At 51.1% G+C, this 70,987-nt stretch overlaps 2 protein-coding genes across 4 annotated transcripts; one reads left to right on the plus strand and one right to left on the minus strand.

Annotated features, from left to right (window-relative positions):
- Positions 1-20,515: 20,515 nt before the first annotated feature.
- On the plus strand, positions 20,516-36,155 carry LOC307059719 (cadherin-23; the record flags this gene model as incomplete). Of its 2 annotated transcripts, XM_079713889.1 has the most annotated exons (22): positions 20,516-20,624; positions 21,886-22,110; positions 22,660-22,829; positions 23,053-23,190; positions 24,186-24,305; positions 25,823-26,000; positions 26,153-26,364; positions 28,341-28,532; positions 28,722-28,835; positions 29,606-29,735; positions 29,837-30,088; positions 30,168-30,329; positions 31,693-31,949; positions 32,299-32,396; positions 32,811-32,931; positions 33,014-33,093; positions 33,239-33,279; positions 33,435-33,495; positions 33,995-34,124; positions 34,318-34,440; positions 34,866-34,970; positions 35,829-36,155. In XM_079713889.1, 22 exons carry the CDS (start codon positions 20,516-20,518, stop codon positions 36,153-36,155), a joined length of 3,345 nt encoding a protein of 1,114 aa, XP_079570015.1. The 2 variants fall into 2 exon arrangements, with proteins under 2 accessions (XP_079570015.1, XP_079570016.1); XM_079713890.1 differs by lacking the exon at positions 34,866-34,970.
- A 1,027-nt stretch (positions 36,156-37,182) lies between these two features.
- Positions 37,183-69,046, minus strand: PSAP (prosaposin; the record flags this gene model as incomplete). 2 transcript variants are annotated; one of them, XM_079709095.1, is made up of 15 exons in its annotated part: positions 37,183-38,284; positions 39,345-39,452; positions 39,741-39,821; positions 40,151-40,308; positions 40,394-40,580; positions 40,910-41,005; positions 42,248-42,379; positions 44,245-44,253; positions 46,073-46,129; positions 46,933-47,076; positions 47,483-47,683; positions 48,654-48,779; positions 49,364-49,438; positions 51,265-51,398; positions 69,007-69,046. In XM_079709095.1, the coding sequence occupies 15 exons, from the start codon at positions 69,044-69,046 to the stop codon at positions 38,249-38,251; spliced, it is 1,584 nt and encodes a 527-aa protein (XP_079565221.1). In that variant the 3' UTR covers positions 37,183-38,248. The 2 variants fall into 2 exon arrangements, with proteins under 2 accessions (XP_079565221.1, XP_079565220.1); XM_079709094.1 differs by lacking the exon at positions 44,245-44,253.
- Positions 69,047-70,987: the final 1,941 nt, after the last annotated feature.

The following is a 70,987-nucleotide window of genomic DNA, read 5'->3' on the forward strand; positions in this document are numbered from 1 at the left end:
TCCACTCCGGTGGGAAAGTTTGAGCAATGTAAAACTAATGCATTTTCCCTCTCTGTGTGATAGTTATTTTTATGAAGATTCATTGAGACTCTAAGACCCAAAGGAATACCTCCCTGATGGAGGAGGGATTCAGACTGATAATGGCAGACCAGATCCTCGGAATGTCTGAGCCAGAAGGGTTGTTAAAGAACAAGTCAAGTCCCTTACTAACAGACAGAAAAGGTCCAGAAAGGACCTCTGTGACATGTCCAAGGTTACAGAGCCCCATCTCAAGGCTGTCAAGCCTACCTGCTTTGGAAACAGTTCCAGCAACCACCTAACATGCCCCGTCCCCCACCCCTCCCCCTGCCAAGATCTAGAGCTGCAGCTCAGGGGACTCATGCCCTCCGCAGGGGCAGTGACAGTCTTCTGTCCATCTGTCCATCCTTCCACAGGTGGTTCCAGAGCCAGCCAGACCCCAGAAAAGGTGCACACAGGTTGTCTACATCCAGCTTTCTGCACCACCTGCTTTTTGTTCCCTGCCCTTGGCAATGGCCTGGTCAGATTCTCTCTACCCAGATGTTTGTGAAGTTGTGATAACCTTATTATTTTATATTAGTCACTAATTACAGTTTGTATCAGTCAGGGTCCTGGCAGGAAACAGAAGGCACACTCAGAAAGGGCTCAGCTGAAGAAAGTTTAATAGAGGGACTGTTTACAGAGGGCTGGTGAAGCACCCATAGACTAAAAACTGCAGGAAGCCATTATCACCCATGGGTGCAGAAGGACAAGAAGAGGGCGTGAGGTGACTGGAGCCCAGTGAGGGCCAGAGGCGTGAAAGAGGGGCCACCCAGCAGGAGAAACACAGCCTCCGGCAGAACTGCAGTGAGGAAAGGAGGGAGTGAGGGAGAAATGCCCCCACCACCTCTCCTCCTGTCTTCTGCTGGGACCTCCCATTGGCCAAACCATCTGGAAGCCAGATGGCAAGGGAGCCCAGGTGAGTCAGTCCACAGAGGATATCCTCCCAGGTGGAGAAGCAGAGAAGAGAGGAGGGCAGCCGAGGGACACAGAATACCAGCACATGGCTAATTTCTTTCTTCCATTTATCTCCTCTGCTTGTGAAGTGCCACATCAACCATTTCTCAATGGTTCTTGAGTGCTGCTTGCTGAGTTTCGATTGGCTAAATATTACCTGTGGTCTGATTGGATGAAGCATCAGCCAAAAATGGCCAATCACAGGAGAATATGGAGTGAGATTGTCCTTGCAGTGGAGTCATGCACTATGAGCTTTATTTTTCACAGCTCAACAAATTCTGCACGTGTAGTAGCCCCAAACCCAATGTCCTTCCTCTCAAAAATGCTGAAAATAGGCATTGCTTCCATTTACATGAACAATGGGTAAGCTTAAATGGGTGGGCTGAGTACATTACATTCTTGCTTTTTGTGATCTGGAAGGAGGCCCAGGGTCAGTAAGGCCCTGGCCCAGTCAAAGCTATAGACTGGAGAATGAAATTGGGCCATTTGTAGAGACGTGGATGGATCTAGAAACTGTCATACAGAGTGAAGTAAGTCAGAAAGAGAAAAACAAATATCATATATTAACGCATATATATGGAACCTAGAAAAATGGTACAGATGAACCGGTTTGCAGGACAGAAATAGAGACACAGATGTAGAGAACAAATGTATGGACACCAAGGGGGGAAAGTCGCAGAAGGAGGGTGGTGTGATGAATTGGGAGATTGGGATTGACATATATATACTAATATGTATAAAATGGATAACTAATAAGAACCTGCTGTATAAAAAATAAATAAAAGGCTTCCCTGGTGGCGCAGTGGTTGAGAGTCCGCCTGCCGATGCAGGGGACACGGGTTCGTGCCCCAGTCTGGGAGGATCCCGCATGCCGCGGAGCGGCTGGGCCCGTGAGCCATGGCCACTGGGCCTGCGCGTCTGGAGCCTGTGCTCCACAACGGGAGAGGCCACAACAGTGAGAGGCCTGCATACTGCAAAATAATAATAATAATAATAATAATAAATAAATTCAAAAAAAAAAGCTATGGGCTGGAGGCAGTTACTGGAGTTCATCTCATATGCCAATTATAATCATTAGATCGGTGTGCTAGCAAGGATCCTGAGGTTGCATCTGGCCTCAGCAGTGCTGCGATTGATTAGTGATGTCATGGACAATAAGAGTGGTGGTGCAAGTGCCATCTTGGACCTAAGCAGTAACCTAGCTTGGCTTTTGACAGAGCCTCTGTGATTTCCTCTATCAGCCTGTGACTTCCCTCGCTCTCATCCTTCTCCCTTTCCCTCACCATGTTGGATCACACTGAGTAAGTGAAGCCTAGGAATACATCCAGCTGGCTCCACCTCAAACCCTCTAGCCAGGTGACCAAGGAACCTGATCATGCTCTTCTCCATAGGCCACCACCCACGTGTACGTGACCATCGTGGACGAGAACGATAACGCACCCATGTTCCAGCAGCCCCACTATGAGATCTTACTGGATGAGGGCCCGGACACAGTCAATGCCAGCCTCGTCACCATCCAGGCACTAGACTCGGATGAGGGGCCCAACGGCACAGTTACCTATGCCATCATTGCAGGCAACATCATCGACACCTTTCACATCGACAGGCACACGGTCAGTGGCTGGTGGCGGGGTCCAGGAAGAGGGTCAGCTGGCCAAAGGGATTGGAGGGGAGCTCAGTGACACCATGGGGGTGGGAGCAAAGCAAAGATGGAGTCCGGGAAGAAACTGGGGGGACAGCCAGTATAGGAGGATGAAAAGGTTGGGTGGGGCCTGGTTTAGAGGACAACAGGGGCTCCCTGTCATGGCCAGGATGTTAGGGCCTGCCTCCCTCCTGGGGAGGTCAGAGGGTGCCCCAGACCCACCACCTATTGATCCACCCTCGTCCCCTCTACTTATCCTGCAGGGCGTCATCCGTGCTGCCAAGGAGCTGGACTACGAGATCAGCCGTGGCCGCTACACCCTGATCGTCACCGCCACGGACCAGTGTCCCATCTTGTCCCATCGCCTCACCTCTACCGCTACGGTGGGTGGATGGGTAGATGGGACAGAGCCCCGACTTGGGGGTGGGGTAGGACAGGCCACAGAAAGGTCCTGTGGGGAAGCGGGGTTTCCAGGAGAAACGCCTAAATCCACGAGCCCTGTCCTGATCTCAGCAACTCACCCAAGCTTGCAGTGTGACTTTGAGGAGGTTACTGAACCTCTCTGTGTGGCTGCAGCTATCAGATAGATGATGACACCTGCCTTCCTCGCCTTCATGGGAGGGGCACAAACTCCAGTCAAACCAACAGGGGTTCACGTCCCTGATCTTCTACTTCCTAACTATGTGACTCTGGGCAAGTCACTTAACCTCCCTGAGCTTCACTTTCCTCCTCTGTAAAGGGGGGATAATAAAAAACTGTTTCAGGGTGTGGGAGGAGCAAATGAAACCAGAAAAAAGATGACCATAGTACGGCAATAAAGAGAAGTTCGTAGCATTATTCTTAATAATATTATTATGCCCATAGAGAGACTTTTCTTTTCTTTTTTTTTTTACATCTTTATTGGAGTATAATTGCTTTACAATGCTGTGTTAGTTTCTGCTTTATAACAAAGTGAATCAGTTATACATATACATATGTTCCCATATCTCTTCTCTCTTGCGTCTCCCTCCCTCCCACCCTCCCTATCCCACCCCTCTAGGTGGTCACAAAGCACCGAGTTGATCTCCCTGTGCTATGCGGCTGCTTCCCACTAGCTACCATAGAGAGACTTTGACAATAACAATAACTTATCCACATGAATAGCTTAAAAAGCCCTCCCACATCCATTAACCAGTATGATTCTTCCATCATCCCATGAGGCAGGATTATCAGATCCAGTTTACAGATGAGCAGGGCTGGCTGGGGGGCAGTGCTGACTAAGCTCGCCCATCATCTCAGGTGCTTGTGAACGTGAATGACATCAACGACAATGTGCCCACCTTCCCCAGAGACTACGAGGGACCATTTGATGTCACCGAGGGCCAACCAGGACCCAGAGTGTGGACCTTCCTGGCCCATGACCGGGACTCGGGCCCCAATGGGCAGGTGGAGTACAGCATCGTGGATGGAGACCCTCTGGGTGAGTGGGGCCTGAGCTGGGTGATGGGGGTGGCATGACCCAGTGGGCTTCTCCCCGACCCCACTCAGGAGCAGGATGAAAAAGGAGGTGTCAAGGCAATTAGCCCCACCATTGTGCCATGGGGCCTCAGTTTCCCCATCCATAAGATGATGAAAATAATCTTCTCCCAGGTATATGGTGAGGACACTCTGAAATCTGGGACCAGAGGCTGGTAGCCTTGGAAGGTCGCAGAGTCCTTTGAGAATCTGATAGAAAACACCCCTGTGTCATACCCAGAGAAAAGGCTCCAGGCAAGAGGAAAGACGAGCATCCTTGCCCCAGACCTTCAGGACCCCCCAAATGCACACATGCAGGGAGCACCCAGATTTCTCTGCACATCTCATCATCCCTTAATAGCCTTCACAACTACCCCGACTGTTCTCCTCAGTTGAAGAGCAGGGCTTGCCTGGCCAGAGCAATTTCTCAGGATAGTTTTTACTCACTTTTGTAGAGGAGGAATCCCAAACTCAAGGCCTACTGGGGCCATGCAGGGAGCACACATGGGAGAAAAGGTCTGGGCAAGAGGATAGGGAGTAGTGGGGGCTGCAGCAGCCACAGCTCCGCTCTTGCCGATTGTGGTCAGGTTGAAATGCAGGCCCCAGGGTTGGGGCGGGGGAGCCCTTCCCATTTTTAAAAGAAATGCTGGAAATCCAGATCTTTGTGAAACATCCTGATTTTTAATTGAGCACTCAGTAAGTATGTATTGAGCATATTTGCTGACCACATTCCAGATGCTGAGGATACAGAATGGTAAGAAACAGATACAAATCCCTGCCCTTATAGAACATATGTTCTAGTTGGAAGATACAGTTGGCCAGTTGGCCAGTTGAACATAACTGGCTAAGCAGACGACTTAGTCTATTGGGAGGTGCTAAGTGCTACGGAGAAATATAAAGCCAGGAGATGGGGAATGCCAGGGTGAAGGCTGCAGTTTTAGAAAGAGTGCTCAAGGAAGACCTGTGCAAGGAGGTGACATTTGAGCAAAGACCTGAAGGAGGTGAGGAATGGGTCATGTGGACATCCAGGGAAGAGCATGACAGAGGGAGCAGCAAGTGCAAAGGCCCTGAGGTTGGAGTGTGCCTGGCTTGTTCACAGAGGAGCAAAGCGGCCCAGTGGCTAACATGAAGCCAGGCAAGGGGAAGAGTAAGAGGAGATGAGATCAGAGAGGTAATAGAGACAGATGCTGGGCCTTGTAGGCCATTATGAGGACTTGGCTTTTTCTCCGAGTAACTTGGGAACCGTAGGAGGGCTTTGAACACAGGAGGGATGTGATTTGACTTAAATTTCAACAGGAGCACTCCATTTCCTGAGCTCAGACCAGACCATAGAGGTTAGGGAATGCCTGGTAGGAGCCTGTTGCAGTCACTGGGGCTAGAGATGGTGTAGCTGGGACCAGGGAAGCGGCACTGGAGATCGTGAGAGTTCTGGTATATCTCATAGATGGCCAACAGGATGTGCTGACTGATTGGATGTGAGATGTAACCTAAAGTCAAGGATGACACCAAGGTTTTGGCCTGAGCAACTGTGCCGTTAGCAGATGGGAAGACTGCAGCAGGAGCAGGGAAGGTGGGCCGGTGGGGAGGAGGGTGAGGTTAGGTTTGAGATGTCAGATAGGCCTTGGATATACAAGCCAGGAGTTCAGGAGAGAGGTCTGCAGTGGAGAGAGGTATTTGGGAGTAGTCACCCCAGAGATATTTAAAGGCGTGCGATGAGAGGAGTGCACTGACACAGCAGGCAGAGGAGAGGTTATAGAACCTGGGATGAATTTTCAATTAAGAGGCTAAAAACACAAACCCAGTTCTGTAGGGCCAGACTTGGAGGCCCTGCTGTCCAGAACTTGCGGTGGGTCACTGTGTTCTGACATGTCACCCTCTCATGTCCCAAAAGTCCTTTCCCTGGCCAAGCACTGTGCCTTCCTGCTCTGCAACCAGGAGAGCATGGGCCTTTCTCCTGTGCTCTTGTCACACACACACACAGCGGTTGTATCATTTCATGGGAGTCCTGCTCCTGTTCGGGAGGATGCCAAAGTCTGCTTGACAGGTGGGGGCTGGGTGGGCAGCTGAGCCCCTCCCAGGAAGGAACCCTCTCTGCACCCGCCTCCAGGGTGCAGGGCTCACACTCATGCCCAGCAGACTGCAGACTGCTCCCTGCCACGGGCCTTTGCTGTCCTGAGCAGAACCTGCCAGGTTAAGTGCACACAGGATCGGGGCCAGCCTAGGAACTTGAGGCCTCATAGGGGCAGGCAGAGAGTCAGGCCCCTGGGGCAGTGAGAGGGACCAGGAGTTTCCCCAGGCTGACCCGGCCTGGGGCTCCCTCCCCCTGGAAAGGAAGAGTAGACATTCACAGCCCAAAGATAACTTGGGAATCACCGAGCACTGGCCCCACTCCAGAGGAGATAAGCAGAGGCTGGGCGGGGTGAGGTGGATGACCTAGTGCTGTGCTGGAGCGGCTCGCACAGGTCACAACATCCACTCCCCACCTCTCTCCTCACCTCCAGGTTCCCTGACAAGGGAACCCGGTTGGTAATTTGAAAAACTGACAAACACTATAAATCAGGGCTGTTTTCCTGGAAAGCCAGTTTAGCAACACCACGGGTGAAAGGATGTACTCCAAGCCACCCGGCTTTAAGGTCACCTTCCCACTACTGCAGCCTGAACCTGGAAGGGGCTCCTGCTGGTGGGAAGACATCAGGGCTGCCTGGGCTCTTATAAGCCCCACTAAGCTGCGAGGAGGCACGTGGTCAAAGAACAGTTGGGAGGACTTCCCTGGTGGCGCAGTGGTTAGGAATCCGCCTGCCAATGCAGGGGACATAGGTTCGAGCCCTGGTCCAGGAAGATCCCACATGCCACAGAGCAACTAAGCCCGGGCGCCACAACTACTGAGCCTGTGCTCTAGAGCTCACGTGCCACAACTACTGAAGCCCGCGTGCCTAGAGCCCGTGCTGCACAACAAGAGAGGCCACTGCAATGAGAAGCCCGCGCACCACAACGAAGAGTAGCCCCCTCTCAACACAACTAGAGAAAGCCCGCGCGCAGTGAAGACCCAACGCGGCCAAAAAAAAAAAAAAAAGAACGGTTGGGAAACAGGCCATGTCACTTGCGCCTCTTCCCCTCTATCCCGGCCTTCTCAGAACCTCCAGCGGCCCTTTCTGGTCAGGTCCACTCATTGGACCCCTTTCTTACATCCTCATCTTCCGTGTAAGCCCCCAGCTCCTTCACAGGGCTGCCTGGGCTCCCTTTCAGGATGTCCCTAATGATACAAAGAGCTGCCATGGGTCCAGCATACACAAGGTGAACTGAGCCTTGTCCAGTACCAGCACAACCCTGCTGTGGTACCTCTTTATTAGCCCATTTTTCAGATGAGAGCATCAAGGCGGGATTTTTTTTTGGGGGGGTGGGTACACGGGCCTCTCACTGTTGTGGTCTCGCCCGTTGCGGAGCACAGGCTCCGGACACGCAGGCTCAGCGGCCATGGCTCACGGGCCCAGCCGCTCCACAGCATGTGGGATCTTCCCAGACCGGGGCACAAACCCATGTCCCCTGCATCGGCAGGTGGACTCTCAACCACTGCACCACCAGGGAAGCCCAAGGCAAGATTTAATCACATGCCCAAGGGCACATAGGAGCGAAGTCAGCATTGCAGACCGGGATATGACTGATGGGAAGCCTCTGCTTTTAACCCTCTATCTCCAGAAGGAGTGGAGTGTTGGGGGGTTCAGGCCCCGGGGCAAGCTGCTGAGGAGGGCATTTTGCTGTTTTGGGGCCTTTGACCTGCCTACCTCCCCCACTGAGCTGACCTTGTGGGGGTCTAGCCTGGGCCCAGCCCCCAGCACCTCAGGCCTGCTCAGGCAGGCTGCCTTCGGAACCTCTTCCCTTCCATCAACGGGGTGGTTCGCTTCGGAGAGAAGGCAGCTGGCCATCTGCTTGCACATGGCCAGGGGCTGAGACAGGGCTGGGAAACCCCTAGAAAGGGAATCCCCCGTTCTTTGGAGACCTTGGATTATCAGCCTCAGGAAATCCTGCTTCAAGTGGCTTCCGCCCCTCTAAGCAGGGTGTAGCCCATAGGACTGCTGGGAGCGGAAGGGCTGGTGGGAAATCCCAGTTGCAGGTGGGCCGCGGAGGGGCTGTTTTGGTAAATCAGAGCTGTAGGAGCTGGGGGCAGGGAGTTGTGAGGTAGGTAGAAGCAGGCAGAGAAAATTGTTGGGGAGCTTGGGCCTCTGTTCTTGCTGCACCCTTGCGTGCTGTGTGTCTCTGAGCGAGTCATTGCCCCACTCTAAGCCTTTTCCCCCAGATGCCAAAAGGGAAAGTGAAGGAAGTAACTTTCTCACCGTTCCCAGTTCCTGGGGGAGTGCAGGGAGATGATCCCCTCTTCCTCACACTCTCCCCTCCTCCCTCGTTCATCTTGCCTCACTTTCCTCAGCCCCCTGAGCACTCCTGTCCAGCTGGGACCCCACTCGCTCCCCTGTCAGCCTGCCTCGCAGCTCTTCTCCTCCACCCCTACCTGTTCTTACCCCTCCCACCCTGGTCAGCTCTGAGTGGTAAGTCCCATGCATGTAGTGAGCTGAGATGCAGAGCCCTAGGTTCGAGTCTGGGTTCTACTGTTTATTTGCTATGGGGGCTCTAACAAGTCATCACCCTTCTCTCCCGTTTCGTTTTCCAAAGGACACGGGATAGTCTCTGAGGTCTCTTCCAGTTCAGAGCCTGAGAATCTGAGGTCCTTGCTCTAGACATCCTCGGACATCTGGCCCCTCAGCTAGGTCAAGACAAGGGTTGAAGCCAAAGGGCCAGCTGAGGTCCTCAGCAGCCTCAAAGAAAGGAAATCAGGGCCAACTAGGGGCCAAGGGATGGCCATAGGCCTGGGAGAACCCTGGCTGTGCTCCATGTGGCTGCATACCAGGGCTGAATGGAAGGCAGTTGGGGGCTTCCCTGTCCTCAATCCCTCCCGCTCCATCCTGCCCCGGTGCCTCACCACTAGCAAGGAGTCCCTTTGGGGTTAGCTTTGCCCTTCCCCAATATTCTGTTTTACAAGATGTGGTATCTGGAAAGGATCGCACCTGACAAAGCTTCCGACACCTTCGTTAATTGATTTCAGATCAATAGTGGTGACAAAGAGAGTGCTCGTGTAGAAAGGGAGCCCTCACTTTTTCAACATAACCGTCTTACCCAAGGTGGGTCCCTGGCCTGGCATCTCAGGCCTATCAGGGCATGAGTGGGCCCCTGCCCGCTTGTACCCCTAGGAGTTATCTGTTCTCCTGCCTCCTGCACTTCCCAGCCCTTGGCAGGTCCCATGAGGGTCTGAAGCGGGGGATGCTGGAGGGCCCACGCCCCAGCTGCCCCTGACCCTGGTGAGTAAGGCTCACTAGAGGAAACAGGGAAAGGCCCGGGCTCTCCACCACTCTTGGCTCTTCTCAGCTAACCCTGGCTTCTCCTGGGTGACACCCAGGGGAGTTTGTGATCTCTCCCGTGGAAGGGGTGCTGCGGGTCCGGAAGGATGTGGAGCTGGACCGGGAGACCACTGCCTTCTACAACCTGACCATCTGTGCTCGAGACAGGGGGGTGCCCCCGCTCAGCTCCACGGTGAGTCTGGGGGCCCCATTCCACTGGCTTCACCTCCCTGCTCCCTGAACTCTCCATAGAGACTCCTATAAACGCTGCCACCTTCGTGCCCATACAGCCTCAGGCTGCTCTGGAGCCAGTCCAGGCCCTCAGGGCCCCTACCAGACCTGCAAGTGCCTCGTGAGGCTCACCCGTGGAGGCTGGACCTGGCACCTGGCAGCCACAGCCACACAGAGCTCCCTGGGGAGGCTGTGCTGTCAGCCAGGCCTCTGCACCTGTCACTCTGCCATTTCCATCCCGCCTCTGCCTCTATTTTTCCTCCTTCCCTCTTATCCTCGTTTACATCCTCTTGCCTTTTTTGTTGTCATTTTCTTGGGCTTCCTCTTTTTTCCCCACGACGAGCTGCACCTTTCCTTCCTCCGTTACCACCGCTTTGCTGTCCCGCTCCACCTGCCTCCTTGCCTCTTCCTCGGCCACCATGTCCACCATCCTGTTCTCTGCCTCCACTCTCTCCCCCATCTCCCCCGCGCCCCCTTTTCTCCTGGTCCTTCTCCTTCACTTCCCCCTCTTCCCTGACGCGCCCCAGATGCTGGTGGGGATCCGGGTGCTGGACATCAATGACAACGACCCCGTGCTGCTGAACCTACCCATGAACGTCACCATCAGTGAGAACATCCCCGTCTCCAGCTTCGTCGCCCATATCCTGGCCAGCGACGCTGACAGCGGGTGCAACGCCCTCCTCACCTTCAACATCACTGCAGGCAACCGAGAGCGGGCCTTCTCCATCAACGCCACGGTAGGGCTGGGTCTGACCCCAGAGAAGCCCCCAGGATTTTTCCTAAAAACACAGGACCCTGCCCTAGGGGCTTTTCTACTCTGCTGTCTGGGCTTCTGTTGGTTCCACTTCCTCCTCAAGTCTCTACCCTCCACTGGGATGTGGGGTCTCTGTGGGAAGTATGGAATCTTGGATTCCTAGGTGAGCCACTTCTGGGGTCCCTGTCACCCCAAGGCTTGTCGTGTGCAGGGATGGGACCAGAGCTTCAGTACCACTTGGTTTGTACCAAGATGCACCAAGAAGTCCTCACCTGACCTCTTGGAGCGTTACCGGCTGCTGTCCCCATGGGGTCCTCAGAGGGGCCGTCCCTTTCAGGCAGCAAGACCTGGCATTGGTGGGTCACTCTTGCTCTGGCAAGGCCCTGCTGATCCATTTTGGTCCTTCTAGACCATATCTTTGGTGATTTAGGGAGATCATTCACGGCCATTCCTACAGGCAGAGCAGTTGGGCCTCCGTGGGCCAGAGCCCAAAGTAGGGGACAGGTCATTGCTCAGCTCACCAGCCTCTACATCCCAGACAGGGATCGTCACTGTGAACCGGCCCCTGGACCGCGAGCGGATCCCGGAATACAAGCTGACCATTTCCGTGAAGGACAACCCAGAGAATCCACGCATAGCCAGGAGGGTAAGGCTGGAGGGCATCCTGGGGAGCAGGGCCGGTGCTGGATGTACCCAGGCGGCATGGCCCGGGGTTTAGCTGCCCAGGTTTTGGAGTAAGCAAGTGGTGGGTTCAAATCCCATTTCTGCCTGTCAGTGGGTGTATGGCTTTGGCAAGTCATTGTCTCTCAGCCTCCACTTTCTCTTCTGCCAAATGGAGACACACCTACCCCAGAATCGTGGAGAGGACTTGAAGGAGCCAATGTCTGTCAAGTCCTCGGCACAGTGCCTAGCATATGGCAAACAATCAGTAAATACCAGCTATCATCTTTCCTCCCCAAACCACCGATACTTGGGCACACACGACAGCGGTGTCAGGGGTGGCAGTGGGGGGACACATGTACACAAGCACGTACTCTGGGGTTCTAAAAGGGCTGCGTTTTCCAGGTGGCTTTTCCCTCCAAAGCCAAAAGTTTGGCTCTCTTTACTAAGAGGAAGTGGGTATTGCAAAGCAAACAGTCCATTTGGGGGTAGGAATCAGCCCTCTTCCCAGCCCATGAGATGAGCCTAGGTCTGGCTCATCTCAGCTCTGCTTCTGACTAGTTGTATGGCTCAGCCCTTTCTGGGCCTCAGTTTCTGCATCTGTACAGGCCGAGGAGACTTTGGGCTGGAGGTGCAGGCCGCTGGCATCTCTCATCCTGTGCTCCTCGCCTTCCTTCCTTCTCTCACGTCCTCCCTCCTTCTTTTCTCTCCCTCTGTCACTCCCCCTCCTCTGCCTGTCCTTTAGGAGGGCCTGGGTCATCCTGGAAAGCAGCAGCATTGGGTGGTGGGAATCCAGAAGCTTGGAGGCTGGTCACCACTCTGCTGCTAACTTACCATGTGGCTGTGAATAGTCACCCCCCTCTCTGGGTCTTGGGTCCCCCACCTCTGCAATGGAGAAGCATCTGGGGCACTGGGAGGTTCTAAGAGATAGGATAACTGTGGTTTTTGGAAGGTATGAAGTGCAGCACTGGGTGGACGTTTGGATGAACTCTGACCAGGGCACCAGGCCAGCCAGGAGGGTCTGGAAACTAAGACTCATATTCCTGGCTACAGTCCTTCCTTACCATGAGATGGAGCACGATTGAGTACCATTCACCTCCCTTCTCCTGTGAACTTCACAATATCTCTGCAAGGGACTTAAGATCCCCATTTGTCAGATTGGAAAACTGGGGCCCAGAGACAGGGAAAGATTTGCCCAAGACCACCCTGTGAGCTGCTAGCACAACAGAGGCTTGAACCACAGGTCCTGGACCCGTGGCGGAGGCTTTTCTATCATCTACCTCTCTGCCTTGACCCCCGCCCTCCTTCCAAGTCCTCCTCCCACTGGAGCGCTTTGCTAGAACGTGGCCCACAACCTGTCCCCACCCCTGTCGTGCCTCCCACAGGATTTTGACTTGCTGCTGGTCTTCCTTGCGGATGAGAACGACAACCACCCCCTCTTTACTGAGAGCACCTACCAGGCGGAGGTGATGGAGAATTCTCCTGCTGGTAGGTGCTGGGCCCACCTGGGGACTCCTGCTGCTGTCAGGCACCCCCTGGGCCCCAGATGCCTGAGGACCTCCCTTGTGCCTGGTGGGGCCCCAGCTGAGGCCTGGCTGAACACAGACCTGGCAAGTGCAAAAGGGTGTGGAGGGGAAAAAGGGGCACAGCTCCGAAGGGCTGGCGGGCCAGGGCTGCCATGCCTCTTAGGGGCCACCAAAGAGGTCACGGGTCTGGCTGGATGTGGTCATTGGTCTCCAAGGCTGTCTGAGAACAGCCCCACTGCCCCTCCTCGAGGGGCATTAAGGTGTAAGGACTACCTAGGAGGGGAATAAGCCTACTCCTCCCTGCTCCCTCCACTCCAGGAGCATAGGGCACCCTAGAGGCTTCTGAAAGCTCAGGGAGCATCTGTAATCACAGGTGGGGGGCCGGGACCCCTCACAGGTCAGTGTGGCCCCTTCCCCACACGCATGCACTGACCAGCCTCACCTCCCTTCAAAGGGACAGAATCTCCTCTTCACTGTCTCCCCAGGGGAGTCCCCTCACTCCTCCTCCAGCCTCCCCCGTAGCTTGGATTCTAAGTCAGAAAAGGATGAGCTGAGATACTCCTTGTCTCTGGCTGGGTGTCTCCCCTGAAGGAATTTGAATCTTAAAACGGCCTGTGTATATGCTCACATGTGTGCCGATGCACGTCCATGTAAGGCATATGTGTGGGCTTACACATGTGCACAGACACACAGGCACATGGGTGCCTGCACAGTGCACTCCGTGTGCAAATATGCCCACCTGCAGAGGCAGACAAGTGCACAACCTGGGGACTCCCAGGCCTGCAAGTGCTACAGTGTGAGTGCTCGTGGCCGTGTGAACACGGAGTCCTGCACACACATATGGGTTCCTAGCCATGTATAGTCGGACAGCTGTTAGAGCATTGTGGGCACACATGCATGGACAGACTGGGTTGGGGGTGCATACCTAGACAGGGCCCCCACATAGGGAGGGGACGTCAGGGAGCCCCCAGACCCTCCCTTGGAGTGGCCAGCCTCAAAGGCTGCTGGGAAGGCAGGCGTGCTCCGGGCGGGCCGGAGGGGCTTGCTCACCACTGTTGTGTTTTCTCCCCAGCAGGGCTTTGAGGCCGCTCCCCAGGCATCTGCGTCAGTCTGCCAAGGCTGCCGCAGCCCGGCCCAGGGTCTCCCGCCCCGTCCACTTCACCTCCCTCCCTCCCTCTCATCCATCGTCAGCCATGGCTCACCGGGACTGGCTGGGGAGGGGGAGGGGCGGGCGGGGGGCCAGGTCGGCCCTGCAGTGACCCCTCTCCCCCGGCCCAGGGACCCCGCTGACGGTGCTCAATGGGCCCATCCTGGCCCTGGATGCAGACCTGGATGTCTACGCCGTGGTGACCTACCAGCTGCTGGGTGCCCAGAGCGGGCTCTTTGATATTGACAATAGCACCGGTGAGGCCTCTGCACCACCCCAGCTCTCCCACCCTGGCTCCGGGTCCTCCTGCTAGGGTGACCCCACTGCTAGATCTAAGGTCTCCTTTCTCAGTGCTGGATCCAGGCTCTCCATAGAGACCCCCTTCCTCACACTCCCCATCTTACAGCTGGATTAGGCCACCCGGGGGCCGGGTGGGAGGAACCAGGAAGACACTTGGGGTCAACAGAAGGGACCTGCTGGTGCATAAGGTCTCAGGCTCGGCAGAGAGCCCCCCCAAACCCACTCCCCCATCTCCCTTTCCCCAGCCCGGAGGATGGGGCTCCTAGTCTGCCAGAGGAAGCCAATGGTCTGTCTTCAAACCAGACCCAAAGCTCCCCAGAGACTGTTACATCAGTCTGGTCCTGGCCGATTGAGTGACAGGTGACAAGGAGGGATATACTAGCACCTCTCTCACCAGAGCTGGCCAATCCTCCAGCCTGGGGCATTCATCCCAGGCGGGACTCGGGAGAATTGCTGAGGGCACCTGGGGAAGAGACAGTCACGGAACACAGGCACCTACGGGACCTCCCTAAACAATGGTTGTTGAGCCTTTGGGGAAGAAAGTCATTGGGTTGCCTTCTCTGATGCTCTTTCACATCTGTCCCCGTCAAGCCTTATCTTTCTCTGTCCCCTCCCTGTTGGTTCTCAACCGGTCTCCCACTGCATCTCTTTTCCTTTGTATCTCCCCGGCTGGTGGCGCTGGGTGCCAGGCGTGGTGACAGTGAGGTCAGGTGTCACCATTGACCGGGAGGCCTTCTCACCCGCCGTCCTGGAGCTACTGCTGCTGGCTGAGGACATTGGGCTGCTCAACGACACAGCCGACCTGCTCGTCACCATCCTGGATGACAATGACAACTGGCCCACCTTTAGCCCTGCCGCCCTCACTGTCCACCTACTGGAGAACTGCCCACCAGGTACGCAGGGGCAGGCCCCAGGCCCCAGCCCCCAGGCAGGAGCTGGCTGGTGGTCTGTGGGGATTGGAGGCAGAAGTCACATCCAGCGGGGAGAAGGATGGGCAGCAGGGTGGGTGGAGAGGGAGTCAGGAGACCCAAGTGCCCCTCACCTCCCTTCTCGGACCCACAGTGTCTTGTCTGCAAAATGAGATTATTAAGGTATGTTCCGTCCGTGTTCCTGGATGGAAAAACTGACTGTTTTAAAATCAAAATAGGATTAACATGATTCCCATCAAAATCAAACATGATTGGGGAGATAAATTTGATTCTAATCATCATCTGGAAGAAAAAGGACATTTTGAAAAATAAGTATAATAAAGCCAGATTTGTCTTACCAGATATTTATAACAACCATATTACCAAACTACAGTATTTAAAACCACGTGATATGAACACAAGACTCTGGGACAAAGTAGCCCAGCAACAGATACCGGTAAATTATAAGGAATGTAATATGTGATAAAGGAAACAATGAAACCAATAGTGAAAACTATTTCGTGTGCAAAACATCTCTTCTTATTTAGTCTAGATTCTCACCCCATATCAGACACCAAAAAGAAACCCAAAGACATCCTAAAGGAACTGTAAAAGAGTATAAAACATTAAAAAATAAAAGAAGACACTTCGGGTGAATATTTATCTGATTTTGGTATAAGAAGGTTCTAAGCATATAAGAAACAGAAGAACGTCAAAAAGGAAAAATACTAAATTTTGGTGCATATGAATTTTAAACTTCTTTACATCATATAATTATAACCAGTATTGAAAGGCAAACAACAAACTGAAAAAAAAGGTATTTGTCACAAGTTATCATAATTATACAATTTATATAAATTGATAAAAATGGGCAAAGGACAAAGGACAACACTTTGCATAAGAGAAGATGCAACTAATCATTAAATTATTAAAAATTGTTCAGTCTCACAAATAATCAAAGAATGCAAAATAAAATAGGATACCATTTTCCTACAAAATTGCAAACATGCAAAAGGCATAAAAGATAGATGCTTATTTACAAATCAAAATAGACTCACAGACTTTGCAATCAAATTTATGGTTACCAAAGGGCAAAGGGGGGTTGGGGAGGGATAAATTAGGAGTTTGGGATTAACAGATGCACACGACTATGTAACATAGACAACAAGGACCTATATTCATTATCCTGTAATAACCTATAATGTAAAAGAATCTGAAAAAGAATATATATACGTATACATATCTCGAAATATATATCTGAATCACTTTGCTGTACACCTGAAACTAACACAACATTGTAAATCAACTATACTTCAATTAAAATAAATAAATTTAAAAATAAAGTAGGCTTTATATATAACAATAAAAACAAAGATAGATGCTGGCAAGGCTATGGTGGGAAGAGGCCCTTGTGAACCACCAAGAAAAGTAGCTCGGTGTGGTGTTTTTAGAAGAAGCCACTGTGTTCAGCTGCTCCCCATTCCCACCCCCACAGGATTCTCAGTCCTTCAGGTCACAGCCACAGATGAGGACAGTGGCCTCAATGCGGAGCTCATCTACCGAGTAGAAGCTGGGGCTCAGGACCGCTTCATCATCCACCCAGTCACTGGTGTCCTACGTGTCGGCAATGCCACCATTGACAGGGAGGAGCAGGAATCCTATAGGCTGACAGTGGTGGCCACCGACCGGGGCACCGTCCCTCTCTCGGGCACAGCCATCATCACTATCCTTATCGATGACATCAATGACTCCCGCCCTGAGTTCCTCAACCCCATCCAGACGGTGAGCGTGCTGGAGTCAGCTGAGCCAGGCACGGTCATTGCCAACGTCACTGCCATCGACCGTGACCTCAACCCTAAGCTGGAGTACCACATCATCGGCATCGTGGCCAAGGATGACACTGACCGCCTGGTGCCCGACCAGGAGGACGCCTTTGCCGTGAATATCAACACAGGTACAAGGGCCTGCTCCCCTCCAGCCTTCCTCCTGACTCCCTGCCCCAGTCTCCTGGCTCTCTGCTTTCTCCCTTACCCTCCTTCTCTCTGTTCTCTCGCTCTGTTCCTCCCTTTCCCTCAGCTGCTCCTTCCTCCTCTCGTTTCCCCACTATTGACAGCACATCCTTACCTCTCTTTGCCACCTCTCTCCTGGCTCTTTCCCTCTCTCCCTTCTCTTCTTCCTTCTCCCTTGACCAGCTCCCTCTCTGTCTGATTCTCTTACTCTACTACTATTATATGAGAGTGCCCATGTCACCACACTCTTGACAGCATAGATATTACACAGTTTTCGTGTTTGTAATTTCATAGGTAAATGGCACCTTGTTTTAATATGCATTTCTTTAATAACTGGGTGGTTGAACACTTTCTTCGTATATATCTGGGCCATTTAAGTTGTCTCTAAGTTTCATATATATGTATATAATACAGAAAAATATATATGATATATATACATACACATATTTCTATATTACATATGTGTGTGTGTATACCCTTAATGATTTTCTTACACTACCACAAAACAAAGGGAACTGTGGCTTATCTTTCATGATTTATGCAGCTTATTATAATTTTGATGGTTTTACCATTTTTCCAAAAGTTCAGTGTTTTTGCTCCTTTGGGGAGTTAAGTAGGGGACATGGGACAAACTTACAGGTGTCCTTCTTGGAAGGCCCAGAGGAGTGACAGAAAAACTAACATGGCTATGAAAAAAGGCTAAAGATCATTGTTATTCAGAGAAATGCATAGTAAAACATCAGTGAGATATTGGTTTTCCATATATGATTAGCAGACATTAGGATGTGGACAGTATTGAGTATTGGTGACAATGTGGGGACATCCTATGCTGCTGTAGGAATTGCAACTAACTTTACATCTAGATGGCAATTCAACACAAAGTACACTCATACCCCATGACCCAGCAATTCTGTTCCTGGGTATATGTCCCAAGGAAATTCTCAGGTCAATAATGGGAATATCTGAGGATGTTCACTGCAGTGTTATCGGTGACAGGAGCTTGGAGGCAACCAAGGCATCCATCCCTGGGTTGTTGGAGAGTAAAATGTGATGGGTGCACATCATGGGATACCAGGAAGCTGTTAGAAGCAACAGATGAGACGCACACAGAGAAACATGGGTAGACCTTAAAAACAAGTACTTACTGGGGCTTCCCTGGTGGCGCAGTGGTTGAGAGTCCACCCGCCGATGCGGGGTACACGTTTTGTGCCCTGGTCCGGGAGGATCCCACATGCCGCGGAGCAGCTGGGCCCTTGAGCCATGGCCGCTGAGCCTGTGCTCCGCAACAGGAGAGGACACAACAGTGAGAGGCCCGTGTACCGCAAAAAAAAAAAAAAAAACAAGTACTTACTGAAAAAAATAAGAAATAGAATGGGTTATATATACCAGAATCCCATTGCATAAATGTAAAATACATACACAAAAACAATACATGATTTTCGGGAACAGCTTCAAATAAAAAATACACTTTAATACATTGCCCAAGGGGAGAGGAGTATGATAATAAAAGGGAATAGATACATACATAAAACAAGAACAGTGCCCGTGACCATAGTGTGAGTGAACCAGAGAGTATGATTAACTCAGTATGCCTCTGAGGAAAAAGGAAGACAGGAAAACCATGAGCCACTAGGAGGAATTAGGTAGCTTAGTCATGTGTCAGGTTAGCAAAATTCCTGCTGCAGTGGTTTCTCAGGACCATGGAGAGCTGCTCCATGACCCAGCCCAACTTTATGCTGTACTGTTGCCCATTTTTTTCTGTCCTCCCTCCCTCTGACTGACTCTGTTCTCTTCTATTTTCCTTTCCAGTGTCTTCTCTGCCCCTCTTCCTCATGTTCTCCCCCTCCCTTGCTCACCTCTCTCTCCTTTCTTCCTGCCAGAGCCTCAGCCCTCTGAGTGCGCCTCTCCAACTGGGTTCCCACTTGCTCCGCTGGCTTCCTGCACCTCTGCCTCTTCCTGTCCACCCCATCCCTCCCGAACCTCCAGCCCTGGTCAACTCTGAGCCCTTCCATCCCCCATGTCCTACTCTGCTCCATCCCCTCTGCACCCTGAACTAACTGATGTTGACCCTCTTCTCTCTTCCTCCTGGCTGGCAGGCCCACAGGTTTGAGCTCTGATTCTCTGTCGCCTCCCACCTCATCTCTTCTCTGCTTCACCCCATCGCCTTCCTCCATACCCACCACACCCCTACCACCCTTCCCACCCTGTGGGGCCTGCGCCAAGGCCGTGGCTCAGCCTTTGCAGACTGAATGCAGCCACCCTCTCCCCATCCTCGCTCCCCAGCCTCGGGGACGGGGAGCGAGAGTAGGAAGAGGAGGAGGAGGAGGAGGAGGCGGCGGCCCAGGGTAAGTGACTGCCCCCTGGCTGGGGCCCTGAGGAGGACAGGAGCTCAGCAGAGGGATCTGCCAAGGGGGACGGGAATCCCAGACACCCCAATGCCTGAGAGGGAGCTGGGAAAAGAGAGAGAGAGGAGGTTTCACCCTAGGATGAGGCCAATGGGAGGAAGAGCCACCAGGCCCTCAAACTGGCAGGAAGAAGAGAGGTCCCAACAGAGCCAGGCTGAGATGGGCAAAACTCGGTCTGTCCAGTTCAAACCCAAGCCTCTGGAGGACAGGCAGGGGCTTGGGGAGGCGTTGGGTAGGAGAGAAGGAAACAGCTCCTTGCTAGTACTGCCGTAGGGCGGTGCTCCTCACGGTGCCCCAGGCAACCCAGCCCTACGTAATCAAGACGAAGGGGTGGGCCTTACTGTCTAGGCTGTGCCACCACTGTCCCCTCCAGGGAACTCCCTCAGGGCTTTTTAGCTGCCTTGACCTTCCTTTATGCTTGATCTCCCTAGAATACAAGCATTTTTAAAATCTTGATAAAATACATATACAATTTACCATCATAACCATTTTTAACCGTAAGTTCAATGGTTGTGGAAAAAAAGCATCTTTTTTGTTTGTGGCCACGCCGCATGGCTTGCGCATAGGACCCAGGCCCTCAGCAGTGAAAGCGTGGAGTCCTAACCACTGGACAGCCAGGGAATTCCAACAAGCGTTTTTTAAACAAGCAATTACATAGCACTTTTTCTAAGTGCCAAGCACTGTTCTAAGCCCTTTACAAATGTAAATTCAGTTAATTGTTATAATCCTCCAAATAGCCCTCTGTGGTAGGTACTGTAATTATCCTCATCTTACAAATGAGGAAACAGAGGTGTAGAGAGGTTAAATAATTGCCTGGCTAGTAAGCGGTGAGTGAGCGGCAGAGTGACGTGCCCCCAGCCTGCAGATGGCTGTGGTGTCATCCCAGCCAAAGATGAGACCGGCAAGTCCTGGGCCCTTTGGGGATCATTGCCCTTGGTGGGGATTGGGAGGGTTGGCCAGGAGCACCCCTGGGAGGCCCAGATTTTAGGGGGCTCCCCTCAGGCTGATCCTGACCTGGTCTGGTCTACAGGGTCTGTAATGGTGAAATCCCCCCTGAACCGGGAACTGGTTGCCACCTATGAGGTCACTCTCTCAGTGATTGACAAAGCCAGCGACCTACCAGAGCGCTCCGTCAGTGTGCCAAATGGTAAGGCTCCCCACAGGCATCTCCCACATGATCCCATAGAGAGACAGGCCCAGAACCGGCACAGGCCTGGCCCCAGGGAGGGAGCAGCGGGACCCAGCTACCGGCTGCCAGTCGTCAGGCTGCAGGAGGGGTGGGGGAGGTGGCAGCTACAGTGAGGCTGAGGGTGGCCCTGGGTCCCAGCTGTCAGGCAGAGCTCAGCAGTGGGGGATCCAGAAGCCCAGAATTGTGTGTGATCTTGAACTCCAAAGGCTCAGAAGGGAGAAGGCTTGGTAGAGGCTGGAAGGAGACTGAGAAAAGGATGGGTTGACAGAGACTTGGGTTGACAGAGACTTAAGTCGGAATCCCATTGTCAGAACTGGGAAGCAGGGTGTGGTTGGATGTGAGATAGGAACTTCAGGTCTGATAAGAAGCCACCTGGTCAGGCCAGAGGAAGCAAAGAGCAAGGAAAGGTGAATTGAGGCCACAGACACCACACTGGGGGACGCAGGCACCACGGCAGAGAAGAGAGGGGCACGCATGCTGCCTCCTGCAGCTGGGCACAGGCCACCCTGCCTGCAGCCTGAGCCCGGATGGGCTGCTAGAGGCACTGGATTTTGTGTGGGCCAAGCAGCGAGTGGGGAGGAGGGTGTAGGAATGGGGTGGCCTCACGTGGACTCTGCCATGAGGCAAGGACAGCTGCTGGGGTGGGGAGATAGGCCTGGCAGATACTGGCTGCTTATCTATACAGCCCAGAGGCCCAAGTTCTCAGGAAGGAAGGGCAGACCTGGTCTTCTCCTGTGGGTTGGCCAAAAAGTTCATTCAGGCTTTTCCATGGCATCTTACAGAAAAACCCGAACGAACTTTTTGGCCAACCCAATACTTGTCCCAGGCTCAGAGAGGCAAAGAACCCAGGCTGGTTATATAGAGGGAACATAGGGGAAACAAAAGGCTGAATCGTGGAAAGGGTCTTAAAGATCATCTTAGTCCTGTCTCACGGGACAGGTTAGGAAACTGAGGCACAGTGAAGGCCAGGGGTTCCACCAGGGTTACCCAGCCAGTTGGCAGAACCCGAGCCCCTTTTCCAATGGAAGAGTGAGTGGCCACACCAGAGGCGAGGGTCACAGGCCATGCCACCACCTGAGGCTTGGGGCAAGCTTTAGGGAGCCCCAGGAGGACTGTGAGATGCTGCCATCCTCTCTGGGTTTGGCTGACACTTAGGAAGGCCTGGCCCAGCCACACTGGGGCCCATTCATGCCACTCTCACCCCCTGCCTCCACCCCAGCCAAGCTGACGGTCAACATCCTGGACGTCAATGATAACACGCCCCAATTCAAGCCCTTTGGGATCACCTACTACACGGAGAGGATCCTGGAGGGGGCCACCCCAGGTACCACGCTCATCGCTGTGGCAGCCGTGGACCCCGACAAGGGCCTCAATGGGCTGATCACCTACACCCTGCTGGACCTGATACCCCCGGGCTATGTCCAGCTGGAAGACTCCTCAGCAGGTAGGTGGGAAATCAGCCAGAGGAGGGTTGGGGAACATGTGTCTGTGCCCGCTTAGCCTCCGAGAGGGACCATGGCTCGCTTCTCACCCTCCAGTTGGGGCCCCTCAGTGGGCTAGGCCAGATCCAGTATGGCTAACATTCTAGTCACTCCCAGATGCCCAAACTACAGGCAAGGACAGAGTGCCTAGCTCTAGGTTGGGATGGAAGCCCCTTTCGGTGTCTGCTGGAAACCTGGAATACTCCATCATCCTCTCTACCATCCAACCTCCACAGTTAGTATCACTTAGGGAGCAAGAAGGCCAAGAGGGAATTGTCCCAGAGGAGGTCCTCAGCGTGTTAGTGTACATTCCTTTGACTTGTGAATAGCTTTCTCGCCCCTCCAGTGAGGAGAACAGCTGGATGCCAGTTATTCTCGGCCCTCTGGCCTGGGCAGTGCTGTGTGAGGGACCACACTCATCCCTCAGAGCCCCAGATCCCTCTCATCATACTTTAGAGAGCTTCCACGAGTGAGGGGTGGCCAAAATGGCAGTGGGTGTCTCTGTGTCTTAGGGAAGGTCATCGCCAATCGGACAGTGGACTATGAGGAAGTGCACTGGCTCAACTTTACCGTGAGGGCCTCAGACAATGGGTCCCCACCCCGGGCAGCTGAGATTCCAGTCTACCTGGAGATTGTGGACATCAATGACAACAACCCCATCTTTGACCAACTCTCCTACCAGGTGGGTGCCCAGGCCAACAAATTGGGTCTGGGACCTGCATCCATTCCTTGGCACCTTTGGGCATCTCCCACTCCCACCCTGCCAGCCTTTAAGTCCCGTGGGAATGACCACCCATGAGTAGCTTGATGCTCCGGGTTTTCTGCATCAGTGAGTTTCTCGGGCAAGGGCTGAGACTCTAGGACTGACCATGGCTCATGCTTTCTCTCTGCTCACTGGGCTCCAGGGAGCCGTCTTTGAGGATGTTCCTGTGGGCACAGTCATCCTGACAGTCACTGCTACTGATGCCGACTCAGGCAACTTCGCCCTCATTGAGTACAGCCTTGTGGACGGCGAGGGCAAGTTTGCTATCAGCCCCATCACAGTGAGTGGGCAACGGAGGGGCCTGGGTTTGGGGAGTGGGAAGTGGGAAGGGCCCCGGGTCACAGGCTGAGAAGCCACCAAAAGTATTACAGTCATCCCCCTGTTTCTGGGTCCTGCCACCTGGACATCTATAGCCTCAGAGGTCTTTCAGCCAAGTTGGCAAGCCCTGTTTTCAGAGTCCCAGACATCCTGTAGACTGCGGCCTATCTGTCCCAGGAGACATGGGAGGAAGTGGCCAAAGGCTTTTGGAACTAGCCCCTTGTGGGACAAAAACTGAGATGTGTCTCCACCAGACCGGAAGACTTGATTCAAGTCCATGCGACTGCTTTTTGAAACTGTCAAAAATAGGAAGCTCTGCGGAAAGTGGGCACAGTATTTGAGCACCTACTGTGTACATGGCCCTATCCTCAGTGCTGGGAGAGGGAAGAAGCGCCCATGGACATAGCCCCCATGCTCCCATGGGTCTCAGACTTGTGGGAATGCAGAAGCTCAAGAGAAAAGATGGGTGATGATTTTAAATGTCAGCAAATTGGTTCAAAGTTGCTCTTGCAGTACAGCGAGAGAGGCCTGTGGCCTGGGGGTGGCTGGCCAGGCAGGGCCTTCCCCAGCTGTGGGGCTGGAGCTGGACTTTCCCTCCCACCGCCTGCCCACACCCCCCTGCACTCTTGCCCTTTCAGCAGGGTTTCTCTCCTTCCTCTTGGTGTGAACAATAAAACACACTCCTGGCCTGGCACTATGAACAGTGAATACTTATGGAGTACTACTTTGTACCTGGCCAGGTAGTGAGCTCCAGCCTGGGCCATTCATCCCATCTCCAGGTGACCTGGGGTAGTAAGGACAAGAAGAGCCACTAGAATGAGAGCTGCACGGGGCGCAGGGGCTGTTGTCTCTTCAGTGCTGTATCTCCAGAGCCCAGAACAGTGACTGCACATAGCAGATGCTCAATAAATACCTGTTGAATTGACGAAGGACCTGACTCCTCCCTCCCCCTACTAGGGTGACATCTATGTTCTGTCCTCTCTGGACCGGGAGAAGAAGGCCCACTATATCCTGACTGCCTTGGCCAAAGACAACCCTGGGGATGTAGCCAGCAACCGTCGAGAAAATTCGGTGCAGGTGAGGGACCCTTGCGTGGAGCAGAGACACTAAGGACTGCCATTGTGGAGGCAGTAGGCAAAGCCTTTAGAGAATGGCTGCTGCAGGGCAGGAGCAGAACCACCCTGGCCCCTCAAGAGGTGTGGTGGCAGGAAGGAGAGGCAACAGCTTAGCTGGGGGTTCACGATGGCTGTGGCTTAGGGAGACGGGGACTCTGTAGGAGAAACTTCTTGTGTCAAACCCCTGCTAAGGCAGCTCAACATACCTGGGTGTAACCCAAATAAAGGCTGGGGCTCCACATGGCCCAGTGTCTCCATGCTGTCCCATTGAAAGAAACACAGTCCAGCAACCAAACATAATTATAAAGCATTTATCTTTATGTCTCTTAAAGAACATTAATGAGGGATCAAATTCACAACCCCATTTCCATTCCAGGTCTACTGTCCATGCAGTTGCTCTGGGGAGGCCAGCATCCCACCTTTAGGCTCTGTCCCCATTTCCATCCAGAGTCCCACACCTCAAGACTCTGCTTTCTCTTTCTTTCTCCCCCTTCTTTCTGCCCTTTCCAGTCCTGTCCTTCTGTATTCAGTTCTTCCAATTCTCAGCAATAACCTAGCCATCCAAAGAAAAGTCTCCTGAAGGGTGGGGAGGTGAGAAGCTGGGTGGGCAAAGAAGAATTCTCTTTGGCAGGTAGACAACAGGGCTGGGAGCACTCGCACATACCTGCATTCTGTCCTGTCACATAGGTGTGTGCTGTATTGGGAAGAGCACAGCATTTGTAGTCAGAAGACTAAGGTTCCACTAGCTGAGTACACTGCATTTGTCATGTAACCTCTCTGAGCCTCGGTTGTCAAAGCTGCAGGGAGTGGAGGGCAGGGGCAGTGATGTTGATGCCTCCCTCCCAGGCTGGTAGTGAGTCCAGGAGATGGGAGGTGGGAAAGTGCTTTGTGCACTGAAAGGGGTTCTTAAAATCATGGCTGTGAAGGGCTCTGTTATGAATGCAGTCAGGCAGGGCCACAGCAGCCAGGGAAAGAGGGCCTCCTGGTGTATCCATAGGACCTGCCCTGGGCTCTGGGGTCAGCAGACAGAGCCAAGTCCCAGGCTAGACACAAATCCCAGTCAAGAGGGACCTCTGGGAGTGGAGGAATCACAGTCGAGCATTAAGGTCCAGAAATTAGAGTCCGATATATGGGGCCAGTGTGGGAAGGACCAGAGGACAGAGTAGGAGCTAGGTGGGGAGGGGTCCCTGCTTCAGGACCCAGACACAGATTACCTGTTAACCACAGTACTAGTTGCTGATCATTTACTCAGGCCAGGGGCTGCGCATATACCATCACGGACAAGCCTCACAAGCCCCTGAGAGAGAAAATCCTATTATCCCCAACGTACACCTAAGGAAACTAAGGGTCAGGGGGTTAAATAGTCTGAGGTCAGACTAAACAGCGGGCACTGTCCACCGCGGCTTAATCCTGTGTGACCGGGTCACCGGAAGCAGCCCCCAGTGTGCTCCTGACCTTCGAGCTCAACCGCCCTTCCAGGTTGTAATCCAGGTGCTGGACATTAACGACTGCCGGCCCCAGTTCTCCAAGCCCCAGTTCAGCACGAGCGTGTATGAGAATGAGCCAGCGGGCACCTCCGTCATCACCATGATGGCCACCGACCAGGATGAGGGCTCCAATGCGGAGCTGGCCTACTCCCTCGAGGGCCCGGGCGTGGGTACGTAGCCTGCTCCCCACCGATGATGCCTTAGGGGGTGGGAGGGGCAGGCTGCCTTCCTGCAGCCCCAGGCCAGGCGGAAGAGGAGGAGGAGGGATGGGAAGGAGGTCTTAGCCAGAGCCATGCCCTGCTCTCCTGCCCCCACCTGCCAGAGGCCTTCCACGTGGACATGGACTCGGGCCTGGTGACCACAAGGCGGCCACTGCAGTCCTATGAGAGGTTCAACCTGACCGTGGTGGCCACGGATGGCGGACAGCCCCCACTCTGGGGCACCGCCATGCTCCTGGTGGAGGTCATCGACGTCAATGACAACCGCCCCATCTTTGTGCGCCCACCCAATGGCACCATCCTCCACATCAGAGAGGTACTGCTGCCCCGCTACCTACACCCCCTTCCAGTATTCAGCCCACTTTTCCATCCTGCAGTCATCCTGCAGCCTGAGAGGGTAAAGGGGCCCCCACTGCAAAAGCAGGGAAACTGAGGCCAGAGTAGGGAACGGGCCAGCTCAGTGCCACACAGGGCAGTATTGAACAGTCGTTAGTAAGAAGGGCTGGGCCAGCAAAAGCTCTTGGATTCACATCAGACTCTATCGCTTATCAGCCAAATGACCTTGAGCAAGTGACTTCTCTGAGTCTGTTTTTTCATCTGCACAGTGGGACTTATAATAGTAGATGCCCCATCTCTTGCTCCTAAATGTCTGCCAAGAAGGACAGTCTCCCCGCAAGTCACTTCCCCTACACTTGTCTCAAAATAAACACATAGCCCCTTCCGTCTGTCTGTTGTTCCTGCTGATACCAGTGTGGAGACAGCCTGGGACTTGAGGATGAGCATCAAAATAAGAAACAAGGGGAAGTGGCTGAGCTTCTGACTATCTCCAATTCTTCTTTCATGCCTTGCTCTCAATCGTCTTGTAAAGATGGGGAAGTACTCCTTTGACTCCTGCCCTTCCCCTCCTTCCTCTCAGCACCCAAGCCCAAAATGCTCCCTGGTAGAATACTTGGGGTGTCTCCCACTTGTTCTTTGCTCCCCAAACTTCAGAAAGTCAGTGTTAAGTCCTTGCTGTCACTCTGTCTCCTCTTTGAGGTCCCACAAGAGAAATTTCTCCCAGGCCTGAGCTCTAGGAAACTCTATGCTTTTACCTTGTGATTTGCCCTTTCCTGTGTCTACTGCAATGATGCAGTGGCCCTCTTTGCTTTGCCTACTAGGGAGCTCATAGTGGTCAGTCCACCGTGAATGATGTTGCAGGGACTTAGCACACAACGCCTTATCTCCCGTCCCTCAGTTTCCATCTTCCTGCCAACCATGTTTTTTCTTTACCCTGATTTTTTTTAACTTATTTACTCTTATTGTTGTGTATACATTCTTGTAAGCTGCCTCAGATCTTTTTTTGTAGAGTGAGGAAGGGTATCAATTAATAATAATCTAGTTCTTTTGCACGCCAAAGCCCCCCTTTTACTAAGTGTTTTTCCCTTCAAGGGGTCCCTATTTTGAAAGATTCATGTCTCCCAAACAACCAGCATTTGTTTAGTAATTATGTCTGTCATCCCACTTTCTGTCAATTAGATGTGACTGCCATTTGGAGTTTCTGATTGTCGTGATCAATGAGATAAACAGTGAAACCATGCTGAGCTGATAATTTTTGAACTAAAAGCAAAGAAACTTGTTTTTTTCTTGTGCACTTGGCAGCCTTTTCATGGGTCGATGTCTGACGTAAATTGGGTTCTTTGATATCTCAGGCTTAACTCAAAGAACTCGGGAGGCTGAGGCACAGAGAGGTGAAGTGACATGTCTAGGTCACGTGGTGATTTAGTAACAGATTAGCATGCACATGTCCAGTCTCTAGCCACCATGTCATACCATGTCACCCTACCTGCATGCCCCCCATTTTCAGGTACCCCACTGGGTGGATGGTGTTGTTTGGGTATACCTAGAACTCCTGTGATTGGGGTAGCAGAGAGCAAGACAGACCTGGGAACAGAGGGTGGCTGTGGCCTCAGCTTTGGGATTCCCCTTCTGTCTTCTAAACCTCAGCATGCAGTGGGATCGGAGGGATGGGATAGCCCCTGGAAGGGTGTCACCCTGAGAGAGTCTGCAGCATGGTGGATCCCAGGCTGGACTTTCAGTGGGCAGTGGCCTTAGCTGGGGGTGGGGTGAAGGGATGTTCTAGCAGATGCTCAGACTCCAGGAGAGTCCAGCCAAGCAGACAGGCATTTCCTAAGGATGCTGAAAGGTGGCGAGGACATTCTGCTAGGGGAGGAGAAAGAACAAGAGCTCCATCGGGTCTGGGAGCTGGGCTTCTCTCAAGATGCCCCAGGAGCCTCCCTCCCGTGCCCTCTGCAGGAGATCCCACTGCGCTCCAACGTGTACGAGGTCTATGCCACAGACAAGGACGAGGGCCTCAATGGGGCCGTGCGCTACAGCTTCCTGAAGACAACAGGCAACCGGGACTGGGAGTACTTCACCATCGACCCAATCAGCGGGCTCATCCAGACCGCACAGCGCCTGGACCGAGAGAAGCAGGCAGTGTACAGCGTAAGGGGGTGGGGCATGGCACGAGGGGTGGGGCCCAGTGAGAGGCGGGGCCGAAGAAGAGACTTTGCTCTGGACACAGGACCACAATGTCCCCACCTAGAATGTCTGCGAGGGTAGTGACCTGTCCTCTGGGGATGCCTGCCTGGGGCCCTTCGTCTCTTCCTCTGACTGCACTTCTCTGCCCCCCAGCTCATCCTGGTGGCCAGTGACTTGGGCCAGCCAGTGCCTTATGAGACTATGCAGCCACTGCAGGTGGCCCTGGAGGACATCGATGACAACGAACCCCTCTTCGTGAGGCCTCCGGTGAGCTCACCCATCCCCCGCACTGGTCACCCACACAGGGACTCACCTGCCTGCAAGCACACGTGCACACACTTTCCTGTGCACACTGTGCCGTAGACACACGTGGTTACATGTGGAAACTGCACAGCACTTCACAGAACAAATATTTATTGAGCAGCTACTAGGTCAAGGCACTATCCAGCAGTCAAAAAAGCAGACAAAAATGCCTGACTCGTGGAGCTGAAGTTCCCATGTTTGTACACGCGCTCACACAAGAAGCCTGAAAATCAGTTCTGCTTTAGCGAGCTGGGGCTGAACCTCTTCATGTGGACTTAGACTCTCTAACTTGGTGTTTTTTTCTTCTTGTGTGCCCCTAGGATGCAATGTTCCCTGGAGACTGTGTGCGTGTGTGTGTGTGTGTGTGTGTGTGTGTGTGTGTGTGTGTGTGTGAGTATGAGAGAGACAGAGAGACAGAGAGAGAGAGCGCGCGCGCTCAAGCTCATGCCCTCCTCATTCAAACATCCATCTAAGTGCTGGGAGATTTCAGAGAATGTGCCAAGCCCAGCCCTGCCCTCATGGCGTATGTCACGGGTGACACTCCCTGAGGGCAGAGCTGGAGTGTCTCCAGCCCAGCCCTTGCTCCCTTGAAGTTACAGCAATTTCTCTCACCCCACAAGGCCTGGGCAAAAAATTCCCTCAGCACCCACAAAAACACTGCCTAGGGTCTTCTGGCAGGAGCCAGAAGCTCAGGCCTTCCCTTGGCCTCCCATGACCTCCCTCTCCCCCTGCAGAAAGGCAGCCCCCAGTACCAGTTGATGACAGTTCCCGAGCACTCACCACGTGGCACCCTCGTGGGCAACGTGACAGGCGCTGTGGACGCAGATGAGGGCCCCAACGCCATCGTGTACTACTTCATCGCAGGTGAGGCCTGATGGGGCTAGTGCCTACCTACCCTGGGGCTGGAGATGACCCAAATATACCCCCGCCCTGCCCCTCACGCTGTGCCATGGTCTCCCCCTCAGCCGGCGACGAAGAGAAGAACTTCCAGCTGCAGCCCGATGGGCGTCTGCTGGTGCTGCGGGACCTGGACAGGGAGCGCGAAGCTATCTTCTCCTTCATCGTCAAGGCCTCAAGCAATCGCAGCTGGACACCTCCCCGTGGGCACTCCCCAGCCCTGGACCTGGTCACTGACCTTACCCTGCAGGAAGTGCGTGTCGTGCTGGAGGACATCAACGACCAGCCACCACGCTTCACCAAGGCTGAGTACACTGCAGGTGCAGGGACCAGAGCCTGGGCCTGGGGTGTGGGATGGCCTCTGCTCTGCCGCTTACACCGGCCTGCCCATTCCTGCAGGAGTGGCCACCGACGCTAAAATGGGCTCAGAGTTGATCCAAGTTCTGGCCCTGGATGCAGATATTGGCAACAACAGCCTCGTCTTCTACAGCATCCTGGCCATCCACTACTTCCGGGCCCTTGCCAATGACTCTGAGGATGTGGGCCAGGTCTTCACGATGGGTAGGGGCTCCAGCCACTTCATGGACTATCGTCTGGAGGAGATATGGTCTGTAGGGTTACCCCAGGGTATAGGTGGCTGGCCAGCCAACCAGCCACGTCAGTCCTTCCATTCACCCACCCACCCATCAATCCATCCTTCAGCCAGCCAGCCATTATCTGTTAATCCTTTCATTCATCCACCTTTCGATCTATTCTCTAATCCACCTATCCATCTCTACATCTACCCACCCACTTTCTTCTCTTCTTCTTCCCATCTCCTCATGCATCCATCCACCCACCCACCCACTGAACAATCCATCAGTCCACCCACCTATTCATCTATCTGTCCACCCATCCATCCATCCTCTCATTCATCCATCTGCCCACCCATCTACCCACCCATCTACCCACCCATCTACCCATTTGACCATCCATCCATCCATCCATCCATCCATCCATCCTCCCATTCTCCTTCCCATATATCCACCTATCTTTCCATTTGTGCACCTCACCCTCGCCTGCATCAGGCATTGTGCTAGGTAGGCACTGGGGAGACAGAATTCTCCCCGAGTATACAAAGCACACTTGTACATAGAAGTGTGCATGTTTGCTTGTGAATCTGCCTGTGTGGATAGCTGAGCGTCTCTTTCTTAGATTCTAGAAGGTGTTCTAGAAGGTGTCCCAGTGGGTGTCCCATTACCATACCTCCAGCTCCAGCCCCTTCCCTGCTCTTCTCTGCCTACAGCAATCAATCCAGCCTCCTTGGCCTGGCTTTCAAGGCTCACCAGGTCTTCCTCCTAATCCCTCTTTCTAGTTTCACAGCCCCTTACTACCCTTGAGGGCACTGCACCCACCCAGGCTGACCTGCTCACCATTCCTTCAGCCTGCTCCACACCATCCTCCCCTGGCCTTCACCTCCTGGAATACCACCCTGACCTTCAACTCTGCCTTCAGATATGCTCCCGCTAGCCACCCTTTGAAGTCTAGTTCATGAGCTGCCACCTCCAGTCACACAACCAGACACCATCCCTTTGTCCCCTGACTTCGCACTGCTCTTAACCTTAATAAGTGTAGAGAGGCTTGCTAAAGGTCACAAAGCTAGAAAGTGGCAGATTTTGAACCCAGGTCTACTGTCTTTTAAGAGAAGACTATGCTGTACCACTGCTGGTCATCTCTCAGCTATGGTTGTGGAATTATGAAGCACATGTGTATGTGCAAGAGACAGAGAGATGATACTGAGGGAACTCAGAAGTGTTCTGTAGCATCCCAGCATGGGACAGCAGAGTCCCAAACTTGTCCAAGTTGTGTTTTAATATGCAGCATGTTTAAATAAAAACTTAGAATTCTCCAGAAAAAGTGCACCACCCCCGGGCTTTCCCTACAGGGAGTGTGGATGGCATCCTGCGCACCTTCGATCTCTTCATGGCCTACAGCCCTGGCTACTTTGTAGTGGACATTGTGGCCCGGGACCTGGCAGGTCACAATGACACAGCCATCATTGGCATCTACATCCTGAGGGATGACCAGCGGGTCAAGATCGTCATTAATGAGATCCCCGACCGCGTGCGTGGCTTCGAGGAGGAGTTCATCCGCCTGCTCTCCAACATCACCGGTGCCATCGTCAACACTGATGACGTGCAGGTACCCCATGGAACCCACCCTGGGTCTAGGGGCAGTGGAGGGAGAAGGGGGACCAGGCCGCAGGGACAGGGCATTGCAGAGAGGTCAGGGGTATGAAAGGGATCAGTCATTTCCTAGATGCATGGCCTTGGGAAAGTCCTTCCAGGTCTCTGGGTCTCAGTTTCCTCGACTGTAAAATGGGAGCTAATAATAGTGCCTGGTTCAGTGACTGGCATCGAGCTTGGCCCCATGGTGAGCATCCGGTAGTGATGGGTTCACTGGCAGGGTAGGGCAGGAGAGGCTGTGAGAAGAGGCGCCCATCCCATCCCTTGCTCCTGCCACACACCCCATGATGCCCCTTCTCGCCTAGTTCCACGTGGACAAGAAGGGTCGGGTGAACTTCGCACAGACAGAGCTGCTTATCCACGTGGTGAACCGCGAAACCAACCGTATCCTGGACGTGGACCGGTGGGTGGGCGTCTGTGCTCAGCCTTTCGGTCTGCCTCCCTGCCCTGGAAGTCGGAGAGGGGACCCGCTAAGGAGGCACGGATAACGCCATCAGGCCTGCTGTATGGGGGCTCTACCCCAGACGTGGGCAGGGCGGGTAGAGAGAACACGGTCTGGGTGTATGAGCAGAGCTCCACCCGCCTGAGCCTTACTCTCCCCATGTGTGAAACGGGAGTATTACAGCAATTGTGAGCATCAGACAGGAGCTTGTGTGAAGGGATGGTGAACCATGTAAGATACAAAGCTATCCGAGCTGGGTGGGCCTTAATCTTGCAAGGCTTGGTCGGGGGTGAATGTGGGGGCAGGCTGGTCTGAGTGGACGGGCTCTCGAGGAATGGCTGAGGATGGGAGCTGAGGCCCCTGCCCCTCACGCAGGGTGATCCAGATGATCGATGAAAACAAGGAGCAGCTGAGGAATCTATTCCGGAACTACAACGTCCTAGACGTGCAGCCCGCCATCTCTGTCCAGCTGCCCGATGACATGTCCGCCCTGCAGGTACCCCTGGTGACACCACCCCCACCGTCCCCTTGTTGCCCTGGGTGCTCTCAGCCACTCATGCCTGGCCCTGCTGCCCTAGATGGCGATCATCGTCCTGGCCATTCTCCTCTTCCTGGCTGCCATGCTCTTCATCCTCATGAACTGGTACTACAGGACCGTGTGAGTGACCCCTACGTGCCCTGCCTTTTGAGATAGGCTGACCAGAACGCGGCTGGGACAGTCACAGAGGCAGGCAGGGCCGTCAAGGCCCTGAGACGCCAGCCCAGCCGCAGCCTCCTTCACCGGCCCCTCTGCTTCTTTCCAGACACAAGAGGAAGCTCAAAGCCATCGTGGCTGGCTCGGCAGGTCAGAGGGCTGTGATGGGTGGGGAGGTGGGAGGGCAGGAGGGGCCCCTGAGGGCCTAGGGTGACAGCCCGGGCCCCATAGGACTGGCTCAGGCCCAGCTCCCCAGCCCCAGCAGGGTCTACCCCTCCCCCCACACCCCAACCCTTCTCCTGCAGGGAATCGCGGCTTCGTTGACATCATGGACATGCCCAACACCAACAAGTATTCCTTTGACGGGTGAGTGAGAAGGGGTGTCCCTGAACCCTGCCAGGTGCACTTTGGAGAGACCCACCCAGGACCCAGCTGCGGTGGAGAAGTCCCCGCTGCCTCTCAAGCACTGAGGGCATCATGGACTGGCTGAAACCTGGGGTGTGGGCGCCCCCTGCTGGGCCGGGTACCCCTCTCTCTCCACCGAGTTGGGCTCCCCACCCTGACTGGGTCCCAAGTTCCAGGGGGCGTAGGCTTTGGGCATCGGATACAGGGTGAGGACTCTGCACCAAAGCTGATCCAGATGGACATGTTGTCCTGGTTCTAGCAGGATCCTGAGGCGGGAGGACGCACCCACGGGTACCACAGGCAAGGGCCCTGCTTCTCACGGCCCTGAAGCCCCAGTCCTGTGAAAAGCACAACTACGGCCCGGGAAACGGTGTGGGGGTTAGGGGCGAGGCTCCAAGGGCATCTGTCCACTCGAGCCTGCCTTCCTCACCCTCCCGCCAACCCCACTCCCCACCTGCAGGGCCAACCCCGTGTGGCTGGATCCTTTCTGCCGGAACCTGGAGCTGGCTGCCCAGGCAGAGCACGAGGATGACCTGCCAGAGAACCTGAGTGAGATCGCCGACCTGTGGAGCAGCCCTACCCGCACCCACGTGAGCCCAGGCCTGGGCTGGGGCAGGGATGGGGTGTGGACAGCCAGGAGGGACAGGGTGGAGGTAGCGTACACTCTTTGCCATCACTGGCCAAGGAGCTGGGTGGCTGGGGGGAAACCGGTCCACTGCCCTGCAGGTGCGTGCGCGCACACACGGTCTACCTCACCTCCAGCTAATGCACCCCTCTCCCCAGGGAACTTTTGGGCGTGAACCAGCAGCAGTCAAGCCTGATGATGACCGGTACCTGCGGGCGGCCATCCAGGAGTATGACAACATTGCCAAGCTGGGCCAGATCATTCGGGAGGGGCCCATCAAGGTGAGCCCTCCTTGCAGCTCCTGCACCCAGACCCCTGGCTGAGCTCAGACTTACTCCAGAGGATGCAGGGAGTGGGGAGGATCCTGGGAAACAGCTTTCTCCACCTCTAGGGACTCAGCTAGACCTGCCCTCCACGGGGCAAGAACACCAAGGCAGAGAGGGGCCAGGGCCCTGGGCTGGTAAGGAGCTGCTTCAGCCTGCAGTGTCCTGGAGGCCGGGACTCTGAGATACAAGCCCACGTGGGTCCTGGCTGGCCGCTGTCACCAGGCTCTGCTCAGTCCTCTACCCTAGGATCAGAGGCCTGTACATCCTACACTCCCAGAGTGCCTTCCGTCACCCCCACCTGAGTTAGTCATGGGAGTGAGTGATGGGAGGAGCAGGCATGGGAGGGCCTCGGTTGGGGGTTAACCCTTTCCCTCCCCCAGGGCTCGCTACTGAAGGTGGTCCTGGAGGATTACCTGCGGCTCAAAAAGCTCTTTGCACAGCGGATGGTGCAAAAAGCCTCCTCCTGCCACTCCTCCATCTCCGAGGTAGCGGGTGGGCCGGGAGCTGTGTGCTGTGCCCCAGCCCTGGGGGTGCTCTCTCTCTCTCTCTCTCTCTTGTTCACCCTCCTCGGAGTCTCTGGAGATCAGGAGCTAGGGCCCAAGAGTGCACTGGGTGGGGTTCAGAGAGTCAGACAGCGGGCTCTGCTTCTGCTCTCTGGGCTCCACAGCGGGCTTCCCCAGGGGTGGGTGGGTGTTGAGGCAGTGTTTCTTAGATCTCAGGGGCCCCAAGAAGATACCTTTGAGAGGTGATGTCATTCTAAGAAATTGGCTGTAGGGTCAAATAGATATACATATTTATTTGCCTGCAGTGATGTGTCAACACCTTAGCAAGTCAGACTTTATCTAAAAACCCAGATTTCCAGCTGGGCCAGTATTCCCAACTGGAGTAGCTAAAACTGAAGAGCTCCACAAAGGACAAAAGCGCCATTTGTGAGTCTCTGCTCTACCTTATTAATCCCCTCCAGCTTCAACTGTGGACACTTTCCGGCTGGCCACAGTTAGGAGTTGATCCTGCTTAAGGCCAACGTGGTAATAAATCCAGATTCCACAACTGCAGTCACAGGGTCTTTATAGATCAAAGTGAATACAGGAGATTTGAAAGATTCTCATAGGAAGCCCATGCTCCGGAGAACACATCTGTAGCACCAGAAGTATCCATGGCTCCCCTTTGTACCCAGTTTGAGAAACACTGCCACAGGCCGCACAGGCCTGCTGCTGCACGAGCTCAGGGTTCCTCATGTGCAGCAGGGAGGCAACAGGCCCATAGCAGGTGGGGCTCAGGGCCTTCCACCTGCTCAGGGCTTGGCCCTGCCCTGAATACGTGGGGGTCCCGGCCTCTTGCAGCTAATCCAGACTGAGCTGGAAGAGGAGCCAGGGGAGCGCAGCCCCGGCCAAGGAAGCCTGCACTTCTGCCACAAGCCGCCTACGGAGCTCAAAGGGCCAGATGGGATCCACGTGATGCACGGCAGCACGGGCACGCTGCTGGCCACCGACCTCAACAGCCTGCCCGAGGATGACCAGAAGGGTCTGGGCCGCTCAGTGGAGACGCTGACCACCGCCGAGGCCAGCGCCTTCGAGCGCAACGCCCGCACCGAGTCCGCCAAATCCACGCCCCTACACAAGCTTCGCGACGTGATCATGGAGAGCCCCCTGGAGATCACAGAGCTATGACTAGATGGGGGGAGCCCGACGGGTATGAGCAGCCCAACCCCACCCCTCCCGGGGCAAGAGCAAGGGCAGGACCTCCGGGCGGGGGTGGGGCCTCCCCAGGCAACTCTGGGCGCGCAGCCTTGGGTTGGCCCAGCAGCAGGGCCCACGTCAGCTGCTCAGATTCCACTTTTGCCAGACGCTCATTCGGCATCTGATCTCTACCTTCATAAAATTTGTTATTTTTTTAAGAAAACCAAACAGAAAGGGTGAGTATCTAAGAACGAGGTAAGGAGGGTCACTGAGAGCCCAGGAGTCTGAGGATGATCTCAGCCCAGGCTGAGCTGAAAGAGGCCAAACCGGCCCTCTTCCCCGCCCACCCCGCCTCACGGCACAGGAGTCCAGCACCGGGGAGGGAGCCCACAGCAGGCATACCCTGCCTGGCCTTGACTCTCTGACTCCAGTTCAAGTCCCAGTGCATTTCTGCCACGTCCCTGGCCAGACATCCAGGTCGGGGCAGTGAGTAACCTGCTTCCCCACACAGACATGGTCAATGTCAGCCAACGGCATTCTCTCCATTTCACTGGCTTTCCAAACGTGCCGGGCTCATAAAACGACTGATGTTCCCTTGGGTTTTGAATATAGAGTGTTTGTGTGTATTCCTTTTTTAAATTAAGTTATTCCCTCCATATTCTCCCCTTGGTTTTGTTCAACTGCTACGCACTGAACGTTTCTGGAACGGTCTGAATTTAAAAAAAAAAAAAGCAAGTCACAAGGAACCGGCAATTCACTCTGGCTCTGGTAAACTAGCCGTGGGGCTGGGCCGGCGGGTTGGGGGGGTAAGGACAGGGCAGCTCTGGACCCACCTTTGGGGGCACTCCCCTGACCACTTGCCCACTGCTGGCCCCAGGTGTGTCACGGAGGACCAGATGGCATTTTCTTTCTCTGGCCAAATGGGGCCATAGGACTGCTGGGCACTTACAGGTTCACGGCCTCGGAGCTCATCAGCAGCCAAACTCTTCTGGCTGAGGTGTCACAGAAACACTCGGCCTCTGGTTGACAGACTTTTTATTGTTAAATCACAGAAATTTTAGTGTAAAACAAACAAAATCGGTAAGTTCATTTAATAGCAACTGCACGTCTTGCTGTCTCCTGGCAACTGGAAGTGGAGGAGAAGATGCAGCCAAACAGGAGAGAAGGCAGGGCAACGGCTGAGGCCCCAGGCCAGCAGCCCCTCTACCTGGAAGCCAGAGGCTTAGGAGCTTGTCATCCATTTATTTGCAGGTCAAAAAGACCATCTACAAGGAGGGGGTCAGAGGGGAGGGAGCTGTACTGCCCAGAGCAACGGGGGCACTGGGCAGCAGGGCGGACACAAGAGCAGGCATGACACAGTCACCACTGTCCACACGCACAAAAGCAGGCCCTCAGGACCTCCACAAAGAGCTAGCAGGTTACATTCAGGCAGACTTTTTCCCCTCCCACCCCAAACCACAGAACTCCAAACAAACAGGGCATCAACCAGGAAAGACAGGAAAGCCGAATCAAAGGCTGACCCAAGGGTAGCAAGCCCGGCCCCACCAGGTCTCCTGAGCAGCTGCTTCCAGCAGCTCCATTACAGTGAGAACCACATTGTTTGTTTGTTTGTTTAAAAAGCCTAATAATTATTCTGAGCCTCTTATCTTTCATATAAAACTGCCTTTGTCTGGCAGTCAGCAGGCCCACGAGGCAGGAAGGTCCGTCCTCAGAGCAGGCCTCCGGAGGCCTCAGCACCCAAGGCCCATCCAGCAGGACGGACCACCTCAGTCAAGAGGCTCTGGCTCATGCCCACAGCCAGAGCCCCCTCTCCTCCTCCGGGTAACCACCATGCAGGGACAGACTCAAAAGACCTCCAGTGTACGGCATGTCGGCATCCATCCAGCAGAGAGGAAAGGGACACTGAAGCAGCTACGCCAGCGGCATGCTGACAGCAATGCTAAGATGAGGGCGAGAAGAAAGGGGCTGAGGGAGAGGGCGCCTATTATTTTTATTACAACAAAGCCAACAGATCTGTGTGTTCGTTCCCCCAGACACACAAGCAGGAAAAGATACTGCAGTTCCTCTAAGACAGACCGTGCCTTCTAGTTCCACACGTGACGCTTGCAATGCTCGACAGCCTGACAGGAGAGAGGAAACAGTTTAGTCTGCAGGTGACAAACCCTATCCCTGGCCCATTAATGCATCAGCCGGCACCCAAAACTGGGACCCGCTATCCTGTCCCAGATCAGCCGGGATGGCACCAGATGCTAAAGACCCGGGACAGCATCTCATTTAAACTCGGGGACAGTAGGTGGCTATGAGTTTTGGGGACTCATAAGGCAAGCGTCCAGAGCAGTGGATGAACAGCACCCCTGCAGGTAGGACCCAGGACCCCCTTCCTCTGATTACACACCCGAGCCCCTGCATCGAGGCCCCCAAGGCAGAACTCCTCACCCAAGAGTCAGAGGTACACGCCAGCTCAGAAACGGGCCCGGGTACCCAGGAGAGTGACAGAAATCCACTCCACCACTGACCATGCTACAGGGTGAGGGTGCTGGGGCAAGGGGCTCAGCAGGGTGGGCCTCACCATCCTCCCTGCAGTGGCCCTGATGCCGGCTTATTGGTCACGAAGAACCCCCACAAGGAAGCAGAAGTTGCACAAAAAGGAACATTAAGTAACAGAGCCTGAGCCGAAACGTCCCCACCCAGGAAAGCAGCATGGGTCACCCAGTAGTGGCCCCCCCAGCCAGGAGCCAACTCCCAGGCCGTTCAAGCAGAGCTCCGCTAGGCCCTGGGTGAAGATTCAGGCCGGGCGCCAGCCAGGGCAAGAGTGACCCAAGAGGCATGAGGCCTTGTGCAAGAATCCGATGGGCTTTGTGCAATCCCTCGGGTGACCTCATGCCTATCTGACCCTGTCACCAGGGGACTGAAGGCAGAAGCAAGAAAGTGGAAGCAGAGAACACTGAAGAACATCCACTGCCACCGCTCCCTCCTCAAAGACAAGAATGCAGTGAGCCCTGCTTTTGCTGGTGGCCATAAGTAAGCCTAACTGCCCCCCTGGGCCTCAGTCCCCACCCCCCACCCAGCTCTCCACCAAAGACAGGGTACAGCTGATTGCCGAGGAGCCTGTTAGAGCAGATTCTCCCTCGAGCTGCCTGCCTGGCGGGGGGCCTGGGGAGCAGTTACTGAGCTACTCACGTTGCACAGGGCTGCCGACTCCATGTTCTGGCACCAGTAGCTCGGGCCCCAGACACACTTTTCAGTTCCCAAAAGAGGCTTACGGGCTGAGGGACAGGCTCCAATTTTCTGTAAGGTCAAAAGAAGGGGGAAGAACTAGACTTCCCCAGCTAATCTTTTTCAAAACTGAGATGATGATCAGCTTCTAGAAGCAGCTAGAATCAGAGCTCTAATAAGCACTTTCCAGAAAAGGCAGGGTTGCTGAGTCAAGGGGTGGGGCCTGGACGCCTGGTTCTCCCACACACCATCCCCAGACTCTGACCCCGGCCCCAAATCTCAGAGGAACCCTTCCAGGGTCCATGCAGCACCTCCCAGGTCACACTGCCCAGGAACCCACACCGGCCCAATGCCCCTTACCAGGCACACAAAGGAGGGGTCCATCACGTCCACCAGGATTTCTATCAGCACGGGCTCGTACGCCGTCACAAACTCATCACACTGTCAGGGAAACAGCAACGTGGGTCTAGGTGGGCCCAAGCAGGGCGCGGGGTGCTGGCCATGCTCTTCTACCAGCCCAGGGGGCCCAGGGCCTCCCTGCCTGCCCAGGTGACACACCTACCCACACCTGCTCATGTTCTTTTCCCCCTAGTGGCTCCACTTGAGCCAACCGAGCACCTTTAAGAAAATCTGAGTGGACTCCATGCCAGAGGCAGAAATGGCTGCTTCTCCCTCAAAGCTTCAACCAGCAGTACACTCAGTGAGCTACCCAGCTCCTGCGTGTCCCAAGCAGGTTCTGACATTCGGGCCGAAAGCAGCCCACAGCGTACCTGCTTCTGGTACGGGTCAGGCAAGAATCTGCAGCCTTTCTCCAAGGCAGCGAGGATCTCCTCCTTTGTGCTGTTTTTCTCCAGGTTTTTGTCCAAATAGGTCACCAGCTTCTTGCACACCTCACAGAAGCCACCGTCCTTCCGCGGCGTCACGTGTGCTACGCAAGAGAGCACAGGCTCAGTGCTGGCAAGGCCCTCCCTAACCCGAGAGGGGCCGGCCAGCCTCACGCGCACTGGGCTCACCGGTCAGTGCAGGCAGCCCCCGGCTGGAGCAGAGATGGAGCATGCTGCACACCAGCTCAGGGCTCGCCTCCTGCAGGAGGATCGACAGGATGGAGCTGCCGTAAGTGTCCACCACCTCCTGGCACTCCTCGGATAAGGACGTGGGCAGCTTCGAGCACACGCTGTCCAAAGCATGAATTATTTCTTCCTGAAACACAAGAAGAGAGGCTCATGTGAGAAGATGGGAGGCTGCGTGGGAGAGACTCTGAAAATGCTGATGTGACCAGGGAGCCAACAGCAAGGTGCTGTTTTCTCCCCCAAAGGCTAGACCTACAGAGCAGGGCAAAGAGGCCGCCTCCGGCCCCAGCCCAGAGGGATCGGCTGCTGGGAAGTGGTGGTTCCGACTCCCGGGCTGGTGTCCCATACCCACAAGGGCCAAACCCAGCTCTCGGGCTGGGTCCTCCCACCAGGCCATTCTGCCTCCAGGGCCAGGAGCGCTTCCCTCTGCAATGGCATCATTTCCCAAAATCCACGTACCTCGGTCCTGTTGTTGTCAATCAGCTTGACCACCTCCTTCACCACGTACTCGCACACCTCACAGTAAATATCAGCCTTTGCCGGGACCGGATCCTTCTGTTGAAAGGGCAGAAGAATCCTAACACTGAGGGCCTCGCCTCACTCCTTGGTCTTGCTCCTCTAAAGGAGTGGGGCAGAGGCCAGGACGGGCTAGCGTCACACAAAGGCCACTTCCTGCTGCATTCAGAATGGGGTGTGGCTTCCTCCCAGTGTCCAAGCCCCAGTCCCTGCTGCTCCTAAACGGTGGGAAACCCATCCCTTTCCCCAATCCTCTACCACCACCCCAAAACCAGGAACAGAAGCAGTGAAACTGTCCCCCAACCCCAAAGAGCTGTCCATTCAATGTCCGTTTGGTTGCAATCACCTCATCATTCAGCATTCATTTCGGGGAGGCAAATGGGGGAGAAGGAACAGAGAGAGGATTCACTATTAGTCCACTGTTTAGAAGACAGCGTTTTAAACATGTTTCAGGTCTGCTCTTGCGTTTCAAGTCTCAGAGCCTACCTTTGATAAAACAATACTGTTGAACATAATTTTCTGTGATAGTGGCAACATTCTCTGGCCGTGCCACGCAATACAGCAGCCGCTAGCCACATGAGTCTACTACTAAGCACCTGAAATGTGGCTAGTGTAACCAAGGAACCGAATTTTTTTTTTAATTGAAGTATCACATGTGGCTAGAGTACAAGCTATAACTCTCCATCTTCTCCAGCCACTAATTCAGTCAGCAAGATGGACCAGAGCCTCTGAGCGTCTCGACTGGACAGGAGGGGCAGCAGCGGCGCTTCTGACTCTGCCAGACACAACCCTTGTGTGGTCCACATAGTACACGTGCCGAGAGAAGACAATAGGAGGAGACGAGACAGCTAAAGGTCAAGTGACACTGACATGGAAAGTTCTGGAACAAGAAGTGCACACAAGTGCCATGTGATAAGATATCACATGGCTGGGCGCCTGTTCTGGGAACATCAATTTTGTACCACGGCTACAGCATGGGGAAGGAGATGGGCAAGGCCACAGAAAGCACATCGGAAAGGTTCGGTTGGAGCCGGGCACTGAAAAATGATTTCGAATGGTGTGCTAAAAACGTAGACTTGATCCCATGAGCATTAGGGTTTATAACCAAGGAGATAAATGTACGAGGGTAGGGGCGCTGCATCAATTTAGGGGATACTGTAAACTAATGGTCTCAAACTCAAATACCTTTAAAAGCCAAGCAGGGAACCAAAAGAGTGTGTGCCGTGTAGGGTGTGACAATGTGGAGTGGCGGGGCATCATAAAACCAATGGCACCAGGTACCTTTATGGGCTCCACCAGCTCCAGGGCAGGGATGACGTTCTCCGAGACCACCTTGGCAGGCACCAGAGTCTTCATGGGCATCTCCTTCACCTCGTCACAGAACCCAACCAGCCCACAAATCTCCTTGGGTTGCTAAAAAGAGCACAGAAGCAGCAGTGAGAGGCAGGTCCAAACCCACCACCCCCTGTCCCACGCTCTACACACTAAGTTGGGGTGCTGGAGGAACATCCTAGACCCAGTGTCAAAGCTGACTGCCCCCCAGACAGGCAAAGATTCCACATGAAATCTAAAGGGGCTTGTGCAAATGCAGATGTACCAGTTTCACATGGGGAAGGCGGCCATGCAAAGCTTTGAAGAGTGATCAGACAGAACCACTATCTGCTCCAGCCAGGGAGCACCCAGGGAAGCAAAACTCCTGGCACCTTTCAAGGGCAATCATATCAACTCCAAGGACACCTGGTCTGTTCTAGAACCTGTTTTTCAGTTGAGCTGGCTCGCCCTCAGGAGGAGGAAGTAATAAGCTACACGTTCTTTCTAGAGGAAGAACTACGATGCCCATAAACTAACAGAAAGCCAAATGTGTTAGAAATAAAACCACACCGGATCTTTCAGTAGAAGGACCATTTAAAATGATGCATTAAGGGGAAATAATGGCTTTTTAAAAAGCCACATTCTACATTCACAGCTGCACACACACACGACACACGAAAACCCAGTCTCCCCACGTCATGAATCTTTTCAAGTCACAAGGTCTCCAGGTCCCCTTTCCCCTCCAGACACCAAACCACAGAAGAACTAGATAGTTTGGACATCTTGACCATTTCACTACGACAATGGCCAAGAGCAAGTGAAGTATACACACTTGGTCTACTTTGTAAACAAATGCAACTAGCTCTGGCCTGATGGCATTTGCTCCCACTGGCAAACCATAAAGCAGCGGGAACAGGATTGCTAAAACGGGCCCTGTTAAGGGGAAAGAGTAGCTCATGGCCATGGTTCATCTTGTTTTAATATGCAGAAGCCTCTAAAATTAAATAAGGCTGGAGAATTCTGAAACGTATATCCTAGAAGTAGCCTATCTCTGGCGGGCTTTAAGAACGGGCAAAAGTCAGAAAGGGGTTAAAGATATAGCAAGCTTTTTAGAAAAAGGACAAAGATCAGGAGGTGTGGCTGCTTTGTCTCAGATCAGCTTTGCTGTACTAACTCCTTGAGGAGACCTAGGTGAAAATTCAGATATTTCAACCAAAGTCCTCTCCTATTAGACTTCAAAATACCTTTGAAAATCTTTAATTCTAAAAATGGAGGGCAGTGCTCCAAGGAGGGCAGTGCTCAGTACAACCCCGAAAGGGCACTAGCTCGGTGAGTCTAGTCTGGGGGCTCGGTCCCCATGTTTTGCCACCAATGGCCTGGCTCTTGAGTTGTCTCGTGTGGCTCCAGAACCCAAAGGACCCCGTCACCCAGAGGGGCAGAAGCCATAATCAAGAGACTGTTTCCAGTTCTCTGGATCCAACAGACAGGGGAACAGTCTGCTCGCTATCTGCAAATGACTTGCTCATGCAGCAGAAGCATTTCTGGGGCGATGAAAACACGACCAATGACATGCAACGCTCTCCTGAATCATGACAGAAACAAGGTGTCCCCACTGAAGTTGGGCCTGCACTGAAGGAAGCTGAGGCCACCGATGGTTCCCCACCACACTGGGGGCCTGCACGTGGCTGGCTGGGCGCTGATTCCAGCCAGAGTGCAAGGCTCTGTGGGCTTCGTCTGCTGGGCCCCCCGAAGGGGAAGTGAGGCCCCTGGCCCCTCCCAGTGCTGAATCACACGGGAGAGACGCGGAAGCCCCCTTGCCAGCCAAGTTATTCGCACAGAGAGGGAGCCTGCCTTTCCCAGTCTTTCCTTGTATCTGTCAGAGCTGACGATGCCGTACAAAAAAAGATGAGCAATATTAACAACAAGCAGCAGCAGACCACTACTACAAGCAAATTCCCAGCACATACCTGATCCTGCTGTTGAACAAAAAAACAGGAAATCGGAGATGAAAAAAATAAGAGAAAGGAAAGGACACAACAGTTAAGAAAAAATTAAAACAACAATAATCAAGCAGTTAACCAGGTATAAGGATGTCTGTCACCAGAAGTTTAGGTGAAATGCCCTTCCAGTCACCTATCAGCAACCTACCTTGTTCCTACTATTGCACGCACATGGGGACCCTGAAAGCTACTCTCTCCTTCAAGGGTTAGATCACGCTGCCCCCAGCCTGTTGGTGCACCATCCCCATGTCCCTAACACACCACGGCAAAACACTGAGCAGCAGGTCCCCAGAAAACATGTTAGGAGGGGCTTTCCTTGCTCAGAAGCCAAGCCCACCACGCCTGCAAGGCCCTCACCTCAGGCTGGTGATGAGCAGCCAGGAACAAGACACAGGGCTGCTCAAATCAGGGGTGTGTGTCAGAATATCAAATACACCCGGGGGGGGTCAGGGATCCCCAGCCCAGGTCTCAGGGCAATCTGCCCCCAGGTGGCCAAATGCCAGCCTGGAAGGCTGGTTTGACAATGCAGGCATACCTCATTTTACTGAGCTTCACAGATTTTACAAATTGAAGGTCTGTCACAACCCTGCTTCAAGCACGTCTATTGGCCCCCATTGTTCCAATAAATAGCACTTCCTCACTGCCTGTTTCTGTGTCACATTTTGGTCATTCTCACAATATTGCAACTTTTTACTACTATGACTCACTGAAGGCTTAGATGATGGTTAATGGTTTTTAGCAATAGAGTATTTTTTAATTAAGGTATGTACATTGTTTCTTTAGACCTAATGCTACTGCACACGTAACAGACTACAGTGTGGTATACACATAACTTTTATATGACTGGGAAGCCAAAAAATTCGTTTGACTCACTTTATTGTGATATTCACTGTACTGCAGTGGTCTGAAACCAAACCTGCAGTATCTTCGAGGTAAGTCTGTGTTATTAAAAGCCCTGCCCTTTGACTCAGCAATTCCTGTCTTAGTTACCTATCTTAAGGGAAAAAACAGGGATGTGCATGTGTAGCTATTTGGCCCTAAGGAGAACAAACTCAAGGACTGTAGGCCAGTCTCCACATAGTTAGGAAGTCAGCATGACAGAGGAAAAAAGGACAACTCACCCCTCACCCACTGCAGATTAGATCTCAGGAGGCCAGTGCATCTTCCCCATGTGAGGATGCCTTCAGACCTCCCTGCCCTATACAGTTTGCTGCATGGATCCAGCTGGCTTCACTGTGCTTTCTGGATATTTTCTACCTCTAACAATGAAGGAATGCCCCTACCACCTGGATGCATGAGAAGCAAGTGCACGAGTTACGGGCTCAAGCAGCAGCTACAGCTAACACTGCTGCGGAGTGCAGGACCAACTCTGGGAGGTGGATGCTCCCCCCTCTCAGAACTCAGGCTGGAAGAGAGCAATCCTCAGGCCGGAAGAGAGCAATCCTCAGGCCTGGCCTAGCTACAGAGCAGACTATTTATTCCCAAGGGTCCCAGAATGAAAGCCAGATACTAGAAATCTGATGGCCAGCTCACATATGCACTGGCAAACAAACCGCCAGTAAGCCAGCAGGGCAGTCCCGGGGGTCAGGCTGCTTCAGCCTTTCCCCTACCTGGGGAAGGCAAGGGGGAGGTACTGAGTTGCAGGTGGACAGTCTGAGGGTCAAAGAGGGCTCATTTTGGCCCAATTCAGTACTCAAAGGTAAAAGGGAAACGAAACCATATAATTTTCAAAATCCTAGAAATCACAGTTTGAGACAAAGAAAAATGCTAACAAGGAGCTTCCCCTGCCACCTACCATATGCATCACCATTTGGATGGCGATTTCCGAATACTGGTTGATATAGTTCTTGCACTGGGGAGAGAGAAACAGACTGTTAGTGAAACTCATTGCTACAACAACATACCAAAACCCCACCCTTTCCAACAGTGTCAACAGGTGAGTATCAAGCAAGTTTCCAAGAGTGGAATCATCAATGCCTGCTCTGGGCAAGTCTCAATAAGATAAAAAATGGCAATTTGGGCTTCCCTGGTGGCGCAGTGGTTGAGAGTCTGCCTGCCGATGCAGGGGACACGGGTTCAAGCCCTGGTCTGGGAAGATCCCACATGCCGCGGAGCAACTGGGCCCGTGAGCCACAATTACTGAGCCTGCGCGTCTGGAGCCTGTGCTCCGCAACAAGAGAGGCCGCGATAGCGAGAGGCCCGCGCACCGCGATGAAGAGTGGCCCCCACTTGCCACAACTAGAGAAAGCCCTCGCACAGAAACGAAGACCCAACACAGCCATAAATAAATAATCAATCAAGCAATATCAATAAATAAATAAATAAATAAATAAATAAAGCAAACTGTCAACAAGTAAAAATAAATAAACACTATTAAAAAAAAAAAAAGTGGTCTCCTTCTCCTTCCACTATTTTGTCCCAGGAGTTCTGTTACGTATCTAAACTCAATTAACCAACCAAGTATTTACGTACCCACCACATATCTGGCTGCTTTGTGGGAACTGGGAATTGTTTGAACATCTCTTCCTCAAAGCCCTCAGGCTGGAACTTAAAATGGCACCCCAGGAAGTGAACTTTTCTTGGCTCCCCCACTGCTGTCTCCACAGCCCAGCTCCCTGGCCCAGAACATCCTCCGATGCCTGAGGTAGGGCTCACCATGTCGGCCATGCCAGGCCCCAGGCGGTCGCACTCCTCCTTGGCGTGGTCCACCAAGGCCTCGACAAAGGTGGAGTTGGTCTTCACAGCATTCTGGACGTCAGTCACCATCTGAATGCAGTCCTGGCAAACGTCCCCGTTAGCCTAGAGACACAGGGGCAGTTGGTCTGTAAACACTGCATATTCCTAAAAACAGCTAAGAGTGTTCAGATTCCAACATGCTCGTAACTGCAGCACCGGGGGTGAGTCCCTGAACTGTTCCTAATGTGTTTTTACAGGCTCTAAAGGGACCGACAGGTTTAAAATCAAGTGGGCATTGATTATAGTAAAGCTTAAAGGGAAGGGGGAACCATCTCTGCGTCTGTTAGATATCCCGGTTCTTCAGAACCTCCATGGCACAACCATCTGAAGGGTGGGCTGTGGAACTGCAGAATCAAGTAAAGGAATAAGGCCCCAGTCTGAGAGCTATACGCACACGCCGCCCCCTTTTGTGTCGCGGCTCAAACCCAACCAAAGACGGGGCCCTGGGCGGCCAGGCCCACTGCCTCACCTTGTGCTGGGGCTTGCTGTGGGGCCCGTCCTGAGGGTAGAGGAGGAGGGGCACATTGGCCATGAAGGGAGCCACCACCTCAGCCATATCCAGGTCCGGGATCTGATTGGACTCGAGCTGATTCTGGTGATTCAGCTCTGCCAGGTGCTTCTGAAGAGACTCGCAGAGGTTGAGAGCGGAGCACACCTCCCCGGGATGGCTCTGGTGGGGGAAGAGGCACAAGTGGAAATCCTCTCCCCAGAAGGAAACAGGCCACCTGGCGCCTTCAAATTCTCCCTTTCTTCATCTCCTGGCTTGACTCACGTGCGCACGCCCAGCTAACAGGCACATCTCAAACCAAACCGCCCAACCTGCTTGGCCGGCCCCACGGCTCCATTATAACAAATGGTTCCACCACCGTCCTCCCGGAGGTGCCAGCCACAAACCTGGAAGACATGCCTAACTCCTCCCCTCCACCAGCAAGTCCAGTCCGTTTATCCACTAAGACCACGTGCAGCTGTCCGCCTCCACTGTCCCCATCAGATCTCACACCTGACCATCCTGCCAGCTTCCCCTCTTGCAACTCCCAGTTGGTGGGACCCAGACCAGACCAATCCCTTTGAAAAGGGATCATCTCACCTCTCCCCGTGAAACCCTCCAAGACCTCCCCATTGCACTGGCAATCCTGAAACACAGCCTGAAAGGTCTTGCGTGATGTGACCCCTGCTTTCCTCACCAAAACCTTGGTCCCATCTCAGGACACTCCTGCCCCACTGGAGGTTTTTAGGGTCCTTCCAAATTCCACAAGCCTGGCTCCTTGTTTCTTGCTGAAAACCCAACCTCTGGCACATGGTTTATGCGTAACAGATACTTACTGAATGAAAGTCAAGCATCCTTGTAGCTGACATGAGTTATCAAGTCAGCACCTACAACTGTTATACCAGTTTACATTCCTTCATTAATTCTATGAGTTCCCATTTCCCATACCCTCCCCAACCAACCCTTGAACGTTACAAGCAGAGTGGTCTGCTGTGCCAAAGCCATTTTGGACGAAAACTGTACAAAAGATCTGTTGACGAAATCTCAGTCTATGAACGGACTTTCCATTTTAGTCACTGTAATCTGGTCTGGAACCTCCCCTGGGCCCCAGAGGTGCCTTGAAGGAAGAGTCTATCTATTCTCCATCACGTACCATTTGTCCTTTAATCATGTCCAGGATGACCGGGAGGTAGGAGTCGACGATCTCCTTGCAGGAGGCAGACATGTTCGGCTTAGGCAGCCAGTCACAGGTCCTCTCCAAGTACACAAGGATCTCCTGCTAGAGAGGACAGAGGCAAGGGTCGGACCAGGATGGACTTCTTCTCCACAAACGGGCTGAAAGCAAGAGGCCCTCCACAACTCCAGAAACGTGAAGGCTAGAAACAGTGGCCCTCGGGGAAGAGGACCTGGGAGAGGGCTAGTGTGGAGCCGTGGCCCTGCCAGGTCAGTGAGGCAAAAAGCAGTGCGAGCACTATTCAAAACGAAAATCCTCTGACCTGCGGTCTCACTGGCACAGGGGATTCTGAGCAGAAATCACCAAAAATGGGCCTAAAGGTTAACGGCATGGGATACAAAATCCCAATCAACCTCGGGCATTTGACGCCTAGCCCAGGAGTCAGCAAACTAGGGCCCGCGGCCTGTTTTTGTACAGCCTGTGGCTAAGAATGTTTCTTACACTTTTAAAGGATGGGGTGGGGGACAGTACATGACAGAAGCAGTCTGTGGCCCACAGGACAGTTATTTCCAACCTGAGCCTAGACCACTCCTCGCTGGACGTCCCCAGTCACAGCTCTGTACGGAACCGATGCACGTGGCCACACGGCCACCGCTCACACGCAGTCACACACCCTGGTGGCGGCTCACCTCAGTGGCGTTGTCTTTCAACATGTCACCGGCTGCAGTGATGACGTCTTTGCATATGTCGCAGGGAAGGGATTTCTAAGAGGAAGGAACACGAGGGAGAGAGATCTGTATTTGTAGGACATAACTCACACTGCACACAGCTGAAAACTGCCGTGGCCTTTTTCCTGTTTCATCTAACCATGGCCAGCGCTGACACACTGGCACATCCTGGTCCCCCAACCTAGATGAGAAGCACTGGACACCGCGGGGGAGGCTTAGATGTGACTGATCACACTACTCTGTGCTTCTACAGGATAGAAACCCTTTTCCTGTACCCTCTACCCCTCAGCGCCTTGCTCAGTGCACACGGCACAGGCTACATTTCGCATTCATGCTCACAACAGCTCTGTGAAGAAACTGAGGCTCAAAAATCAGCTGGAACTCAGGGCAGCAGAAATCAGAGAAAATCAGTAATGTGACGGAACATCACAGAGTAAGAGGGTGCGGGCAGTGAAACAAGGCCCAGTCAGACCTCCGCGCATTCCCACCAGCACTGCTGCCGGCGCTCTGTCTGCCTTCCACCTCCTGGGCAGTGCTGTGTGCCAGTGAAGGCCACACGTCACCACTGCAGACCTCAGAGACCTGACATGAGTCTTCTAGACAAGGCTGGCATCCCTACATGGCCCAGGACCACGGAAATTCTAGCCAGTCCTCAAAGCTCTTGGGGCGCTCCCTTCTTTATGTCAACCAATTTTCAACCCATGAAGAAGGAACTAACACATCTGGGTGAGATTAAGGAACACCTGTGAATTTAGCTGCATTTAGAGAAACCGCCTTGAACCTTTGGACCTAATCAGGCTAATACTGTGCATGGGGCCACTCAGGTTACATATGCCTTTCTTTCAGTATTGTGAATTTATGATATCCTGAATTTGTGCATGATGCCCGAGAGGTTCAGGTATCCATAAGACTGTCCTGTCAAGTGAGAAAGATCTAAACTCCCCCCATGATACATTAAACTTCAAAAGAGGAAGCAGGATTACAAACAAGATCAGAAGCAAATTAGAAACCAAATCTGAAAGTAATTTTGGCCACAGAGAGTGGTTTAAGACAGTGAATTCGGAAAACTAAAAGAGCAGTGTTACTGAATTAATTCTTCTTCTCTTACTGAAGGAGTACTAGTGGCCACCGACAAGTTTTAGACCTCAAGTTCCACACAATCAAACCTGCCTTGTACCACAGGCTGAAGCACATCCCAGAGCAAACAAAGAGCACTTCCTGTAGTCGGCTGGCCCAGCCAGCAGAGCTCGGGTGTCTCCTGAGAGGACTCAGGTTGCGTGGAGTATGCACGTGAAGTTTGTCATCTTAAGAGTATTCCCCATATTAATGTGCTATATTTATCACTGTTTAGATGAAAAATCAGTGGCATCTTTTCCAGTTTGGCTATAGTTGGAAATAAAATTTTAGATAGCGATCAAGCTCTAGGGTCTGAATCAGTGATTTGCCTGTTTAAAAGACAAAAATACCAAAAAAGGGGGAAAGGATTTCAAAAGCTTAGCATCTACTTTGAGTGAGTGACCAAGGACAGAGCTGTACCCATGTGCCCTGTCCTGGGAATGGGAGCTGCACCTGCCGGTCCCTTATGTGGGGTAGAGAGGTGGGAGCTGCATCTGGAGGGCAGATTGGGGCACGCGGTGGAGGACAGGCAGGACCTCACCCTATCTATGCCACCAGGACACTGGGCGGCCTTGGGGGAATGGAGCCTCCCCACTCCAGCCCGCCACTCCTCCGCGTGGGTACCCCCACCCACAAACAGGACTCAGGTTCACCAGGAAGAACAAACAAAAGGAAGCAGGAGAGAGCGCTCCGTAAAGGGCAGCAGGTACAGATGACACAGAGGCCCAGCAGTCGGAGGCACTCACCACGGCCGGCTTGTTCCAGACGGTCTGCAGGCAGTGCTGCACGGCCCCGCAGTCAGACGCCGTCTTCACGTTCTGGCACCACACGGCCGAGCCTCTGGTACATTCTCTCAGGCCCAGGACGGGGCTGGCGAGAGCTGCAAGCAGAATCAGTGTGAGGATTCCGTTCCCACACACCAGGCCCACCTCACTTGCTTCCCCAGCATCAGGGGCCTTGGCATTTTGCGGGACACTAGGCTGGCCCCTCACCAGCTGTATGAGACACGAGCCACAGAGCCAAGGAGCTGCGTTGTCATGTATGTCACAGGGCTGAGAGGGACTAATCTACCTGGTTCATCGTTTTCCTCTCACACTATTTTTAAACAGTATCAGACAGATCAGTCCTTTTAATCTTTACCATCTTACATTTCCATGAAGTAATGAAAGAAATCACAAGAGAAAAGACTGGCAGGTTTAAAAATAGAAGATTTTAACTTCTGTAGAAATGAAAAATAGCCAAAGTTAAAAAAAATTGTAATGAGAACCCAAAGAGTCACATCCTTATTACATAAAACAATGGCTTTTAAAGTTGTTCTAGTAGAAGAGACCTTTTATAATCAACTGGGTGAGTTTCTGCACATAAACAAGTTTGCTAGCAAAAAACAAAACTATATAGCCTGGATATCACAAAGTGTACGTATGTCCACTTGAAACCAATTGCACACACGGAGTTTCATCTACGGTGTAACAAGGAAAGGACTCGGGTGGAAGTCACAACCACAGAAATGGGATTAGGAAAAAAAAAACAGAAGAAAGGTTCAAGTCACCTGGAACCAAAGAAATGCAGGTTAAAGCAAGAAGGTACCATATTTTTAAAATTAAAATAATAGCCAATGGAAAACAAAAACAAAAAACCTTATCACCAAATAGTGATAAATTTGTGGAAAAAGATGCATTCTTATAAGGCTGACAGCAGTGTGACTAGTAAGTACTTCTCAAAATATATTAATATATTTCAAGAACTGAGGGAAAAAAATCCCTCTTCAAAATTTCACTTCTAATAAAACATTTTAGGGAAATCCAGTAATTCAAGAGGTAAAATACAATATGCCTAAGTATATATATATATTAAGTCAAATTCACGATACTAAAAAAAAGGCAGATGTAACCTGAATGGTCAAAACTAGAGGGAAAAAACTAGTGATATTCTTACCAAAATATTATACAGTTGCTAAATATACTTATAAAAATGATGTATGTCAAACATAAAAATATTCAAGAATATGAAATTGGGGTTGTACAAAAATCAGAAAATAAACAAAACAAGGTGGTTGGCTAAATTACTTTTTTAAATTCCCCATGTCATGTTGTTTGTGTGTAATTTTAAAGAATATTTTATAAACTGCCCTGAGAGAACTATGGTATTCCTTGATTCTGGAACCAAAAATTGGGAAGAAAACTCTCACATTCACACTTCACTAGGAAACAACAGATTACATCAGGCCACATGCAGACGTATGACTGCGCAGGGGTCAAACTCCAGCAGCTATCACAGGAAGGCTGAACTAACTTCTACTGTAAGCAGAAAACATTTGGCTTGGGTCTGAGAAGAAAACCCCCCAGCCACGTAAGAAACAGATTTAGAACCTCAGGAGTCATGCTGCATGTTGCGTCACCTTGTAAACCAAGAGAGGACACAGTAATCCTATGGACATGTCCCTCCCTCCCTCCCTCCCTCCCTCCCCTCTCTCTCTCTCTCTCTCTCTCTCTCTCTCTCTCACACACACACACACACACACACACACGCACGCACACACACCACAGGCTACAACACATGGAGGGCCGTGGGTGTTCTCTCTCTAGGAGAAGGAAGGAAAGGAAATACTGTTATTACTTTACTAGCTATTCAAGCCTAGCTATAGTTCTACAACCTGTTCATGCAGACACGGAGTCACAGGTCCCCAGAAAGCTCAAGCCAGATGATCTGAGCCCCTTCAGACACCACCAAACGAATTCTTAATCTGCCCAGATTACAGCCTTCTCTGCCCTTTGGGGAGCAAAAAATCACAACTCACAACCAGTTCATCAACTCAACAGAAGAGGCCTCATTTCAAAAGCTGTTGGTTTGGTCTGGTCTCTGTGGGAAAACATGTGCCAGATTCAAAACAGTACTACGCTCCCCAGATGGTTAACCATAACGTAGCCAAGCTAGGCTGGGGCCTTCAGCCGTAGGTCCCGGGAGGTCAGAGGGGAGAAGTCACATCACGAGGGTAAGGGCTCTGAGGAGTGAGGGAGTCGCAGAGACAGCCCCAGCCCTGGCAGCTCCCACCAGCACTTCCCACGCTCCTCCCAGGCACTGGCCTCCCAGTTCTCCTGACCTAAGTACCCACTAAGTACATCGCCTGCTTCTACATCTGAATCAGGAGCTCGAATTATGAACAGGAGGTTACAAAATGAGTCTCTAGGCAAAGGAACATACAGAGATACACAGTGAAGCCGGAAGGATGGACCTCAGCAGATAAAAGCAGGGCTCCCTGCACAAGGCCTGACCACCACTCTCCATCCTTACAAATACTCAGTCTAGGGATTTTCTCCAACCTTCCAGCCAGGAACCGGCGGTAACTGACCAAAATCTACCAGGTTTCCGGAACACAATGCACTATCACAGGCCCAAGCAGCAAGAATACTTTGTAACTTGTTTACTCCCCCTAGGAACTTGAAATAGTAATCACCTGCTATAAAGACTTGTTACTTGTTTTGGCCAGGCTATTCTGGACTAAAAAAGTAGCCCCTTCTGTCTGAAATTGGTCCAGCTACTGCAGAACCCAAGGTCATTTCCCAATCCTAACAGTTGCTGAATAGTAACAAGCCCCCACCTCAGAACTAGAGGTAAAATATATGCCTGGTGGCCAATCTGGCAGACCTAAGAGGTCACCCAACCCAAGCCTAAAACAGATTTCAGGGACACTAAGAAATGAAAACTGAAGTCCCAGCTCCCAGAAATTCAGTTCTTACCAAGACCTCCCCATTTACCTCCAAACTAAAGCCAAATTTATAAAGGTGCATGTTATTAAAATGGTCTGTGGTGCAATTTCCTAAGATGACCCGAAGCAACTGCGTGTCCTCAGGGTTGGTAATGAGGCTGAAACAAGCCTGGTGATGCCAAGTGCGCATCTGCTGAGAGTGCGCATCATCCTGAATCTGCTGAGAGGTTCAGGGGCTTATTTCAGGAGCCGGTCTCCTGAGAGGGAATCAAACAGTGGGTCAGAACAAGTTTGGAACATAGATCCCTTCCTCAGAAAACGTACTAATACACAAAACCCTCACACCACTTCAGGGGGTTCTCAACACCTGTCCAGGGACTCCAGCTGGGGACTGAAAGCTCTCGGGGGGGCGGGGGGAGGGGATTCCTGAACATTCCGAGGGAGAGCAGTCATCTTTGCTGACGGGAAAGAACACTTTTGTCTTCTCAGGGGCGGGGCTCCAGCAGACCTCAGGCCCACTGGGAAGGACCCCACCAGGCACTCATCCCTTGTGATGAGTGTTGCCCATGGTCCACGCTGTGGGCGACAGCTCGTGTTAGCGTCACCCAGGTGTGATGTGGCAGAAACGAGGGGGAGGTGGGGAGATCCAGATGATGGGCACCTAAATGGAGTGGAAGGCTCATCCCAAAAAGGCGGAGCAGGGGGCAGGGGCAGCAAGGGCTGAAGACGACAGCTGGGAAAATGAAACTCTCCGGGTTAAATTTAAATGTGAAGTCTGTTGGGCTGCAAGAAAAAGCAGGGCGGCAAGAGCCAACAGCACAAGGACAGAGGTGGGGCTCAGAGGCTGTGGCGTGAGTGGACACAGGTAGGCAGAGCACACCTGCGCACCCTGCTTCCCCTGGGACAGGGACAAGCACGGGGGAAGACAGCAGGTCGGAAGGGGAGGCCCTTAGGAGACTGCAGGTGTTTAGCTGGGAGAGAGAAGGTTTCTGGGATAAGCACAATCATCTTCACAGGTGAAGGACACCTTCCACCTCTGACATGGGGGTGGATCTGCTCTGGGTGGTGGCTTCAGATCCCAGACCTCAGAGCGGTGGGTAGAGGTGAAGGGAAGCAGACCACAGCTCAAGGTAAGGAACATACTTAACACCCACAGGCTATAAAAGGGGAATCGCAGACTTCCCTGGTGGTCCAGTGGTTAAGACCCCACGTTCCCACTGCAGGGGGCGTGGGGTTTGATCCCTGGTGGGGAATTAGGATCCCACATGCCACACGGCACAGCCAGAAGAAAGAAAAAAATAAAGGAAACCTGTGAGAGATTAAGCAAGTTCTAATTAATAAGTGCAGAGTCTCAACTTGAAGTCAGAGTTCTCACTCTGAAGCCTGAACTGTCCTCTAACCAATAAACTGATGCTTTTAAAAAAAAAAAAAAGGGAATGAGTTGGCTTGTTATGTGATGACCTCTACAAGAGTGCGAGCAACCAAGGAGAAACGAAATGCCCAACCTAGAGGGATTCTGTGTAAGAGGGATCCTGAGTGGTGAGCAGGCCTAGAAGACCTCTAGGGGCTACAAAAGTCTTCGCTCTTATAATAATGAGGCAAATGACATTTTCAGTATTTACACATAACCAATATTAAAATTACCCTAACCTACTTTCTTATGAGTTACTTCTCAAAACATCTTCCCAGCAAAGCCTTCATCTCTATTTTCATCTTTCCACATTGCCCCCCAAAACTAACTTTCTTCCCTGAGGCAACAGGCTGAACTCTAAGACAGTTCTTAGAATGTCTGCCTGACACCCTGGAGATTTCTGATTAAATCTGTCCTATTAAGAAGGATCACTGCTCAGGGTAAGGCAAGCACTACACTTCTTAGTTCAAGGGCCTGGCATTCGAGCCCTCAGTGACAAATGCTGGCGGGCTGGAGTCAGAGAAATGATCACTTCAGAGACACTAAAACCCCACAACCAAGTTTCATTTTATTAGGACAGGGTTTCAGGTTTGTTGTTTGTTTTTTTAAGACTTCAGTGGTTATTTCCTTAGGAAAGGGGTGGGTGCCCTGATCCCTTCTTACTCCTAGGCTTAGAAGAAAATAAGCAGATGTGCTCTAAGCCACTCCACATGTAGGTCACTTATCAAAGATAGGCTGTAGTGGAATTTTACTGTCTTGAGAACAGCTGCCATGAGCCGGATCAGTCATGGGCTTTGTGGCAGCTCTAGACTCTTACCAAAAATCCTCAGTGAGCCTGGGAGGGAGGGAAGGAGGGAGAGCTCACCATAGCCGTGTGTGTTTTAGGTGCTCTTACGATGACTTCTTAAGTGAGAAGGAGCTAAACCCCAAGTTTAGAGTGAGGCTTCTAAGGCAACTTACCCACCATCTAACAAGTTAAATGTTTTTCAAACACAGTATACTGAAAAGAAAATAAGATCTGCCTGCAAGTCCTGTCCAAATGACCCTAAACAAATCACCATCCTTCTGAGCTTGTTTTTCATCTGTAAAATGAGGATGAAGCCATTGATCACTGGATTGTTTTGAGAAAAGAGATGACGTAATTATGCACTTTCAACTGCCAAAGTATTACTCTCTCAACCATCATCATCTATCTGTCTGGTATCTTAATTTATCCACATTATCTCGACGCCCCTACCAGACTGGCTCTGAAATCAGACAGTGAAGGTTCAGATCATGGCTCTACCACTTCTAGTCATGTGACCTTCAGACTCTGGTCTTCCAATTTGCAAAATGGGCCTATTACTAGTACCTATTCCAAGGGATTTGTAAAAATTAACCGACTGTAAAACACAGTGCAGTGCTGGCATGCTACAGAAGTCCAGTGAGCACTACTACTATTATTATCCACAGTAGCAACTAGAAGACCTTTTTCACATCTACTATCTTGCCCAGAACAGGTGTTCCACAAATAGCTGAATCAAGGATGTTCTATTTGCTTTCTCTACATTTAATCAGGTCATTAACTGGCAGCTCAAAGACCTAGAGAGCTGTTTCCCAGCAACCTCAGAAGTTGTTGGTTACTAAATTCAAGACCCAGAAATCACGAGGAGAGTGAAGCACAGGCTCCACTGTAATGAGCCCAGGAGTTGATACTGTGTAGCTAGGAGCTCAACAAGAAGCCCTGCGTGGGCAAAAAATGAGAGGTGCCCAGCGAAGCACCAGTACCACCACCAGTGAAAAGCTTTCAGTAATTCATGTAATTGGAGCTACAGGCTGATTGCCCTCCAATCCCAAGAAAGTTTCCACTGTTCAAAATATTTTTGGAACCCACTTTTTAGAAAAGCCCCCTCAAAAACCTCTCCTTCTCTGGAAGGGCACAGAGGCAGTATGGCAACATGATCACTGCCCTGAGTGTTGGGGGTAGACAGACCTGACGAAACTCCTGCCCTGCTGTCTACTAAAGCCAAGCCTCAGACAACTTACTAACGCCACAATTATCTGCAAAATATGGAAAATAAGAGTGCCCTTGGGGCTTCCCTGGTGGCTCAGTGGTTAAGAATCCACCTGCCAACGCAGGGGACACAGGTTCGAGCCCTGGTCTGGGAAGATCCCACATGCCGCAGAGCAACTAAGCCCATGTGCCATAGCTACTGAGCCTGCGCTCTAGAGCTCGCGAGCCACAACTACTGAAGCCCGCGCAACAAGAGCCCATGGTCCGCAACAAGAGAAGCTGCTGCAATGAGAAGCCCGTGCACCGCAACGAAGAGTAGCCCCCACTCAACACAACTAGAGAAAGCCCGCGTAGCAACGAAGACCCAACACAGCCATAAATTAATTAATTAATTAATTAACTTCCTTTAAAAAAAAAGAGTGCCCTCTTCTCAGGAATTCTGTGAAGATTAATAAGAAGGCACAGAAAGCACTGAGAGTGCCTGGTACTTATGAAGCTCAGTTAATTGTACACTGGCTTGTTAATGGTGGACTTGAGGGAAAGGATGACAAAGGGAGGTGTTCACATTCTAATTTTTGTATACTGGCATAAATTAATTTTTTCTCATGTTACTTTTAAAATCAGAAAAAAAATAGTTAAACCTTACAACCTGTTTCAGGGAACAATTATTGCCCAGTGTGGCACAGACCACAAGTTGCTCCCTGTATCTATTCTCCACTCCTTTCAAAGGAACAGAACCACAAATTCTTAGCTACACACATGGCTGCCAAAATTAAAAACCACATTTCCCAGTCCCCCTTGTAGCAGGGTCTGGCCATGAAACCACATTCCGGCTGATGGGATGTTAGTAGACATTACTGCATTTTTTTTTTTTTTTTTTTTTTTGCGGTATGTGGGCCTCTCACTGTTGTGGCCTCTCCCGTTGCAGAGCACAGGCTCCGGACGCGCAGGCCCAACGGCCATGGCTCACGGGCCCAGCCGCTCCGCGGCACGTGGGATCCTCCCAGACCGGGGCACGAACCCGCGTCCCCTGCATCGGCAGGCGGACTCTCAACCACTGCGCCACCAGGGAAGCCCATTACTGCATTTTTAAAGACAAGTGATGGCTGGAACTTTGGCAGCCACGATGGGCCATGAAGAAAGGGCCTAGACCTCAATGATGCAGAACACTGAGCTAGAAGAGCCTGGGTCTCCGAATTCTTTTGGAAGTAGAACCACTATGCTAGCCCTAGATTGCCTGGCTCCTGAACTCGCTATGATAGATGGGAACAGTTCAATCATAATTAAGACACCATTATTCTAGGTCTCTGTTGTCTGCAGTCAAACCTAAGCCTAACTATAATACCAGCTTAATCATCTACCTCATTCACCAAAATAGTCTCCAAATGACAAGTCTTTACTAAGGCTTACCTCCACTGCGGGTATTTAAAAGTCCATGTACACCATATAATTAACAAAGATTTTCAAAAACAACCTCAGAATGAAAGGGATAATCATTCCTAGAATGTGTTTTATGCCCTATTTGTTAAAACAATCAGTCTTATTATTTTAGCCATATAAAATCTTTTTTATTCCTTTTAAATATTTCAGGTAACATACGCTAAATACTGTTCGAGTCTAATCATCAAAAAAAAAAAAAAGGGGGTAACAGAAAATGCAAGCAGCCTCCCAATCTCAACAATCAGAGCACACATTCCACAGGGCAGTGGATCTGATGCCTGGGTAATGCATTGCCATGGCAACAAGCAGGTTGCTAGGAAACCAAGAGAGAGGAACCCCAGGAGAGGCAGTATCTACCTCAGGTCCCCCGCATTCAGACATTTCTCAGGAGAATTTGTGCACTTAGATTCCCTAAGAGCAGGAGATAACACAATGCACTCAACACTGACTACTCGATGAAACAGCTGGTGTCACAAATACCTTCGATGACAAAGAGCACTTGTCCCTTCTTTAGAGGATCTTGCTTTTGGAAAACATTCTGCAGAGCAGAATAAAAATACTGCCCATTTAATCATTCTGAATGGCATACGCTTAGAGGCAGCCTGCCTTGATCTGGAGGAAGTAAGGTCCAAACAGTCCTCTTATCACAAAAGGAATCTGTGGCAATAAAGCTTTCAAGCTGCTAGGCTGACATCCCATCACCTCTGGCTCAGATAAGCTATTATTTCTGTTACTTAAGACAAAGGTTCTTTCTTCCCTGCTTCTCCTCTCGCACTGCCCCCTTGCTTTTTAATTTTCCTCACAAGCCAGATCATTCTAGGACAAGAAATCAATCCACATGAAGAAAGCAACAGAATCCTCAGGTACACTGCCTTGTGTGATAACACACACTGAGGGGCAAGGCTGTGTGATCTTCTTAGATTGTAAAAGAACGATTCAATTTGGCATAATTAATTTTGGGAAGAGAAATTCCTATCTAGTTCATTCAAGAGCACTCCCGGGGTTCCCTGGTGGTGCAGTGGTTAAGAATCCGCCTGCCGGGCTTTCCTGGTGGCGCAGTGGTTGAGAGTCCGCCTGCCGATGCAGGGGACACGGGTTCGTGCCCCGGTCCGGGAAGATCCCGCATGCCGCGGAGCGGCTGGGCCCGTGAGCCATGGCCGCTGAGACTGCGTGTCCAGAGCCTGTGCTCCGCAACGGAAGAGGCCACAACAGTGAGAGGCCCGCGTACCGCCAAAAAGAATCCGCCTGCCAATGCAGAGGACACAGGTTTGATCCCTGGTCCGGGAAGATCCCACATGCCGCGGAGCAACTAAGCCCATGCACCACAACTGCTGAGCCTGCACTCTAGAGCCCGCGTACCACAGCTACTGAGCCCGCATGCCACAACTACGCAAGCCCGTGTGCCTAGAGCCTGTGCTCCACAACAAGAGAAGCCACTGCAATGAGAAGCCCGCGCATTGCAACGAAGAGTAGCCCCCGCTTGCCGCAACTAGAGAAAGCCTACACACAGCCACGAAGACCCAAAAATAAAATAAATAAATATATTTTTTTAAAAAGAGCACTCTAGTCCTAACACAATACTGTAAATCAACTATACTCCAATAAAAAAATTAATTAAAAAAAGAAAAAAGGAGCACTCCAGTCCAATATAAACTCCTGTCAGCAAAGCTCTTCTTCCAAAGTGTCAACCTATCAGGTGATGATCAGACATAAACTTAAATCACCTTAGATAATATTACTCCACAACTGGACCATGAAGAAGCCCCTGACAGAAATGCCCAAGGTCCAGCCAGGTGAATGGGTACAGGCAGAGGTCAAAGGCATATCTGTATGGTTCTACACTCGGCCCAGGATACAGTCCAGGAATCAATTCAGCCAGCCAGCCAGCCAGAAGCCGGCCCAGGCTCTATCCCATCCCTGCTAACCGGCTGGGTGGTCTCTGCACCCTTGAAGAAGACAATAATATTAAAAAAAAAAAAAAAAAAGATTTCATGCAAACCCACTAATAAGGAAATTCAGTGTTCTGGGCTCGTCACACATGATTGTTTACTAAGTAAAAAGTTTCAGATACATGCAAGTGTGTCTACTATAAATGTCACTTTTGAGTGCTTAATACTTAAAAGGAATACCACCTTCATTGGAAATGCTGAAATCTAAAATTCAGACCACAGCATGGATTAGGGCAGGATATTAGAATTCCCAGCATTCTGATTTAGTTGCTCTCACCTGAGAGGGCTGCTGTAAGGATAAAATGTTAAGCAAAAAGCACTTAGAACAGTGCTGGGTACACAATGAACTCTCAGGAAGTGTCACCTACTATGATGTCTGTAGTTCCTGCAAATCATGTACACTGGTAGTTTACACTCAAAGCGTGGTCCACAGAACAATGAGGGTCTCAGAGATTCTTTTAGGGGATCCATGAGGTCAAAATTCTCATAATAGTAATATGAAGATGTTAGTTGCCTTTTTCACTCATTCACTCAAAAATAAGCAGTGGAATTTTTCTGGAAGCGTATGACATGTGACAGTGCAAAAGACTGAATGCAGAGGCAGCTGAAAATCCAGCCAGGTGTTAAAAAGATTGCAAAAATGTAAAATAAGCTGTTCTTCTCACTAAATAGGTTTATGTTTAGGAAAACAGCTATTTTTCATTAAAATCACAATGTGTTAACATGTAATGGATTTATTTTTTTTAAGGATTATTTTTAAAATTTTGTCAGCTTAATTTATAAGATGGTAAATATCATAGATATAACCCAGATTAACAAAAGCTCTTTGGGGTCTCTCAGTGACTCAGGAGTATACAGGGATCCTGAGACCAAAAAGTTTGAGAACCACTGGGTTAAACATTTAAAAACAACTAAGTTCTGGAACTAAAAAGAGGGGAAGGGGCTTCCCTGGTGGCGCAGTGGTTGAGAGTCCGCCTGCCGATGCAGGGGATATGGGTTCGTGCCCCGGTCCAGGAAGATCCCACATGCCGCGGAGCAGCTGGGCCCGTGAGCCACGGCCGCTGAGCCTGTGCGTCTGGAGCCTGTGCTCCGCAATGGGAGAGGCCACAACAGTGAGAGGCCTGCACACCGCAAAAAAAAATAAATAAAAAAAATAAAAAGAGGGGAAACAACTCCTCAAATTATAGCTGGTTCCCTTTTCAGATTTACCTCAAATCAGGGCCACCAGGGGTATCTTAGTTATGTTAGGGTCCTGTGTCCCTAACCCCTATATAAAATCCTCTCCAAAAGGCTCGGGGCTGGGGGGTGGGTGGGGGGATTGGCTCTAACCTGGACACGATTTTTTTTTTTTTTTTTTTTTTTTTTTGCGGTATGCGGGGCTCTCACTGCTGTGGCCTCTCCCGTTGCGGAGCACAGGCTCCGGACATGCAGGCTCAGCGGCCATGGCTCACGGGCCCAGCCGCTCCGCGGCATGTGGGATCTTCCCGGACCAGGGCACGAACCCATGTCCCCTGCATCGGCAGGCGGACTCTCAACCACTGCGCCACCAGGGAAGCCCGGACACGAACTGTTATTAAAAGCCAACACTTCACCTGAGTCCAAAGTCACTCTTGATTTGCAAACTCCTAAACACAATTTCTTAAAATTCGTTTCAGTTAATAAAAGAAAATGCTTTGTTTAATCGTGATAAAGATCTGGCACTACCAGCATTTAAGTTTCATGCACACCGACCCACCAGCAGTTACTGAGCTTAATTAAGTCCTCTTGCTACAGCTCACACCACGGTTCAGCAGGACTGAGCACCTATTACAGGCCAAACACTGTTGTACGTGCTGCAGATCCAGTCAGTGACCACGACAACAAATAAAAACACATCATATGATGCCAGGCAGCGCCAAGTGCTACGAAGAAAAATGAAGCCAAGGAAGAGCAAGACTAGGGCAGAATGGCATGGACATTTCAGACAGAGCAGGGTGCAACTCTGGTAAGGCAACACCTAGGCAGAGAGTAAACTACATGATTACCTGGAAAGGAAGATGACCCAGACAGGTAGAACACAAAATGGGCAACAGTAAGTAAGTAGCCCTGACCTGATGGGAGAGGAAGAACTTTGAACAGCAGCCGAGGGCCAGATGACATGACCTTGCAGAATAAACTTTAGGTTTTACTCCTAGTGAGACAGGAAAAGCCACATGACCCTCTGGCATCAGCGACTGCACATGGAGACAGCATTCCAGCACAGCTGTTAAAGGAGTTGTTTTGTTTTTTTACTATAATAAGTGACACCACTAAGACTGGCCAAAAGAACTTTCTAACAAAACATCTCCTTCAATCTTATTTACGTAGTTTCCTGTCACATAAAGAATTTCTTTTCAAAAGCAGTATCTATCCAAATGTGGCCAGAATTTAATTTGAAAATTTGGAAGTGTCATTAGAATCCATCTCACTTTTCCTGTGACACAGATGTCCATCAATAGATTTAACTAAATTGACACATCCATACAATAAAATACTCTGCAGCTATTTTTTTTTTAACAGCTGGGAGGTAGAAGGTGATTAAGAAGACAGGACAACTTAAGTGCAATGTGGTACTCTGGATCCACTCCTGGAACAGAAACAAGAGATTAGTAGGAAAATTGGTAAAATCCAAATAAAGTATGCAGTCTAGTTAACAGTAAGGTTAATTTCTTACTTTTGACAAATGTACAGCGGTTATCTAAGATGTTAACAGTAAGGGAAGTTTGGGTGCAGGGTATATAGAAACTCACTGTACTAGCTTTGCAACTTTTCTGTAAATCTAAGATTATTCCAAAATTTATGTTTTTTTAGAAAGGCAGTAGTATAGATCTATCTGTATTAGCATGAAATAACCTCTAAAGATACAAATAAAAGGAGAAATGCAAATGAAAACCATCTCACCCTTTTATCATGGCAAAATTTCAAGTCTGACATCAAATGTTAATATAGCAACTAAAAACCGCATATTCTGTGGGAACAGAAATTCCTAAAATCATTTTAGAGAGCAATTCAGCAATTTCTAATTAAGGTGAAAACAGATATACTCCACAACTCAGCAATTCTGTTCCTAGGTATATCCTCTAAGGAAATGTCTGTTCATGTGCACAAGAGTATTTATAGAAGCAGTTTGTAACAGAACAATAAAACAACTGAAAATAATCTAAATGTCTATCAACAGAATGGAGAATAAGTATGATATAAATGTAATACTGTAGTGAAAATGAATGAAACAGATCTAAACATTTTCAAAATGAATGAACCTCACTAGCAAAATAAAAAAAAAATTACTAACCCAAGAATATATATTATTCATAAAATGTTTAAAATATCCAAAACAGGACTTCCCTGGTGGTCTAGTGGTTAAGACTGTCGCTTCCACCACAGCGGGCATGGGTTCAACCCCTGGTCAGGGAAGTTCTGCATGCCGTGCAGTGTGGCCAAAAAGGTTAAAAAAAAAAAAAAAAGAAAAAATCCAAAACAATACTACACATACCGCTGAAGATTACACATATATGTATGAAAGTATAAAGACAGACCTGTAGGGGGATGATAAACACCAAGGCCAGGAAGGTGGTTATCTATGGAAGGAGGCGGGCTATTCTATAACTTAACTAGAGTGTTATATACATAGGTGTTATCATTACTCTTCCACTTTTCCGGATGTCCAGAATGTTCCACAATTTTAAAAAAGAGCAAGGAGCGAAACAGTGTAATATGTGTTTGTGTTAAAAAGAAAAACAGAAGGGGAAATCATACACACAGCCGCCTACAGGTAGCTCCGGAAGGCTCCTAAAGGAGCTGGTACCAGGCTGCCTCTGGGAAAGGCCCAGGGGACAGTGGTGGGAGGGAAACATACTTTTTACTCTATGCACTATTACACTGATGGAACTTGTTTACTGTGTGCAGTTATTATCTGAACACTTCACCGCCATTGAGGGATGGGGAAACCAGACTGGGGCGGGGAGTGGAGAACAGACTTATCCCAGGTACATGGTTAGGGACAACCAGCCTAGAATCTGAGTAGTCAGGTTACTGGGAACCAGCCCTGATCTGCTGGGCTGTTCTGTTAAAAACTGATGTATAAACCAAGAGTTTGGCTGCCTAGCCAAATTCTTTCCCACCTCCCTCCTAATGGCTGACTACCTCCCCTAGTTTGTTTTCTGATCTGGTAATTATGTCCAACATAACATATTTACAAGTCAATTTAATTTTGTTTGTTGTTAAATTTACAACATCCAATGAAATGAAAGAAGGCAGGAGACATGACAAAATCAAGGGCAGACTGATTTTGTCCTTGTGCTGGTGGGACAAGGACATTAACAAACATGGTATTGTTTTTTTGTGGTTTAACAACAAACCCTATAGTACTTATTTACCTAAGCCTTGTCGTACAGTAAGTTATTAAAGCATCACTACATCACTACATTATTAATCCCATTGTACAGATGAGGAAGCACAGTTTAAGAAAATTGCCCAAGGTCAGTCAATGATGTGATAAGTTAAACTTCTATTCTACAGTATCATCTCACTCCCATCATAAAGAATTATAAATTCCACAAGAAAGCATGGAATTTTGACAGGTTATTTTTCAGTGCATAGACCATTACCCAAGGCCATAATTCAGGTTATTTTCTGGAACTTCACGGAACAAAAGTAAAGCAATGAGTGCTTTCGCCAACAGTCAAACTGTTCATCCCAATCACTGTATTTACCATCAGTTTTAAAATGATTTAAAAAAACAAAAACAAAAAACAAAACAGGCAGGGCAGGAAAATCCAGACCCTCCTTCCAGGAAGCAGAACCAAATAACTGGTGCCGGAAGCAAGGCTTAGAGTGACCTAGAATGCCCATGCTAGAAGACTGCTTCGAGAAGCTGCAGTGCACACTTGCCCAAGTGGCATGGTCTTGGCCTTGAGAGCTTCCCATGCCTTATTAGGTGCTTTCCCCCACCAGCAACACCCTGTCGCCCTTCCTCGTCCCCATCCAGTTAAGCCACAGCCTAGCCATTCCAGCTTCAGAGCCCAAGAAAATGGAGGAGCAAGTTCTCCTTCCCCATCTAGAAAAATCCAGACCACCTGATCTAATACGCTTCAACTATCGTAGGAGGTATTGGATACACCTTGTTAAATGCAATTAAACCACTTACCAAATCCTTGTTATTTTCAGAGTAAAGTTGATTATTGACTAACAATTGATAAACAGGGGAATTATCCAAATTCCTGGCAGGTGAGAACTGGAGTTGTTGACATTCAGCAGGCTGTGCTATAAGTTCATGTCTTGCATCGTAATAAAAATAAGCTATCAAATGAATACATATATTTGTACATAATACATTCTAGCATCCCTAGAGAGCTACCTGCCTCAGTGGCAGGTAAACACTATTCAGCTGGTTAGCCTCTATACAAGTGGCAGGAACAGGGGCAGCTAAGTTTCAAGGAATATGTACCACATCCCAGGCACCAAGCCACTTGTTTTATACTTACCACCTCATTAACACTGGGCCTGCCTTTTCCCACTAGAGGAATCACCCAACAGTATGTCCTTACTATATGATCCCATTTATAAAAAGCTCAAAAACAGTAATTAGGTTTTTACATTTACAGTGCTAGAAGCTAACAAAGTGGTTTCCTTTGGGGCAAGTTAGACAGGGTAAGTGGATGGGGAGGCACAGGGGCTTCTGGATGCTACTCCTTTACCTTGGGGGCTGCTTACAGTGGGCTCGTTCACTCTGCAGTAATACCTCAATTTGTACACTTAAAAGGTGCATGTTTTCTGTATGTAAATTACAGCCCAATAAGCTTGTAAAGTTAAGCGCTTGGTGTTGACGGAAGGATAAAGAGCAAGCACTGTCAGAAGTCCTGGGTTCTGATTCTGACTTCCCCAGTAAATGGCCTACGATTTGGGGGAGTCATTTCTGGGGGACCTCAGTGTCTTCACTCCTAACAGGTTAGAGGAGATACTCTCCAATTCTCTCAGTATACCATCACTGCCATTTCTTTTCCAGGTGGAGAAAAAGGAGGGGCAACTGGATGAGTAGGAAAATAACTCGAGAGCAAAAGTCTCTACCACCAGGACATCATTAAAACACAAAGCATAAAGCCTCTCCAGATTCAGGATGACACTCTCTGGCGCCACACTGGAACAGCAAGTTCTAAGCTCTCAGGGAGCAGATGATGGCTGCCGTCACTAGGCACCTTCATTAACAAGCTCACTATCAATATTAAAAATTTTAGGAATACATTTCCAAAAAGCTACACTGGGGCCAGAGCTGTCAAGGCAAGCAGGCATTCATACATTGTGTTCAGAGCATGACCTTGGCATAATCCTAAAGGCTGGGCAGCAAGATTAGAACAAGGCCATTATTACACACTCCTATTCACCCAGGTGTTCAGGGAAAAGGGTATCTAGTTTAACTTAACAGTCGGGTTAGCCATACTCCCATATATACCAGAGGAGGATTTTACATTTCCAAACAAACAATTAAGTCCTTTTTGTGTGGGTTGAGTGATTCAGAACTCTTAAGGGTCTCGTGAGGAGTGACTCACTGCCAGTAAGAACAGTTTGATAGTGAAAAACAAAAAAAAATCGTTTTCAATCAGTATAGAAAATTTAGAGACTAGCATTAGTTTATCATACTGACTATGGAATAAAAGCAGTATCAACCCCAGCAAGAAAGTTTCTTTGGTGACTATAAAACCAAAAATCTTTCTTTATAAGTTGATTGCCTTCCATAATCCACAAGTAAAGCAAGTTTAGGAGCTTGGTTTAAGGTTAAGACACATTCGTGGAAGTTGCTGAAAGCTAACATGAGAAAAACACCTTAAATCTATCTCATCTATAAATATCGTATTTGATTCCCATCAACTCTGTCATCCATTACATTACTGTCTATTAAAATTTGGATTGCTGCATGAGTTAGAATGGAAGCTAGCCCTTAGATTACAGTTAACTAGAAACAGAAATTGAGGATGGGCCTGAAGATCAGGTTTATTGCCCTCAGTAGGCTATTATCTGAAAACATCCAGATTTGGGGTCCTCTGTGTACTTAAATTAAAATCTGGCTCCAAGTCTATCAACCTCACTCCTTTCCCTTTACCATGATGATTTAGATGAGGTTAAGACTATGAAGACAAGAGCTGAGGGTGGAGAGTTGGTCTCGATGACATGGGAAGGGCACGGGACCCCTTCTAATTCCAGGAAGGCAGTACAGCTGGTTACCAAGCACTGGCTACATAACCTGCGATGATTTTAACAACCATCAGTGCTATTTCAGGACAATTAGTGGGTAAGAATACTATGTACAACAACTTCTCAGGTACTTAGATTTTCCCCAAAATAAAGGCCACTGCCAAAACCAGCCAATGGCCGTGCAAGATGAAATGAGGGCTCCATTGCAAACTCAACAGGACTACAAAAACCCCACATCATCTTCAAGATGTAGGATCAAGAGTAAATATATATGCAAAGATAAACGTCAATACAGAAGATATACTTATGTGCTTTCTGCAACTTCAATACTCTTAAAAACTGGGGCAAGTGAGGCCAAGGGCCAAAGTCTGTCCAGAAGTTGGGGCTCCAGTCCATCTCCATGACGTGCGTCCAGCACAAGCACGACACAGCTGCAGGAGGGGTCACCCTACAGGCCCACCCCGAGAGCTGGACCGGCAGCTTAAGGGAGCCCCAGTCCGCCAACTCAGGCCGTGAGGGAGACGCTACTTCCCCGGCCCCGCCCGCCTCGCACACACGCCCGACCCCAGCCCCTAGGCAGCCTGGCTCCCAACCGCCCCCCGCCTCCAGCAGCCCCTCCGCCGCCCAGCAGGTACCGGGCTCTGCGCACGCGCCTGCGCAGTGCGCGCCCCTCACTAATCCCTATGGGGAGCGAAGGGGCGAGGCCAGGTATAGCCAGCTCCGGGACTAGCGGGCTGCGTCCTGCGGGGTCCCCTTCCCCAGGCTGGGGGTCCCAGGGCTTACCCGCGCCCAGGAGGCTGGCCAGAACCAAGAAGGAGTACATGACGCGTCCTGACTCCGCAGTCTGCAATGCAGAGCGTCAGCTGATCCTCAGCGAATATAAACCTGCCCCGCCCCAAAGCCGCCCACCGCGCAGGCGCAAGCTCCGTCCCGGCCGGGCGGCCCGAATTTTTCCCGCAGCCTGACTCAGCGCCGCACAGGGCGCCTGCGCAAAAGGAAGGCTGGGAGGAGGGAGGAATGTGGAGGCCGAAAGGATTGAAGGAGCATGGGAGGAGGATAAGGAGACGGAAGGGAATGGAGAGGTCATCAAAGATTACATAAATGGGGCTTCCCTGGTGGCGCAGTGGTTGAGAGCCCGCCTGCCGATGCCGGGGACGCGGTCCGGGGGGCCCGGTCCGGGGGAATCCCTTATGCTGTAGAGCGGCTGGGCCCATGAGCCTGCGCGTCCGGAGCTCCGCAGCGGGAGAGGCCACAACAGTGAGAGGCCCGCGTACCGCAAAAAAAAAAAAATAATAATTGAGGTCAACGTTAGGGATTTTATATATATATATATATATATATATATATATATACTATCTTTCAAGCCTCACCTTTTTTCTATGAAGTACCATTTTCTATTATTAGTACCATTTTTCAGTTGAGAATCCGTACTCAAAAAGGTTATCTACTTTTTGTAAGCTCTCACAGTCAAAACTCAAACTCACCACTTGACCCACGCTGTCTCTTAAATGACGTTCATAGTATTTTCGTGGCTGGGCCAGCGTGTAACTTCATTCTGGGTCCTGACTTTCCCTCTTAACATTTCATATCCACAATCCCTTCTCCCCATGACTCACAGACAGGTTTTTCAATATTAGATATGTAGGGTTTCAGAACAGGTCTCTGAGATGTGGTACTTTGGCATGTGGATTCTTTTGGCTAAAGGCAATGGAGAGCCTGTGGGCTCAAGAGAAATTACTGCCTCTCCCTTAACTACCTAGAAGAATTTAAATTGGGGATTTTTCCCAGAAAAGGTGTTATGATCAGGAACAAATTTTATCTAAGCGACCCCATCTATATGGCAGAGCAGACACCTAATTACGGAAAAATCTGCTCTTCTTATCTGCCTGTGGATGACCCTCTTGTCCTTGGAAGCCCCAGGTCCCTATCCCATTTCTTAGCTCAGCATGGTGTATATACCTCATTTTACCTCTCTGTCTCTGACCCTCTCATGTTTGTGGGGTTCCTGCACAAATGAAATTAAATTTTATTTTCTCCTGTTAATCTGTGTTACATCATTTTAATTGTTTGACCAACCAAAAAGAACCAAAGAAGGGAAGGGAAATTTTCCCCTTCCCAAAATATGCAAACACTCCCAAGGCCCTATCATGGTTTGTCCCAGAGTTGGAGGGAGTGGAGGAAAGGGATTGAGAAGCAAGATGGGGGAGGATAGAAAGTGCCTGAGCCATTGGAGAAGGAAACAAAGAGTGAAGCCCGAATTTGAGAATCAGGCTAAAAATCAGCCAGGGGTCTTTATGGAGAAGGAAGCTGCCCCACCCTGTCTAGCCCTCAATCCTCATCTTACTCCAGAATAAGAAAGGCCTGGGTGGCCTACAAAACCACTTGCCTTCTACCTGTGGTTGACCCTCTGGTTCTAAGCAGAGGGATGACCCCAACCTTGCTGTCCCCCAAGGGCCAAGTACCTACAAGCCAAAGGGAAGGAAAGGAAGGAAACCTCAGACTTTTAGGGCAGGCCCTTAAAGGTCATTTAGTCCCATTCCATCATTGTACCAATTGGGAAATTGAGGCCTGGAATGGGAGGGACATTTATCCAAGGTTACACCTGACCAGGGAGGGGCAAACCCAGGGTCCCATCCGTTTGTGACAATCTATAATCCTCCCTGAGGAACAGCCCACAGAAAGAGGTCTCAGCACCTTTGGCTCAGCTCCTCCACCACCACCCACACAGTGAGGCTCTTACTTCCCACTGGGGAGCTGGATGGGG

The sequence above is a fragment of the Hyperoodon ampullatus genome, assembly GCF_949752795.1.
Source record: "Hyperoodon ampullatus genome assembly, chromosome: 1".
Classification (NCBI taxonomy): domain Eukaryota; kingdom Metazoa; phylum Chordata; class Mammalia; order Artiodactyla; family Ziphiidae; genus Hyperoodon; species Hyperoodon ampullatus.